Below are 72,089 nucleotides of genomic sequence, written 5' to 3'. Positions count from 1 at the left end.
CGACAACCAATAGACGCCTCCAAGCTCGACAATGAGGAAATGGCGCTCGTCATCAAGAGCTTCCGCCAAATCCTCAAGCAAAGGAGGGGGAAGGATTACAAGTCCCGCTCCAAGAAGGTTTGCTACAAGTGTGGTAAGCCCGGTCATTTTATTGCTAAATGTCCTATATCTAGTGACAGTGACCGAGGCGACGACAAGAAGGGGAGGCGAAAGGAGAAGAAGAGGTACTACAAGAAGAAGGGCGGTGATGCCCATGTTTGTCGGGAGTGGGACTCCGACGAAAGCTCAAGCGACTCCTCCGACGACGAGGACGCCGCCAACATCGCCGTCACCAAGGGACTCCTCTTCCCCAACGTCGGCCACAAGTGCCTCATGGCAAAGGACGGCAAAAAGAAGAAGGTCAAATCCAACTCCTCCACTAAATATGAGTCTTCCAGTGATGATAATGCTAGTGGTGAGGAAGATAATTTGCGTACTCTTTTTGCCAACCTTAACATGGAACAAAAGGAGAAATTAAATGAACTAATAAGTGCCATCCATGAGAAGGATGATCTCTTGGACTCCCAAGAGGATTTCCTAATCAAGGAAAATAAAAAACATGTTAAGGTTAAAAATGCTTACGCTCTACAAGTTGAAAAATGTGAAAAATTGTCTAGTGAGCTAAGCACTTGCCGTGAGATGATTGACAACCTTAGAAATGAAAATGCTAGTTTAAATGCTAAGGTTGATTCTCATGTTTGTAATGTTTCAATTCCCAATCCTAGAGATAATAATGATGATTTGCTTGCTAGCATTGAAGAATTAAACATTTCTCTTACTAGCCTTAGATTAGAGAATGAAAATTTGATTGCTAAGGCTAAAGATTTTGATGTTTGCAAAGTTACAATTGCCGATCTTAGAGATAAGAATGATATACTTCGTGCTAAGATTGTAGAACTTAATTCTTGCAAACCATCTACATCTACCATTGAGCATGTCACTATTTGTACTAGATGTAGAAATGTTGATATTGATGCTATTCATGATCATATGGTTTTAATTAAACAACAAAATGATCATATAGCAAAACTAGATGCTAAAATTGCCGAGCACAACTTAGAAAATGAGAAATTTAAATTTGCTCGTAGCATGCTTTATAATGGGAGACGCCCTGGCATTAAGGATGGCATTGGCTACCTAAGGGGAGACAATGTCAAAATTAGTGCCCCTCCTAAAAGATTGTCAAATTTTGTTAAGGGCAAGGCTCCCATGCCTCAGGATAACGAGGGTTACATTTTATACCCTGCCGGTTATCCCAAGGACAAAATTAGGAAAATTCATTCTAGGAAGTCTCACTCTGGCCCTAATCATGCTTATATGTATAAGGGTGAGACATCTAGTTCTAGGCAACCAACCCATGCTAAGTTGCCTAAGAAGAAAATTCCTAATGCATCAAATGAACATAGCATTTCATTTAAAACTTTTGATGCATCCTATGTTTTGACTAACAAATCCGGCAAGGTCGTTGCCAAGTTTGTTGGGGGCAAACACAAGGGGTCAAAGACTTGTGTTTGGGTACCCAAAGTTCTTGTTTCTAATGCCAAAGGACCCAAAACGGTTTGGGTACCTAAAGTCAAGAACTAAATTTGTTTTGTAGGTTTATGCATCCGGGGGCTCAAGTTGGATACTCGATAGCGGGTGCACAAACCACATGACAGGGGAGAAGAAGATGTTCTCCTCATATGAGAAAAACCAAGATCCCCAAAGAGCGATCACATTCGGGGATGGAAATCAAGGTTTGGTCAAAGGATTGGGTAAAATTGCTATATCACCTGACCATACCATTTCCAATGTTTTTCTTGTAGATTCTTTAGATTACAACTTGCTTTCTGTATCTCAATTATGTCAAATGGGCTACAACTGTCTATTCACTGATATAGGTGTCACTGTCTTTAGAAGAAGTGATGATTCAATAGCATTTAAGGGAATGTTAGAGGGTCAGCTATACTTGGTAGATTTTGATAGAGCTGAACTCGACACTTGCTTAATTGCTAAGACTAACATGGGCTGGCTCTGGCATCGACGACTAGCACATGTTGGGATGAAGAATCTTCACAAGCTTCTAAAGGGAGAACACATTTTAGGATTAACAAATGTTCATTTTGAGAAAGACAGGGTTTGTAGCGCATGCCAGGCGGGAAAGCAAGTTGGAACCCAACATCCACACAAGAACATCATGACGACCGACAGGCCACTTGAGCTACTCCACATGGATCTATTCGGCCCGATTGCTTACATAAGCATCGGCGGGAGTAAGTATTGTCTTGTTATTGTGGATGATTATTCTCGCTTCACTTGGGTGTTCTTTTTACAGGAAAAATCTCAAACCCAAGAGACCTTAAAGGGATTCTTGAGACGAGCTCAAAATGAGTTCGGCTTAAGGATCAAGAAAATAAGAAGCGACAACGGGACGGAGTTCAAGAACTCTCAAATCGAAGGTTTTCTTGAGGAAGAGGGCATCAAGCATGAGTTCTCTTCTCCCTACACACCTCAACAAAATGGTGTAGTGGAGAGGAAGAATCGAACTCTATTGGACATGGCAAGAACCATGCTTGATGAATACAAGACTTCGGATCGGTTTTGGGCCGAGGCGGTCAACACCGCTTGCTACGCCATCAACCGGTTATATCTACACCGAATCCTCAAGAAGACATCATACGAACTCCTAACCGGTAAAAAGCCCAACATTTCATATTTTAGAGTCTTTGGTAGCAAATGGTTTATACTTGTTAAAAGAGGTAGAAAATCTAAATTTGCTCCTAAGACTGTAGAAGGCTTTTTACTTGGTTACGACTCAAACACAAGGGCATATAGGGTCTTTAACAAGTCCACTGGACTAGTTGAAGTCTCATGTGACGTTGTGTTTGATGAGACTAATGGCTCTCAAATAGAGCAAGTTGATCTTGATGAGATAGGTGAAGAAGAGGCTCCATGCATCGCGCTAAGGAACATGTCCATTGGGGATGTGTGTCCTAAGGAATCCGAAGAGCCTCCAATTGCACAAGATCAACCATCCTCCTCCATGCAAGCATCTCCACCGACTCAAAATGAGGATGAAGCTCAAGCTGATGAAGGAAAAGATCAAGACAATGAGCCACCTCAAGATGATGGCATTGATCAAGGGAGAGATGCAAATGAGGAAGACAAGGTGGATGAGGAACAAAGGCCGCCACACCCAAGAGTCCACCAAGCAATCCAACGAGATCACCCCGTCGACACCATCCTCGGCGACATTCATAAGGGGGTAACTACAAGATCTCGGGTTGCACATTTTTGTGAACATTACTCGTTTGTTTCCTCTATTGAGCCACACAGGATAGAGGAAGCACTCCAAGATTCGGATTGGGTGGTGGCAATGCAAGAGGAGCTCAACAACTTCACTAGAAATGAGGTATGGCATTTAGTTCCACGTCCTAATCAAAATGTTGTAGGAACCAAATGGGTCTTCCGCAACAAGCAAGACGAGCATGGTGTGGTGACAAGGAACAAAGCTCGACTTGTGGCCAAGGGATACTCCCAAGTCGAAGGTTTAGATTTCGGTGAAACCTATGCACCCGTAGCTAGGCTTGAGTCAATTCGCATATTATTAGCCTATGCTACTTACCATGGCTTTAAGCTTTATCAAATGGACGTGAAAAGTGCCTTCCTCAATGGACCAATCAAGGAAGAGGTCTATGTTGAGCAACCTCCCGGCTTTGAAGACAGTAAGTATCCTAATCATGTCTATAAGCTCTCTAAGGCGCTTTATGGGCTCAAGCAAGCCCCAAGAGCATGGTATGAATGCCTTAGAGATTTTCTTATTGCAAATGGATTCAAAGTTGGTAAAGCCGATCCTACACTCTTTACTAAAACTCTTGAAAATGACTTGTTTGTATGCCAAATTTATGTTGATGATATTATATTTGGGTCTACTAACGAGTCTACATGTGAAGAGTTTAGTAGGATCATGACACAGAAGTTTGAGATGTCTATGATGGGGGAGTTGAAGTATTTTCTAGGATTCCAAGTGAAGCAACTCCAAGAAGGCACCTTCATCAGCCAAACAAAGTACACTCAAGACATTCTAACCAAGTTTGGGATGAAGGATGCCAAACCCATCAAGACACCCATGGGAACTAATGGGCATCTCGACCTCGACACGGGAGGTAAGTCCGTAGATCAAAAGGTATACCGGTCGATGATAGGTTCTTTACTCTATTTATGTGCATCTCGACCGGATATTATGCTTTCCGTATGCATGTGTGCAAGATTCCAAGCCGACCCTAAGAAAGCTCACCTTACGGCCGTAAAACGAATCTTGAGATATTTGGCTTATACTCCTAAGTTTGGGCTTTGGTATCCTAAGGGATCCACATTTGATTTAATTGGTTATTCCGATGCCGATTGGGCGGGGTGCAAAATCAATAGAAAGAGCACATCGGGGACTTGCCAGTTCTTGGGAAGATCCTTGGTGTCTTGGGCCTCAAAGAAGCAAAATTCGGTCGCTCTTTCCACCGCCGAAGCCGAGTATATTGCCGCAGGCCATTGTTGCGCGCAATTGCTTTGGATGAGGCAAACCCTGCGGGACTACGGATACAAATTGACCAAAGTCCCCTTGCTATGTGATAATGAGAGTGCAATCAAAATGGCCGACAATCCCGTCGAGCATAGCCGCACTAAGCACATAGCCATTCGGTATCATTTTCTTAGGGATCACCAACAAAAAGGAGATATCGAAATTTCATACATTAACACTAAAGATCAATTAGCTGATATCTTTACCAAGCCGCTTGATGAACAATCTTTTAACAAACTTAGGCATGAGCTAAATATTCTTGAATCTAGAAACTTCTTTTGCTAGATTGCACACATAGCTCATTTATATACCTTTGATCATATCTCTTTCATATGCTATGACTAATGTGTTTTCAAGTCTATTTCAAACCAAGTCATAGGTGTATTGAAAGGAAATTGGAGTCTTCAGCAAAGACAAAAAGGCTTCCACTCCGTAACTCATCCATCGCCGTCGCTCCAAGCTACTCTCCGTTCTAGGGGGAGAAAACATGAGCACCAAGCAAAGGGACTTCGTCTTTGGTATAATCTTAACTCATTTATTTATGACCAAAGGGGAAGATAGCACTTTGAGGGCTCTAATGATTCCGTTTTTGGCGATTCATGCCAAAGGGGGAGAAAGTAAGAGCCCAAAGCAAAAGGACCGCACCACCACCACCAATTTCAAAAACTTAAGTGTTGAATATTTTCAATTGGTATCCTATTATGTTAAAAAGGGGGAGAAAGTAGTATTTCAAAATGATATATCAAAACCCTCTTGAACACTAAGAGGAGGATCTCATTTAGGGGGAGAAAATTTCAAATCTTGAAAATGCTTTGCAAAACTCTTATTCATTTACCTTTGACTATTTGCAAAAGAACTTTGAAAATGATTTACAAAAGAGTTTGCAAAAACAAAACATGTGGTGCAAACGTGGTCCAAAATGTTATATAAGAAAGAAACAATCCATGCATATCTTGTAAATATTCATATTGGCTCAAATTCTAAGCAACCTTTACACTTACATTATGCAAACTAGTTCAATTATGCACTTCCATATTTGCTTTGGTTTGTGTTGGCATCAATCACCCAAAAGGGGGAGATTGAAAGGGAATTAGGCTTACACCTAGTCCCTAATTAATTTTGGTGGTTGAATTGCCCAACACAAACAATTGGACTAACTAGTTTGCCCAAGTGCATAGATTATACAGGTGTAAAAGGTTCACACTCAGCCAATAAAAAGACCAAGTTTTGGATTCAACAAAGGAGCAAAGTGGCAACCGAAGGCTCTCTGGTCTGGGAGCACCGGACTGTACGGTGTACACCGGACAGTGTCCGGTGCACCACCGGACAGTGTCCGGTGCACCAGAGGACTCCAGCTCAAACTCGCCACCTTCGGGAATTTTCAGAGGCACTCGCGCTATAATTCACCGGACTGTCCGGTGTACACCGGACAGTGTCCGGTGCGCCAAGGGAGGTCAGCCTCAGGAACTCGCCAGCTTCGGGAAAAGCCAACGTCTCGTCCACTATAATTCACCGGACTGTCCGGTGTGCACCGGACTGTCCGGTGCGACTCCAGAGCAACGGCTATCTTCGCGCCAACGGCTCTCTGCCGCGCATTTAATGCGGGCTCTGCGTGCGCAGATGGCAGGCACGCCCATACTGGCACACCGGACAGCAAACAGTACCTGTCCGGTGTGCACCGGACACCCAGGTGGGCCCACAAGTCAGAAGCTCCAACGGTCAGAATCCAACGGCAGTGATGACGTGGCAGGGGGCACCGGACTGTCCGGTGCGCCATCGAGCAGACAGCCTCCCAACGGCCACTTTTGGTGGTTGGGGCTATAAATACCCCAACCACCCCACCATTCATGGCATCCAAGTTTTCCACTTCCCAACTACTACAAGAGCTCTAGCATTCAATTCTAGACACACCAAAGAGATCAAATCCTCTCCAAATTCCACACAACACAATAGTGACTAGAGAGAGTGATTTGCTTGTGTTCTTTCGAGCTCTTGCGCTTGGATTGCTTTCTTCGTTCTTGATTCTTTCATAGCGATCAAACTCACTTGTAATTGAGACAAGAGACACCAAACTTGTGGTGGTCCTTGTGGGAACTTTGTGTTCCAAGTGATTGAGAAGAGAAAGCTCACTCGGTCTGTGGGATCGTTTGAGAGAGGGAAGGGTTGAAAGAGACCCGGCCTTTGTGGCCTCCTCAACGGGGAGTAGGTTTGCAAGAACCGAACCTCGGTAAAACAAATTTCCGTGTCTCACTTGCTTATTCGCTTGGGATTTGTTTTGCGCCCTCTCTCGCGGACTCGTTTCTTTATTACTAACGCTAACACGGCTTGTAGTTGTGTTTATATTTGTAAATTTCAGTTTCGCCCTATTCACCCCCCCTCTAGGCGACTTTCAGTAGGGACTAAAGCCGAGGATCTACAACGACCTCAATAAGTTCGGCAAGCGGTGGATAAAAGATCTACCCTCGGTGGTTTGGAGTCTGAGGACGACGCCGAGCCGGGCCACGGGTTTCTCGCCGTTCTTTCTAGTCTATGGGGCCGAGGCCATCCTACCCATGGACTTAGAATACGGTTCCCCGAGGACAAAGGCTTACAATGACCAAAGCAACCAGACCAACCGAGAAGATTCGTTGGACCAGCTGGAAGAGGCTCGGGACGTGGCCTTACTACACTCGGCGCGATATCAGCAGTCTCTGCGACGCTACCACGCCCGAAGGGTTCGGCCCCGAGGCTTCCAAGTGGGAGACTTGGTACTTCGGCTGCGACAAGATGCCCGAGGGCGCCACAAGCTTACTCCTCCCTGGGAAGGGCCCTTCATCATCGCCGAGATTTTGAAGCCCGGGACATACAAGCTGGCCAACGATCAAGGCGAGGTCTACAGCAACGCTTGGAACATCCAATAGCTACGTCGCTTTTACCCTTAAAATGTTTCAGGTCGTTTATGTACCTCGCTTTCTATACATACATAAATAAAGTCTAACCATCAAGGAAGGATCAGCCTTGCCTCGGCAAAGCCCGACCTCCCTCGAGGCTAGAAGGGGGGAACCCCCTCTGCATCAAAATTTTCCTCGGAAAAGTCTATTGCCATAACGTCTTTCGCGCTTTTCGACTGCGTCGATAACAGAATCTTAAAGACGAGCGAGAGAGACATTGAACGGCAAGGCCGACCAAGCCGAGGGACTCATACGCCTCCGGGATACGGATACCTCACTCATCACCTTCCGCGAAAAGTAACTCACGCTCGGATAAGCGATTCTGCTACCGAACAGGTCCTAATGCTCGAAAACTTTTCTGCCAGAACGACTTTCGTGTCGTTTCGACTGCGTCGATAACAGAATACTAAAAACGACGAGGGACCACATAAGCGGCAAGGCTGACCGAGCCGAGGGACTCCTACGCCTCCGGGATACGGATACCTCACTCATCACCTTCCGCGAAAAGTGACTCACGCTCGGACAAGGGATTCTGCTACCGAACAAGTCTTAACGCTTGAAACAAGAGGAAACGAAAGACAGCTTTATAATCCGACGTTAAAATGTTTAGGCCTCAGCGGCCGCAAAAAACATACGCATACTTCAAGCAAACTGTTCTTGCAGGCTCAGACATCGGCAGGGGGAGGAGCGGCACTCTCGGCGTCGTTTCCACCCTCGGCAGAGTTCGGCACGGCCTCAGACGGCGACACGGGCGGAAGGATCTCCACCTCAAAGGAGGAAGCCAGCACCGCACTCGGGCCCTCGACAGCCGCGTCAAGCCTCTGGACCTCGGCTAAGGTAGCCTCCTCATCGTCGGGTAGGCAGTACCCCTCGCTAACCCGCTCCAGATCCACGTCGTAGTGGGAAGCGAGCACGGCGAAGGCCCGCCTAACACCGTGGTGCAGCGCCCCGTGGAGTCTGTCGCGCACATGGCCGCCCAAGGCCCGTAGATGACTCTGGGGGGAGCTACCCGAGGGGACGCCGTCGAGGCCGAAGGCCTGGCAGAGAGCCGAGATGGCCTCGGACATGGCCACACGATCGTCCTCCTTCTGCTCAGCCACCTCGGGAAGCGCCTTGCAGTTCTTGACGGCTTCGTTAAGAGTCGTCTCGAACCCTGCAGACAGCAGGACAACTTTCTTCAGACGAAAGGTGAAGAATGGAGACAAAAACAAAGTCACAGAGCGGGCAAAACATACCCTCGGCTCGGGCACGCTGCTGTGAGGCCATGGCTCGGGCAGACCGGGCAGACCCGACGACAACAGCCAGGCCCTCCGCAAGGGTCCCGGCCCGAGCAGTCGCCTCGGGTCTAGAAAGGGGGAAGCCCCCTCTGCGTCAAACTTTCCTCGGAAAAGTTTTCCGCCAAAACGACTTTCGTGCTTTTTGACTATATCGGTAACAGAATCCCAAAAACGACGAGAGAACACGTAAGCGGGAAGGCCGACCGAGGCAAGGGACTCCTACGCCTCCGGGATACAGATACCTCACTCATCACCTTCCGCGAAAAGTGACTCACGCTCGGACAAGGGATTCTGCTACCGAACAAGTCCTAATGCTCGAAACAAGAGGAAAGAAGCACGACTTTATACCCAAATGTTTAGGCCTCAGCGGCCACAAAGAACAAACACACGTACTTGGGGTAACAATGGTACCTAGACTGAGACGTCGGCAGTGCCCTCGGCGGTTGTCCCGACCTACGGCAGATGTCTTAGTACTTAAAGCTATTACATCTCGCCCTCAAGAGGGTACCATTACAAACGAGACTTCGTGTCCATTCCCGCAGGAATGAACAACCTCCACACCAGAAGGCCTGCAGGATAACCAACTCCAGGTGGCTTGCCGATGACCACTGCACCAGCAGCACGACAACGACCTCCGTCTCGGGCGGCAAGACAGCAGCAACGATGGCCTCAGGGCAAACACTACTGCTGAAAGGCCCTCGTTCGCATCCCCTCATGGGGGACGAGAACCAGCCATTAAAGCCAAAGAGCCGGAGGCCCCGAGCGCAGGTGGCAGTGATGGTCTCGTCGGCGGAGGCAACCGTTGCGGTGGGAAGCCTCACCAGCGGCGACCACCACTTCAGCACCAGCGACAGCAGCCACCTGCGCACGGCATGACCATCGCCCAGATGGAGGACAGACAGCTGCACCCTGGCCAGGCAGCAGCAGTTCGCCTTCCTCCGCATGGCTGGAGGATGCTTCCTCCGCAGAGCTGGAGGATGCCCTTCTCCCCCGAATGCTAGAGGAAGAAGCGGGTCGCCGGCCCACATGGAGGCAGGCCCCAACTCGGAGCGCCCTCCTCCCCAGCCCAGATGATGAACATCCTTGAAGCTGAGGGCGGGGCAGAGGCCGCAGCCCGGCTTGCTTCTCCCCACCACAAGGCTGGTGATCATCCCTACGGATGACCATTGGTGAGGGACTACAGCCGGGCTGCATGATGAAAATCCTTGAAGCCGAGCGGTGACTGAAGAGCGCCAACCCCCACGGGGTCGTGCTCCTCAAACAGCAGCAAAAAGAAGGCAACACAGGTGCACCCCATCTGGGGGCTCGGAAGGTGGAAGGGCACGATGAATGCGAGAAGTGTGAAGGCATGGCTACTGCCCGGGGATCGACCCCTTTTTAAAAGGCAGATCTCCTCACTCGCACCCCCAAGCGTCACGGGCAAAGTCTCCACCAACGCGCTCTAGGGTTCTCACCCTCTGACGCGAGGGCTGGGTCCCACACGTCATGCGAGCTAACCCGAAACGGAAGAAGCCAAATCGCCGCACACGAAGCCTGTAACCGCCCCGCGGTTATAAGCATTCCCCCATCCTTGCCGAAATCAGCGGTCGAAAGGGCAGACCGCCACGCAGGAAGCATGCAACCACACCACGGTTGTGCGCCCTTTCGGCTTCGTCGCATCCAGTAGTCCAGCATGGGGGCCCAGGCCCACATGTCATGTAACCGGCGCAACGGTTACTACATGCAAGGAAACCACACCGCCACTCGCGCCAATGCCGCGTCTTCTCGACTGCAGAACCAGTGCCACGACTCGAGGCAGCCCACGTGACCCAACAGTGCCAATTGAGTGCAACGATCACGGGTCAGTCAGCCGCGGGGATAGGCATGACGGTTGATATGACCAGAGGTGGGCTGGCAGTAATTGCAGCAACAGATGGGCGGAAGCAGCGGTCCAATCACCTACAGGCTCACACCCTCTCCTGAAACGGCAGGGGAGCCCTCTCCCACGGAGTAAAGACGACATGTCTGTGTTCCGCCCCTCGAACGGCTCGCGCACGCGCAACAGACGCCCCGCGAATCGCCCGTCCCGTCGCGTTAACTCCTTGGCAGGGCAAGCGACACCTCCGGCAGGAGAAGCGGGCGCCGTTTCGCCTCCGTCATGATGACCGCATCAAAAAAGGTGCGCCACCTTATTTAAATTCATGTCCTTTTTCTTTCCCTCTCTCTCTCTTGCCACAGGGACCGGGAAAGGGGGTATTTCGAAAAAGGATCCTTCCTAGCGAAGGAAACGGGCCCCGAGCCCTCCTACTGATCAGGGGTTCGAAGGTTGCGCCCTCCAGGGTTCGGCAACCGCCCCAGAGCACTCGGGCTCCGAGCCCATTACTGATCAGGGGTTCGAAGGCTGGCCCCTCGAAAGGGTTCGACAGCCGCCCCAGAACACGCAGAGTCAGGGATGACCCTGGGTACGTCTGTTACATGGTCGAGGCTTGGGCTACGCTCCCGAGGTACCCTAGGACATTTCCGAGACCAGCAAGAACGATTTGTAACGGAATCCCACCGAAGGGAGGCATCGAGCCCTTGGACCCTATCGAATGGGTCCGGGTCCGGCAAAACACCTGCAGGTACTTTTGGAGTGCGCCTCTAGGCCACTAGCCGACCCTTATCGAACGGGGCTCGGGCGTCCACTCGGATCACCCGCTAGCAACTCACTGGAGACACCATGTTCGGTGCCCTCCGAGGGTAACATGGCGCTTTCCCCCCTTCCTCCTTGCGGGAAGGCGACGAAGGGGCGTACAATAAAAGTCGAGACAGTCCTTGATCGTCCTCTCGCTCCGTGCAGAGGCTCGGGGGCTGCTCTTGCACTAGGCTATGGCCGAACCGTTGACCACGTCAACAAACCAGCGTGAAAACTCGGAGCCTGACCGTGCACCCGGGCTACAGCCAGGCCGCATGAGGGAACAACAAGGCCGACTGAGGCATCGTGAAAAAGAATTAAGACCTCAGAGGAGTCAAACCACTCCTCCGAGGCCTCGGGGGCTACACCCGGCGGGTGCGCTCGCGCGCACCCACCGGAACAAAACATGACCGAGAAGGCTGGTCCCCTCGCAAAAATCCGGCAGAACCTCCAAGCGAGTGCATGCACTCCCTTCGAGGCTCGGGGGCTACTGTCGGGTACCATAATTAGGGGTACCCCCAATGATCCTTAATCCGGCTGGAAAACATCTTTAGAACAAACCATACACATCTGATAAGGCGTGGTTCAAGTCAAGGCCTCGTCTACCAAGGGACGCAACCTCATCCGAGCCCAGCCTCGGCCTCGGGCGGGAACAGTAGTCCCGGGCGGATTCACGCCTCGCCCGAGGGCCTCCTCAGGCAGTGAGCGCACCCTTGGCTCGCCTGAAGCCCAGCTTGGGCAGACTTTGTCGTGCAGCGACCTCGGCTGGATCGCCCTACCAACCGATCGTATCGCATGCACATTTAATGCGGGGATCTTCTGACACCTTATCCTGACACGCGTGCCCTAGTCGGCAAGGTTGAAGTGACCGCAGTCACTTCGCCCCTTTACTGACCGATCTGACAGGAAAACAGCACTGTTCGCCCCGCTCCGGCTACTATGCCAACCACCAGGGTAGAACTGAGTCACGATCTCCCACAAGTTTGGCCTCGGGCGCAACAGGGAGCTTCGCCTCGCCCGACCTTAGGCCTCAGCCTCGGCCTCGGCCTCGGGAGAAGGTCTCCGCCTCGCCCGACCCCAGGCCTCGGCCTCAGGAGAAGTCTTCGCCTCGCCCGACCTCAGCCTCGGACCGACTACGCTACAGGGGATACATCATTACCCTACTCCTAGCTAGCTGCCTCAGGCTATGAAGGAACAAGACCGGTGTCCCATCTAAGGTTACTCCGGTAACAGGTAATGATGGTTCCCCGGGTGCGCCCATGACGTCGGATTGCTCTCAATCTCCTACGGAAGCAAGACAACGTCAGCAGGATCCATGTCGCACCGACAGCTGTGCTTCTACAGGGCTCAAGGCACTTCTCCGACGGCCACGATAGCTCGTGTACAGGGCTCAAGGCGCTTCTCCGCCAGCCACGTTAGCACATAGCTACACCCCATTGTACAGCTGGGCATCTCCTTGTGTCTATAAAAGGGGATGTCCAGGGCCTTCCTAAGGCAGGTTGACGAGGGACGACGGGGGGTTGACGTTCACGTTAACACACGTCTAGGCGGGGCAGACGAGACAGACAGAGACGGACACACGCAGGGACTCTCTCCCTCTCTCTCGCTCTCGCCCTCGCTCCCTCGCGACGCTTGTAGCACCCCGGTACGAGATAACATAAGCCTCATTTCCCTCTTGTGTTCCATCTTGCATCAACCCATCTGGGCAGGGACACGCAGCAACAAATTTACTGGTCGGTTGACGATTCTCGCGGGTCTGAAACGCCGACACTAAGTGTATGCATGTGCGCTAGATATCAATCCGACCCCAAGTAATGTCACCTTGTGGCCGTTAAGCGGATTCTTAGATATTTAGTTTCTACGCCTTGCTTCGGGATCTGGTATCCAAAGGGGTCTACCTTTGACTTGATTGGATATTCAGACTCCGATTATGCTAGATGCAAGGTTGATAGGAAGAGTACATCAGGGACGTGCCAATTCCTAGGAAGGTCCCTGGTGTCTTGGAGTTCAAAGAAACAAACATCCATTGCCCTATCCACCGCTGAGGTCGAGTATGTTGTCGTGGGACAATGTTGCATGCAACTACTTTGGATGAGGCAAACCCTCCGGGACTTTGGCTATAATCTAAGCAAAGTCCCACTCCTATGTGACAATGAGAGTGCAATCCGCATGGCGGATAATCCTGTTGAACACAGCCGCACTAAGCACATAGACATCCGACATCACTTTCTAAGGGACCACCAGCAAAAGGGAGATATCAAAGTGTACCATGTTAGCACTGAGAACCTGCTAGCCGATATCTTTACCAAGTCGTTAGATGAGAAAACCTTTTGCAGGTTGCGTAGTGAGCTAAATGTCTTAGATTCGTGTAACTTGGATTGATCTATAGCATACATGTGTTCTATGCCTTTGATCATGTTACTTTATGCATTTATGAGATTTGTTGCTTATTTATGGTGCTCAAGTTGTGCAAGGGATCCCCAGACCTCACAAGTCCATGTGTGAATGATGCGCATATTTAGGGAGAGATGTGCTACAACTTGACCCTTTGAGAGTAATCTGTCTGTTTGAGTATACTTGATGTAGTCTCAAAGGTGCATTGAAAGGGAAAGGTGAACTTGGACGATGCAAAGACTTCCACTACACTCTAGTCTTAGTGTACTCACTTCCAAGTTCATACTTACACTCTATTTGCCTTTTTTGCTCTTAATTGACATTTTTGGTAAGGCAATGGGGTTAAAAGGCCAAAAATGATCCCGTTTTGGTGCTCAATGCCAAAGGGGAGAAATTAAGGCCAAAGCAACCGGATCAGCCAACCACTTGAGAATTTTGAAAAGAGTAGAGTTAGAATTTGATTTTTGTCAAAATACTCTAATTGCAAAATTTGGTCTCTTATGGGGGAGAATTTTTTTATTATGGGAAAAAGGGGGAGTTTTTGGCACTTGATCAATTTTACTCTTGGAATAACTCTTTATGTGCCCAAACAAGTGTGTTTGACTTAGAGATAGGAAAATGAATTTGATTTGCAAAAACAAACCAAGTGGTGGCAAAGAGCGATCCAAATATGCCAAATTATAGTCAAAAAACAATTCGGTCTTCAATTGCATTGATGTTGCACTTCTTTTGGTTGCTTTTGGTTGTGTTGGCATAAATCACCAAAAAGGGGGAGATTGAAAGGGAAATGTGCCCTTGGGCAATTTCTATAATGTTTTGGTGATTAAGTGCCCAACACATTTAAGTAAGTTCTAATGTGCCAAGTAAAGTGAGAAGTGCAAATCAAAGAGAAAGGTACGTTTCTAGACTTAATACATTGTTTTGAGTACTAATGTGTTTTGTCTAAGTGCTAGAAACAGTGAGAAAAGAATTGGAAAAAGAGTTGGCTATATGCAACAAACTCTAGCTCGGCTTGGCACACCGGACTGTCCAGTGGTGCACCGGACAGTGACCGGTGCACCGGGCTGGTCCGCGTGAAAAGGCCGCTCTCGGGACTTGACGGCGACATATGGCTATAATTCACCAGACCATCCGGTGATGCATCCTCAGCGAACTCGTCGCCCTCGGGAAAAGCAAAGGGGCGACATGGCTATAATTCACCGGACTGTCAGGTGAGCCAACGGTCGCCAGCGCAACGGTCGGTTGGGCACATCGGACTATCCGGTGTGCACCGGACAGTGTCCGGTGCGCCAACCGATCCCAAGGACCAACGGTCGGTTGCGCCAGAAAAGGAAGGAGATCGCGCACCGGACAGCTACAGTGACTGTCCGGTGGTGCACCGGACTGTCCGGTGCACCACCCGACAAAAGGCAAGTTTGGCCTCCAACGACTCCTAGCTGCCTTGGGGCTATAAAAGGGGCCCCTAGGCACATGGAGGAGTCACCCAAGCATTCTCTGAGTATTCTAAAGCATCCAGACTCTGCTCCCACGCATTTGATTCTTTGTGTTAGCAATTTGAGCTCCATTTGAGTTGCGAACTCCGTGTGTTGTTCTTTGAGCTCAGGTTGTGACTTGTGTGCGTGGTTGTGCTGTGGAAATGAGTCTTGAGTGTGTTGCTCTCCCTTCCCTTACTTCTGTGCTTCTTTTGTGATCATCATTGTAAGGGCGAGAGGCTCCAAGTTGTGGAGATTCCTCGCAAACGGGAGAAAAACTAAGAAAGAAAGCCGTGGTATTCAAGTTGATCATTGGATCGCTTGAAAGGGGTTGAGTGCAACCCTCGTCCATTGGGACGCCACAACGTGGAAGTAGGCAAGTGTTACTTGGCCGAACCACGAGATAAAAATCACGTGTCTCGTGTGCTGCTTATTGTGATTGCTTTGTTTGCACGAGAACATTTCTTAGCCACTTGACTACACTAACACCTTGATAATCAAGTGTGTGGCTATTTAGTGTTTGATTTTTACAGGATCACCTATTCACTCCCCCTCTAGGTGCTCTCACTTAGCATGTAACATCGCATTCTCATTTCTAAGATTGGAAATAGAATCATTGCAAACATTTAATTCTTTAGCCTTAGAAATTAATTTATCATTCTCAATCTTAAGGCTAGAGAGAGATTCATTCAACTTGTCAATCTTAGCAATCAAGCTAGCATTATCATTTTTAAGTTTGACAAGAGAATCATCACAAACATTTAATTTCTCAACCTTAGCAATTAATTTTGCATTCTCATTTCTAAGGTTGGAGATAGTGTCATGGCATATGCTAAGCTCACTAGTTAATTTTTCACATTTTTCTACTTCCTGAGCATAAGCATTTTTAACCTTAACATGCTTCTTGTTTTCCTTAATAAGGAAGTCCTCTTGGCTATCCAAGAGTTCATCCTTCTCATGAATAGCACCTATCAATTCATTTATTTTTTCTTTTTGTTGCATGTTTAGGTTGGCAAAAAGAGCAAGCAAACTATCTTCATCATCACTAGAGTTATCCTCATCACTAGATGTCGCATATTTAGTGGAGGCTCTAGATTTTACCTTCTTTTTGCTGTCCTTTGCCATGAGGCACTTGTGGCCGACGTTGGGGAAGAGGAGACCCTTGTTGACGGCGATGTTTGCGGTGTCCTCGTCGGAGGAGTCAGTGGAGCTCTCACCGGAGTCCCACTCCCGACATACATGGGCATCGCCGCCCTTCTTCTTGTAGTATCTCTTCTTTTCTCTTCTCTTTCCCTTCTTGTCGTCGCCCCTGTCACTATCACTAGATAATGGACATTTAGCAATAAAATGACCGGGCTTACCACACTTCTAGCAAACTTTCTTGGAGCGGGGCTTGTAATCCTTCCCCCTCCTTTGCTTGAGGATTTGGCAAAAGCTTTTGATGATTAGCGCCATCTCCTCGTTGTCGAGCTTGGAGGCGTCGATGGGAAGCCTACTTGACGTAGACTCTTCTTTCTTTTCCTCCGTCGCTTTGAATGCGATAGGTTGCACCTCGGGTGTGGAGGTGGCACCTCGCTCGATGATTTTTTTGGAGCCTTTCATCATCAATTCAAAGCTCACAAACTTTCCTATAACTTCCTCGAGAGACATTAGCTTGTATCTAGGATCACCACGAATTAATTAAACTTGAGTAGGGTTAAGAAAAACGAGTGATCTTAGAATAACCTTGACCGTTTCATTGTCATCCCATTTTGTGCTCCCGAGGTTGCGCACTTGGTTCACCAAAGTCTTGAGCCGGTTGTACATGGCTTGTGGCTCCTCTCCTTGGTTGAGCATGAATCGACCAAGCTCCCCCTCGATTGTCTCCCGCTTGGTGATCTTGGTCACCTCATCTCCTTCGTGCGCGGTCTTTAGCATGTCCCAAATCTCTTTGGCACTTTTCAACCCTTGCACTTTATTATACTCCTCTCGACTTAGAGAGGCGAGGAGTATAGTAGTGGCTTGGGAGTCAAAGTGCCGGATTTGGGCAACTTCGTCTGCATCATAATCTTCATCCCCTACGGATGGTATTGCGCTCCAAACTCAACAATATCCCATATGCTTGCGTGGAGTGAGGTTAGGTGATGCCTCATCATATCACTCCACATGCTATAATATTCACCATCAAAAACTAGTGGTTTTCCTAATGGGATGGAAAGTAAAGGAGTATGTTTAGAAATGCGAGGGTAGCGTAGGGGGTCTTACTAAACTTCTTGCGCTCATGGCGCTTAGAAGTGACGGACGGCGTGTCGGAGCCAGAGGTGGATGGCGACGAAGAGTCGATCTCGTAGTAGACCACTTTCTTCATCTTCTTTTTCTTCTTGCTGCTCCGATGTGACTTGTTGTGTGAAGGGGTTCCCTTCACCTTGTTAGCGGACTCCCCCGATGGAGCTTTCCCATGGCTTGTGGCGGGCTTCTCGCCGATCACCATATCCTTCTTGGCGTGATCTCCCGACATCACTTCGAGCGGTTAGGCTCTAATGAAGTACCAGGCTCTGATACCAATTGAAAGTCGCCTAGAGGGGGGTGAATAGGCAAATCTGAAATTTATAAACTTTAAGCACAATCTACAGGTCGGGTTAGCGTTAGAAATAAAGTCGAGTCCAAAAGAGAGGGCGAAAATGAATCAACCAAAGAAATTGAGCGGATGACACGGTGATTTGTTTTACCGAGGTTCGGTTCTTGCAAACCTACTCCCCTTTGAGGTGGTCACAAAGACTGGGTCTCTTTCAACCCTTTCCCTCTCTCAAACGGTCACTTAGACCGAGTGAGCTTTTCTCCTCAATCAATTGGGTCACTTAGACCCCACAAGGACCACCACAACTTGGTGTCTCTTGCTTGATTACAAGTTGTTTGAGAACAAGAATGAAGGAAGAAGAAAAGCGATCCAAGAACAAGAGCTCAAAGAACACGAGCAAAAACTCTCTCTCTAGTCACTATTTGATTGGAGTGGAAATGGGACTTGGAGAGGCTTTGATTCTATTGGACTTGTGTCTTGTATTGATTGAACTAGCTCTTGTATTGAATGTGAAGTCTGAAAACTTGGATGCCTTGAAGTGTGGTGGTTGGGGGGTATTTATAGCCCCAACCACCAAAATGGTCGTTGGGGAGGATGTCTGTCGATGGGCGCACCGGACAGTCCGGTGCGCCACCGGACACTGTCCGGTGCGCCAGCCACGTCACCTGACCGTTAGGGTTCGACCGTTGGAGCTCTGATAGGTGGGACCACCGGACAGTCCGGTGGTGCACCGGACAGTCACTGTTCACTGTCCGGTGCGCCTTCTAGCGCCTGCTCTGACTCTGCGCGCACTGTTCGTGCACTGTAGCGCTTTTACAGGTTTCCGTTGGAGTCGACCTTGCGCTGTAGCCGTTGCTCCGCTGGCACACCGGGCAGTCCGGTGGCCCACCGGACAGTCTGGTGAATTATAGCGGAGTGGCATTTCCAAAAACCCGAAGGTGGCGAGTTCATGTTGATTCACCCTGGTGCACCAGACACTATCCGGTGGCACACCAGACAGTCCGGTGCGCCAGACCAGGGCAGCCTTCGGTTAGTTTTGCTCCTTTCTTTTTGAACCCTATCTTGGACTTTTTATTGGTTTGTGTTGAACCTTTGGCACCTGTAGAACTTATAATCTAGAGCAAACTAGTTAGTCCAATTGTTTGTGTTGGGCAATTCAACCAAGAAAATCATTTGGGAAAAGGTTTAACCCTATTTCCCTTCCAGAATAGCTTAAGTTTATGTTTTTTATATGCTCTTATGGCCATCATTCCATAAGACCATTGCACTCAAACAAAAATCCAACTCAACCATAGCAACCAACACCATCACATGGTTGTTATTATTATAAAGATAACTTAAGAAGAGTATTCATCGTCTGACGCAAAGACTATCATTTTACAACATAACTTAAATTTTTTAGAGCAGCCTGGTGATGGATCCGGGTTCCCCATAGCGAATCCTCTTGCGGGGAGGGGACAACGCCATGGCGGGGACCTGGGCTTCAGGCGGATCCCGTCTTGAAGTAGGGCTTCCAGGGCTGCAATCCTGGCATGGGCATCCTCCAGCTCCAAGTGCACCCTAGAGAGATCTAGGGTGGCACTGTCCAGGTCGGTGTTAAGATCGGCCACTACACCAGCTAGGGTGTGGAGGTGATCCTCACTAGCTCCACCTAGAACGATGCTGGTCTGGCTTCCTCCACTCAGACGCAGAGGAAGATGTCTGAACCTCGTGTCATGCAGCAGCTACTGGTAGGTGTGCCTGAGAGACCACAGAGTCCGTCTGGTAGCATCACTGACCGAAGCAACATAGGTGGATAACGGTGTCAGGGACTCATGAGCTGATAGTCCTGAACCCCCTAACCCCTGCATCCATCACCCTGACATGGATGCGAGTGATGTAGTAGCAAGCCCGGGGAGGCTCGCACACTTGCCTTGTCTTGTACAAGGGTCAGACGTAGGTTTCCAACGCGTGCAGCACGTCTTGCAGCAGGTTGGGGAAGTGCCATGTCTCGAACATTGATGTGTAATGTTCGGGGACAGGCCCAAACCCCATTAAGTAGTCCTGCTGGGCATCGTTGGCCTCCTTGTTGATGTTTTCCTCGTTATCCTCCTCGCCGTCGTCATCTTCATCATCATCCCCAGAGCCGTCTGGGTCGTCGCCTTTGGGTGTAGGAGCTTGAACAGCTGGTGCAGGCGGTGCCGAGGTTGATGACCTAGCTGCGAAGGCCAGTGACTCTGCCAACGGGGTGGGCGTCGGCAGAAGTTCCTCCGAGCTGTCCTCCAGGATGACTCCATGCTCCACTGGAATGCGAGGGAGATCCACTGGAACTTCCTCAACTACCACTGGGTAGACAGGAATTTGCCATGTCGGAGGGGCGTAGTTGGTGTTAACTCGGGTGATTTGGAGAGTATGAACCATCTACAAGAGAAAGTGTCAACTTAGTTGAATTTTAAAGAGGTAAGGCCATTAAAATAATTTTATAAGAATGAAATTAGCAAGTTTTGAACAAACTAGGCTTTCCATATCTAACTAATCTACTGACCTAGGGTCAGCATAGCTTCGATACCACTTCTGTCACACCCGGTTTTTGGGGCAAAACCGAATGCATAGCATATATGGGCCAGGATCCATTTTCCACACATATGTTGACATCACAAGTGTAATATATCAAAAGACAATGCAATAAAGGCGTAAAGAGAGTAGAGTAACTTTATTACATCATCTGAATCATTGTATCTTAACAAGTATCATAATCAAAGTACGATGAAAATAACATGGGTAATCTTCCACAGGAACATGACCGACACATCGTTAGACTCAGTATTCATCGAAATCTCCATCAAGGTCTTCTTCATCACCCTCTGATCAAAATATTAGCAAGGCTGAGCTCACTTATGGTCGGGGCTCAGTAAGTGGGGGAAAATTAATGCAAGTTTAACAAGGTGAGGCTAAGGTTGAGCAGTAAGCATTTTAGTTGGTCAATATTTTATTAACAACACCTGTCTTACTAATACGTGTGTATCCCAAGTATCCCATTTAAGGAAAGGTATAAGAGTATATCAAAAACACTTAAGTGAAATCACTTAAGCAAACCATTAACAGATCATTAGATCTCGATTTATTGTCCATCTTTAAGTTCAATTATCATGTGAGGGTCCAGGTTGCTCTTAACCGTGAGCACGGCTGACATACCGATTTTACACTCTGTAGAGGTGGTACAACTTTACCCACAAGCCATGTATCCCATCTAGACTGGGTTGATCAGACTCGTAAACACTGCCGAGGTGAATGGCTAGGGATCCATTATGAGGCTTTCACAAAATATGCTTAATACAAAGCAACCCGCTAAGGTTTCCAAGTCGGTGTGGAGGCCCTCTAGGCGAGGTACCTTAGCCAAGAATACGTCCCCATGTTAACGTGAGCTGCCACCACTGATGCTCCCCCTCTTGCTCATATTTGAGGTAAGGTTGCTAGGTACTAAGCATATAAAGCTAATTACCAAAGCCAGAGCCATGATAGCACTCGTGGTTGCACTGTTATCCTGGGCGGTCACTCCATGTTCCAATTAGTATGAAATAATCTTGTTTAACCATCGTGTTAACACCATAATGCCAATTTCATTTCTGGAACATTATTATCAAATAATGAGTGACATCAAAATTATCAAGTTGAGCGGTAGCACAAATTTGCAAAACATAGTATTTTTCCAGGGTAATCAAGGAATACAGTTGGTAAATCTAGGAAATCCTTAATTAGGCAAATCCCTTCAAATTATGCAATATATCCAAAAAGTAAACATTATTATATGCATTAATTGGGTACAAATAGAATATACAGAGGGAGAATCCACTTGCCTTGCTCAAACGTGTCCTGTGGGTCGTCCTCGAACGTGTTAGGCTCGTCTAACTCACAGTCCACTTCTAGCATCGATTTGTGTATCACACATACAAAAAAATACGTACGCCAAATAAATAAACATACACCAGTATAGGGGTAATCATTCACCATTACATTCTCATTCATACATCACACTTATCACACTCATAAATACGTCTTAAAGCGTAAATACTTATTAATTCATTATGACTATTACCGCGAGTCATTATTGATGAAATTAGGGATGTTCCTAAAACATCCGAATTGTATCATAAATATAATATTTTAGCATAGATATACATAGAATTTAAAGCTATTTTTTGGCAATGTTATTAAGAATATTATGAAGTATTTAAATAAATTTTTATATAATTTTTTATGTATATTATTTTCTCCCTACAACAAAAAAGGTGAAAAAACATCTGAATCCGTATTCGAATAGACATCCGAATTTTATATCAATTATTTAAAAATATATAGAATGAATTTAATGTTTATTTTTTGTGAAGATTAATAGCCTCAATGCTAAAAACAAGAATATAAATTTACATAGCAAATTCTATATGTTATTTGTTCATAATCGAAGAAAGAAGACCAAAAATTTGACATCCGAATAAATATCCGGATCCATCCCTAGATGAAATTATGAGTAGGTGGCTATAATAATAGTTTTATATAGTATTAATATGCATTAGCATTCTTTATGAAAATAAAGGCTAATTATTTTCTTTATTACTAATAATAGACTAATAGATTTTATTTCCTTTTATTTCTAAACAGAACTTATGCGTATAGCTAAAATGGTTTATTCAAGATTCTTCTAACATTAATATTCTAAGAATCAATATAAGTCACTAATCTTTACTACTTCTTATGATGTTAGTGTAGGCGTCCACAGGCTAGGTTGGTGCATGGTTCTGTCGTGCCAGCTCCTCCGCGATTCGCGTCTCTGCCGCCATCCTCGCCGTCGCCCCGCTCTCCATCGAAGGAAGGGCGCCATTCCAGCCACCATTCTCGCCCTCGTTCGCTCTCCGGCATCCTCACCCCCACCCACCCCCGCCATCCTTGCCCTCCTACGTGTGTGTCCTCGGCGCCCCTTTCCCTGCCAACATCGTCTCGCAAGGGCCCGTCGCCTCGCAAGGGCACCCCTTCCCCTGCTCCCGTCGTCTCCGCGCCATCCTTGGATCTAGGGTTTGCGGCGCCATCCTTGGATCCGGGGTCCGCGCAAGGGCCCGTCGTCTCCGCGCCATCCTTGGATCCGGGGTCGCAAGACGGAGGCTATTCCGGAGGCGTCTCGCATGTGCTCCGCACGGGCCTCCTCGTCGTCGGCGCTGCGCTCCTCCTCATCGTCGTGGCCATCACCTTCTTCGTGGCCCGCGACATTAGGAAACGGCGCTTCGTCGCGGCGCGGGGCGACTGGAAGATGACGCCTTTCGTCGTGGATCTTGGTTTCGGGGAGGAGTCCATACTCCAGGGCCTGACGGAGGCCAACATCGTCGGCCGCGGCGGGTCCGGCCGCGTGTACCGCGTCACCTTCACCAACCGGCTCAACGGGGCCGCAGGCGCGGTGGCCGTGAAGCAGATACGAACCGCCGGGAAACTGGACGGGAAGCTGGAGCGCGAGTTCGAGTCGGAGGCCGGCATCCTCAGCAACGTCTGGCACATTAACATCGTCAGGCTGCTGTGCTGCCTCTCCAACACCGAGGCCAAGCTCCTCGTGTACGACTACATGGACAACGGGAGCCTGGACAAGTGGCTCCACGGCGACGCTCTCGCCGCCGGCGGGCACCCAATAGTGGCTAGGGCGCGGTCCGCACGCCGCGCGCCGCTGGATTGGCCGACCAGGCTCAAGGTGGTCGTCGACGCCGCACAGGGGCTGTGTTACATGCACCACATATGCGTGCCACCCATCGTTCACCGCGACGTCAAGACGAGCAACATCCTGCTGGACTCGGTGTTCCGGGCCAAGGTCGCCGACTTCGGTCTTGCCAGGATGCTGGCGCAGGCCGGGGCGCCATAGACCATGTCCGCCGTGGCCAGCTCGTTCGGCTACATGGCTCCCGTTGATTTCATCTTCGCTCACTTTCTTTCTATTCAATTTTGGCCCCTGTAGATTGCAAGAACGGGACTGCTAAGCAAGCTAAGATTTCATTTTTTCTGGATCAATCTCAAATTAGGATTTCTTGGTGAGCGGAGGGTCGGCCCGGACCGGATTGGGCTCCAGGGCGCGATCTTTGAGCGCAGATTTGGTGCTCGCGATCTGCCTTGGATTTGATTTAAGGTGAGCTCTCTTTACTTATTTTGGCATCTTGCTTGGCTGGCTCGGATTTGTGTTATCGGTCGACCTATCGCGGAGCTAAGAGAGAGATTTGGTTCTTTCTTCACAGATTTGGGGAGATCGGTCGTGTTCGCCCTGCGAGATCCTATTATTTTCATTCAGTGACTGAACCTGCCGAGATTGAAGCAAGGAGGGACAGAGCAAAAAACTCTCTTGAGAACTGGGCATCCAATCAGAAAGTAAGTTATAGATAGATACCTTAGTTTGATGTACATAGGTTTTTGTTAAAATATATTTGACTCAAACACAAACCAGGATTGCCAGTGGTGCCTCGAGCATCACTTCACAGTTAGAAATATTCTTTTACTATGATTTTAATTCGATGTGAAAACTCTATAGTTTGTGTTTGAGTCTGAACAAACTGCAGGTGATTGCCGAGCATCTGTCTTTATCAAAAATTAAGGAAGTGATTCATATATTGATACACGCTTCGCACTGACCAAATTTCTTTAAAAATAAATATTTCACTTTCATGAGTCCTCCTGATGTTCCTGAAGTGCAGATATCTCAAGATCTTGCTGTGAACATTGCACTAGCATTGTGCTAGCATCAACAAGGCACTTGCATGTTAAAGAAATTTGGTCAGTGCGAACACGACACTGACGCTTGTGATTTGCTTGTTAGGATCAAGAATCCTTTGCAAAAGCCTCCGAACCGGCGGTGGTGGCAGAAGCCGGTCTCGGGCCACGATGGTGTCGAGCGCTGGCGGCGCGTCGTCGTCGCTGGTGAAGAACGAGCCCTACATGCGTGCTGTCAAGATCTACCTCAAGAGCCTAGACATCCAAATGGAGAAACAGCTAGCCAAGACATGGAGAAGCACAACAGATCGTATAACCAGGGACCGAGGGAGGACTGGGAGATCGACCTCGCCAAGCTTCTATCAACCAAAAGAAAATCATGCTCCTCAACAGATAGCAGAACATCCTATTTGAAATGAGTTTGTGAATAAGTGGTAAGGGGTACCACTTTTAGTTTCTTTTCTTATTTGTCGTCATCTAAATTGACCATGGTAGATACAACATCGCTTCGCAGGCGCACGACGATTGCGGGCGATTCATATCGCGGGTGGTTCCAGACGTGGGCACCGGGCGTGAGATTTTTAATGCCTACTGCTCGCTCCACATGATCATTTATCACTGGCTCCAGCATGTCATGCTGCTCATGCTGCTGCAAGGTAGGATTGTGCTCTGAACCTGTATTGATTTCACCTTTTGATGATTGTAGTTGTCCAACCCTGACTCAAGATCATTCGTCCTCTTCCTGTTTGATGGAATGCGTAACCCACACCTTTTTTATACATAAAACTGATCATGTAGGGTGGCAAATAAGAAGCTTGTCCACGTGTTCATAGGTGAAGGACAGATTAATCTAAATGGAGCTCGATGGGTGCAGGTAGTACCAATTGCACATATGGTGTCTCAAGAAGTTCACTAAGGATTATGGTATGGCCTTTTTCTTCCTGGCAAAAGCATGTCAACTTTGTCGATTCCCTCATTTTGTTATCGATTGATTTGGAAATTATGCTGGTGATGAAGGGATTGTCTATGTTTGGAAAGAATGATTCCGGAACAAAATACCATTATAATGAAATAATTAGTTATTTAGACCTATTTATACCTGGTAAACTTATGGGCTTCTTTACAACAAAAAAAGGTTCTTATGTTACAGTAGACACTAGCACATACAACAGACTTCTTCTGATGCTCCAAAGTTGATGAAAGGAACATGGGGCAATAGCATAAAATGACTTGCATAACCTTGGTTACCAAAATAAGCTGAATAACTATGAGCACTCCCATCTGTTTCGAAAGAATTGAGAGCCACCTTCATCCATACATGGATTACCTATTTCTCCATGTCAGTTTGCAAATAATTCCATTAAGGAGTGCCAGGGTTGCCGCTTTGTTGAAGCTCAAGTGTAAGCAGAGGTATGTGAAGTGGCTACAGAGCCACAGCTAGAGCTAACCCATATGCTGGTCACTGTTCCTTTTTTCTATACATGTTCACTGATCATGAGATGTAACACGATTGTCCTTGTGCAGACGAAGCGTCGTGTGAAAAACTGAGATGGATAGGGAGTGGCCTCTCATGTGTGTGCATCAAGAGAAAAGGCACATATGAAAGAATATGCAAGAACTTCAGACCCGTACAGGTAACAGAATAACAGTTAATTATTAGAATTATTATGCAAGAGTTTCTATGGTGGAAGGTGACCATTCAAAAGGACTTAAATTATAAGGGCTTTTCCTTTAAGTTATTATTAGTTCATTACAATCAAATGCATATTTGGTGGTCCTATGTGATTTCAACAATATTAGTTTGGATGGAGCAGGAACAAGCATTGCTGCATTGGAAACAATCTGGAATGCATTGGGCTTTAACGTGTCTGGGCGTAAGTGAAAGCTAAATGTATTCATTCAACTTGTAGTAAATTGTCTTGGTCATCTTATCACTGCAGCTGAGCTGTTCAGTGCGCTTAGAGGTCGTCTTTACGACAGCAACAAAAATTTAGTAATGGCAACATTGTCCACCATTGGTGGTCTTGCATCTGCTATGGGACCTTCTGTTGAAAAGTCAAGCAAGGTTTGGAACTCACTCGCATGCTATCTATTTTTCTGCATGCTTATTTTTGGTCACTACAATAACTAACAACTGTTTGTTTGTCATGAAGGGTATTTTGGCAGATGTGCTGAAGTGTCTTGGTGACAATAAGAAGCACATGCGAGAATGCACATTGACTGCTCTAGATTCGTTGGTTGCTGCAGCCCAACTTGAAAAGATGGTTCCATATATTATAATGTCTTTGGGTGATCAGAAAACAGTTTAGAAGGGCGAAAAGATCTCTTTGATTGGTTGTCTAAGCATGTTTCAAAAATGGGTGATTCATCTGAGGCTTTGCCATTGTTGAAGCCATCTGCATCTTCTTTGATGGTATTAGTCTGAACTGAACTGATTTTATTGTTGTTTGTTTGATTTATATAAATGTTGTTCAATGGAGAGAATGTAATGGTTATACCCTTTTTTTGAAAAGGATAAATCTTCTGAAGTCCGCAAAGCTGCTGAATCCTTTATGAATGAAATTCTCAGGATCTGTGGCCAAGAAATGGTATGTTTCATCCACCTATTGCTTTCATTCATCTTTCCATTTAATGTTGCAGCATTCTCCCGACAATTGAATTTATTGTTTGGCGTAGGTGGGACGGAACTTGAAAGAGTTGCCATCACCTACTTTGGCCATTGTATCAGAAAGGCTAAAACTGTCTACTGTACATGAAGGTGGTGTTGTACATATTTGGGCTGATTGGTTGGCCGGCCGTGCGAAGCCGGGCCGGCACGAGCCTGGCCAGCTGCATACGCAGGATTCAGACATACCGGCGAATGCAGAAAAATAGCAGTAAGATGAATTATTTTGCATCTACTCGTGTAGCTCACGTCTGCCACATACAGGTAACCAAACAGGTGCTTGTATAAAGTCAATGCATACGATAGCTCAGGATCAAATGGTGCAGGTAACCAATCACGTGGATTGTGTATTGTAATGTACTCCATTCCAAATTATATGAAATTTCGGGTTTTCTATTTTTATAGCTTTTGCTATGCATGTTGATATACACGATGTCTAGATACATAGTAAGGGCAATGTATTTAGAAAAGCCAACATTTTATAATTTGGCTTACTATTGTTGCTTCTTCCATCAGGATTTTCTGAATCTGTTAAGGTGGTGTCAACAAGCATGAGTTTGCCATCAAAAGCAGGTTTAAAGAACAATAAACATGGTCCTAACGATCGTGGTTCTAATGTGGGCAAACCTGTGTCCCAAGTATAAAAATGGCAAGACCAATTTCCAATATATTTATTTGCACAAATGCACATCCAACACATCCTTTTTATTGTTGTTTGTTTGATTTATATAAATGTTGTTCAATGGAGAGAATGTAATGGTTATACCCTTTTTTTGAAAAGGATAAATCTTCTGAAGTCCGCAAAGCTGCTGAATCCTTTATGAATGAAATTCTCAGGATCTGTGGCCAAGAAATGGTATGTTTCATCCACCTATTGCTTTCATTCATCTTTCCATTTAATGTTGCAGCATTCTCCCGACAATTGAATTTATTGTTTGGCGTAGGTGGGACGGAACTTGAAAGAGTTGCCATCACCTACTTTGGCCATTGTATCAGAAAGGCTAAAACTGTCTACTGTACATGAAGGTGGTGTTGTACATATTTGGGCTGATTGGTTGGCCGGCCGTGCGAAGCCGGGCCGGCACGAGCCTGGCCAGCTGCATACGCAGGATTCAGACATACCGGCGAATGCAGAAAAATAGCAGTAAGATGAATTATTTTGCATCTACTCGTGTAGCTCACGTCTGCCACATACAGGTAACCAAACAGGTGCTTGTATAAAGTCAATGCATACGATAGCTCAGGATCAAATGGTGCAGGTAACCAATCACGTGGATTGTGTATTGTAATGTACTCCATTCCAAATTATATGAAATTTCGGGTTTTCTATTTTTATAGCTTTTGCTATGCATGTTGATATACACGATGTCTAGATACATAGTAAGGGCAATGTATTTAGAAAAGCCAACATTTTATAATTTGGCTTACTATTGTTGCTTCTTCCATCAGGATTTTCTGAATCTGTTAAGGTGGTGTCAACAAGCATGAGTTTGCCATCAAAAGCAGGTTTAAAGAACAATAAACATGGTCCTAACGATCGTGGTTCTAATGTGGGCAAACCTGTGTCCCAAGTATAAAAATGGCAAGACCAATTTCCAATATATTTATTTGCACAAATGCACATCCAACACATCCTTCGCAAGTAGCATGTCTGTATGGATCTCCTTTGCTTTCATAATATATTACCGTCTGATTTTAAGTGTAGGATTGCACTATCCCATTTAAATAAGGTTTATTTATGTGATATATAGGAATCGTAACAACGTGCGAACACCTAACAATTATTCATAAAAATCGTATCTCTACTCCTATTAAGTGGCAGAGAGGGCGTGCATAAGGGCGAGGCCACGCCCTAGCCCAGAAGCCCCCTCGACCATCGTCCTCGCCTGTTCGTCCCCCTAGAAACCTCGATGTCGCCCCTCGTGCGAACTTCGCGTCGACAGTTTCGCCCGTTCGGCTCGCTCGCCGTTTGGTTTCGTTCCCCAATTCTTCTTGCACGCATCTGATTGCGACCCTCGCCTCCCACACAACTGAAACTGCCCTCCCCCTCCCCCGCACTGCCTCGAGGACGTCATCGTCGACGATGTGGCGGGAGCAGGCTAGGCCTGCTCCACAGGCTCCTCTCGGTGTGCGACGGTGTCTGATCCACCTCGTCGGTCCTTGGTGCCGCCACCTCCTCTGAGGACAACTCTTAAGGGTTGTGAGCCTGTGATAGCCTACTCTGGTGGCACGACCTCGCGTGCTGCCACGCCGGCAACGTCTCCATCGTCGTCGCCTAGGCCAACCTGATGCTCGAGGACCTTTCTTATAACGGTATAATACACATTTGTTTATAAGATATTGTGATATTATATATTCCTGTTGCATCGCACGGGCATTCACCTAGTTAGACTTTTAATAACATAACCATGGTTATTATGACAAAAACAAGTGTTTACTAATCTTAAGAATTTAAGTGCTATAATCATGAACATATTTATTTTGGCTAGTAAAAATCTATTTTCATTACGACTAGTGGTATTCTTTTAGTTTTCTCCTTTCTTTTTAAAAGAAAGTACCATTAAAATATTTGGAGATAAATCATCTATTAACCTATAATATTTATATTGCCATGAATTCTATACCATTTACTAATTCCATGTTAATTAAAGCTTCTATTATCTATTAAAATAAACTTATGATTATAACCTTCCAAATAATTTCCAAAATTCATTGTGAACAAAATTAACTATAAAATTACATATCTAGTGTTTTTATCACCAACATGTGTCTACCAATTTTTGTCATACTTCTCTCTAATCCAACATTCTAAAAGTCATCGTAAACAAATAACATGACTAATAACGATGCACTAACTTATCGCATATATCTACCAAAAATCCATAGTGTACATACGCATGAATTCCGAATCACAACATTCTCATATTACAACACAATAATTATAAAATTCATAAATTGAATCAAAAAGTGATTTTGAAAACACATAAAAATTATTTTGGGTCGTCTTCAACCTTGAGCTTGCTCGTGTGACGGGGGAGAGTTCGACGGGGTTCGGCCGAGTGGAGAAGAGCAGGGGTTCGGCGTCGGCCGGCTCCGGCGGGGTTGCGTGGTCCATGAAGCTTCGGCGACAGCGTGGGCGAGCTCCGGCGATAGCGTGGGCGAGCAAGGAGAGTAGGGATGGCAACGGGTTTGAAACCCGCGGGTAGATGGTTTTCAAACCCGCCTCCGCGGGTTTAATATTAAACCCGCACCCGTACCCGTTACCCGCGACGGGTACAATATGCTACCCATACCCGCGACCCGCGGGTGCCACAAACCCGCGGGCACATAATTATACACATATATTTATACATATATCATCTATATATACATATATTTATACACACATATAACTATACATATACAAATATGTATATATATAATATACACACATATAAAATTACATATATACAAACATATATATACATACATACACACACACACATATATATATATATATATATATATATATATATATATATATATATATATATATATATATATATATATATATACATTGCGGGTACGCGGGTTTGCGGGCACGGGTATAACATTTTCATACCCGCGAGAAAAAACCCGTCGGGTTGAGAATCAAACCCACACCCGTACCCGCGGGTACAAACTCACACCCAAACCCGCACCCTATAGGGTTTTTACTCGCGGGCACGCGGGTAAAATGTGCCCGTTGCCATCCCTAAAGGAGAGTGAGTGAGAGGGGGCGAGCTCGGGTAGGGAGGAGAGAGAGGAGCTCGACAATATTTATAGAGAGAGGAAGGGGAGAGGAGAGGGCGCCGGGAGAGAGAGAGGCGACCGGTCGGTTCTTCAAGACGCCATTGATGGCGGCTGCATCAATGGGGAGAGAGTGGGGAGGGGAGAAACGGTCGCGTTGAAGCTCCATTACGCCGAGGAGAAGGACGGGCGCGGGGCGGCTCTGCTGGCAACGGGCCGGGGCGCGATGCGTCGGGCGCGGGTGCGGCCGGGGCGTGTCGTGGCGGTGGCTCGGGCGCAGGGCGTCGGGGCGGCTTGGGCGCGGCGCCCTGGCAGCTGCAGCGGCGCGGGGAACGAGAGGGTGTGGGAGGGCGCAGTGTTGGGCCCCTAGTGGGCCGTTAGGGTTAGGTTAAGGTTTTTTCTTTTCTAATTTCAAAATATATTTTTAAATAACCCTAAAATTCATAATAATTATACCAAAATTATTTATAAATAAAATATTTATTTTTGGACTAATAATTATTATATTATTTATTTAGATTTTCATTTAAGAAGAAATGCTATTAAATATCCAAAATCAATCATAAGCAATCAAAAATTATTCCAAATGCAAATAAATAACAAACACTTGAATGAAAAATTTATTGCCATAATTACCATTAATAACTAAATGCATTATTTTTAGTTGATGGTTTTATAGTGTTACAAATCCACAATAATGTTTCCGTCTTGCATTGCTCTCAAGCATCTCAAAAAGGACAACATTCCACAATGACGCGTGAGCAAGAAGAGTAGCTAGCTAAATGAGCGTCAGTTTGGATAGAAAGATAAGTTGACCAGTTGGTGACTTGGTGAGTGGAAGTTGATACTTCATGGCATGTATCAAGATGTCCTCCATCAAGTTGAACTGTTGAAGTCATCTTATTATTGATCTCTGTCTTTGAATTTCTCATCCATTGGCGAAATGCAAGTGAGGATTTGGTCCATCAGATGTAAAGATCTGCATTAGAGCATCTCCAACCACGTGACCTATAAAAATGTTCTATACTTTTAAAATAAGTATGTTTTATAGAATTTAGATCACCAACAAAACATCCCGCTCCAACAGTAAAACCTCAAATCTAGATTATACGGCAACACACTACGGTGTAGTTTATTTGAGGCGCTTGAGAGGACATTCTATAATTTTTGACCAAATTTTATGAAATGAGCCACTGTTGGAGTGATTTTCCAGCATACAACCCTATATTTCAATTTAAGACACTAATTTAAGGCATTATTGGAGGTGCTTTTACTAATCTACAATCCACGAGTGGATAATCAGATACACGATCGTTGTGAATCATCTAGACCCCTTAGTGGTGTTTTGGTAATTAATGACAACTACTTGTGGACTAATAGTTCTTGGAGAAATAAGAATGCAGGATTGGACCACAGGAAATAGAAAATCATGGTGACTTATATCCGTTGGTTGTGGATCAAGTGAAAGGCAAAAGTATAACACATGTTTTGTTTTTGCCGGTCATCAGGAGTTTAGAGAAGTAATTGACCAGATTAGTAGGCTAGATAGCCGTACTATTAAGAGGGGTCAATGAACTTGATCGGTGTAAAACTTAGTGCCTTATAGAGTATAACATGGTGCATTTGCATGAGGACTAACAACACTTTGATTTTCAAAAGTCAAAGTCTTTTGTTAATGCGGAAACTAGAATTACTTAACTCTAGGGTCGGCGGACCGTCTGGGCCAGGAGGCCGAACCGTCAGCGACTGTGCCAAAAGTGTCTGCTGGCGCACCTGTCTCTATGTTCCTGCGCGAACCGTCCGACCAAGGTCGATGGACCGTCCGCATGAGCCAAAATGAGTTTGGGCAGGGACGATGTGTTTTGAGTCATTGTACTACAGACTGTCCAGGTTTTTACCTGAACCGTATGTGGTCCTTCGGTGAACCGTCCGACCATGGTTGGCGGACAGTCCGCCCGTGTTGTTCAAATTGGTTAGTGCTCTGCATTTCATATTGATAGGTCCCAGATTGGCCAGGCTTGACTTTTTCTGACAGCGCTGACACGTTTCAAACGATCATTATAGTCGTTACTAGTACGACGGATCATTCGGCCATGGGGCACGGACTATTCGCGTGTGCGCAGAACATGTGCTAGTTGCACATAACAACTAGATTTGTGTTAGGGCTATAAATATAAGTGGAGCTCGTGTGTGAGGGTTCTCTTGGCTATTCCTAGCACAAATTGAGCTCATTTGTGATCCTCTAACTCATACTCTCACACTCGTTGCTTGAGATTGCATTCTAGTGAGTGTTTGAGAGCTTCTAGTGCATTTGCATCCATTGTGATATTTTGAGGCACTAGGTGGTACACTGGGCAAGCGTCATCGACTTGTTACTCTTGGAGGTTGTCGCCTCCAAGATGGCTCGGGTGTTGTCTCTGTCGAGCTCTCCGTGAAGATTGTGGAGGATCCACGGTGTTGATTGTGAGGGGTTCGCACCCACCTTGCCAGAGCGGCAAAGACGACACTAGTGGAGTTGAGGTATCGAGTGAGTTCTTGTCCATTTGGCTCAAAGATCAAGTCATGTCTTGATAGATGAGCAAGGGAGAGCTTGAATTCCACCTCAACGTGGATTAGGGGTGATCAGCAAATCACCGATACCACGAGATAAATTTCGGTGTCATTCTCTCACTCTTTACTCATTACTTGCAAGTAGTTAGTAATTTGTGTATTGTCTATCATTTGTAGTATTGACATAAATTGTTCATCATATTTTGTTAGCCTATCAAAGCTAGGAAATTTATATCTCTTGCCGTTTTGATTAAATTTCTCTATTGTCTTTGTTTTTAGCTAAACCATCTATTCACCCCACCTCTAGCCGGTGTCCTAGATCCTACAGTCGTGGGCTTCACAAACATTCGAAGAACTATATTGACCGACAATCTAGTCCTTGGAATTAGTGCTGGGAATTGGACCGGTCTGGGCCGGCCCAAGCCCATCATGTTTTGTGCCAAACGGGTTCGGGTCAGGAAAGCCCAGAAAACTTTTTGATTGTACTGTGCCAACTCGAAGTGTAAAAACAGTGGCGTGGCCTGACCCTAAACCACGTCGTGCCTTTGTTGGGTCGTGCCGGCCCAAGCCCGACCCATATATTTGTCCACATAAAATAAAAAAATTATTGTTGATAACTATGTTACTACGGATTGCCAGATCCACTCCTTTCCTTCCGTCAGCAGATTAGGCGCAAAGAAGCTGTAGATCTCGTTTCCCTTCCTAGAAGCATCACAGAGGAAACACGCAAGACAGAAGGTATAGGTTTGGACCTGTGACCTCTTTCTATATCTCTTCTGAGGAGGTGTACACGTTCTTTTTATAGACAAGTGAGAACCATAAGGGGTAAATTCGGTATTTGCCCACATAACTCTACTAGGGTTTCTTAACAATCACAACCCCATAAAGTCCATAGCATACTAAATTAAAGATATTAAACAATCTTAGCATTATTCGACCATATAAACTCTAAATATCACGACAATATAAAGTCGGTACCTTACTAAATTAAAGAAATTAAACAACTTGTGCTTTATTGGGCCGTGCCGGTCCAGGCCCAAGCCAAGCCCATCCTTGTGGACTGTGCTAAGGCTCGGCGGACCGGAATTTAAGGCTCAGCCTAGACCTGACTTTGTACATGCTAGATTGACCCATATTATTTCTTGCCGGTCGTACTTTATGCTCATACTTTTGGGTGGTGCTGGCCCAAAAGGCCTGGCACTTATTCCCGGCACTACTTGGGATTAGTGGTTGGTCTCACCGTCAACACCAACAGTCCAACACAATAGAGTACGGTCACCACTCACATGTGTTCCGATTGGGCCACTTTTGCAGCCTGCAAAACCTTCTCAGCGACTCAGCGAGCACGGCACACCGCCCGCCCATCCTGTCGTTGGGCCGCACCGGCCGGTTTCTACAGCGTTGGTGGAGCTCAAGCGCGCTGGCGTCGCACGAAAGTGAAAACGCCCACATGCTGCCAGTGATCCTGGCCAAAGCCGCCTCAGCCAATGGCCTCGCACTATCATCCAAGACGTGGATCACCACCACTAGCAGCGCCATCCGCACCGTCCATATCCATCCAACGGACAGCGTCCCTTCCCCACCGGCGCCTCCCAAAATTTTTGGCATCCCGCGCTTCCACCACCATCCGTGAGTCACGATCAGTACAAATATCCCACCTGGAATGCCCGATCCAGACACGCGAATCCTCCAATCTGCCCTTGCCGCCGCCGCCGACGGATCCAGGTCTGTAGACTGCTCACTCCTCTACGCTCCGCTCCGAATGGCCCGCACGAAGCAGACGGCGCGCAAGTCGACCGGCGGCAAGGCGCCGCGGAAGCAGCTGGCCACCAAGGCGGCGCGCAAGTCGGCCCCGGCCACGGGCGGCGTGAAGAAGCCGCACCGCTTCCGCCCCGGCACCGTCGCGCTCCGCGAGATCCGCAAGTACCAGAAGAGCACTGAGCTGCTCATCCGCAAGCTCCCCTTCCAGCGCCTGGTCCGCGAGATCGCGCAGGACTTCAAGACGGACCTGCGGTTCCAGTCGTCGGCGGTGGCGGCGCTGCAGGAGGCCGCGGAGGCGTACCTGGTGGGGCTCTTCGAGGACACCAACCTCTGCGCCATCCACGCCAAGAGGGTCACCATCATGCCCAAGGACATCCAGCTCGCCCGCCGCATCAGGGGCGAGAGGGCTTGAGCTGTCGCGCTGCTGTTCGTCGTTGTAATATTTGAAGATGGCGGGTTCGTTTCATGTCGTGCTTATCGTGGATGTGTTGCCCTCACTGAATGGAATGCGACTGCCCTTGTCCGAAATTAATGAATGCCCTTGTTCCTTCAAAGATTTTGGTGACTTGTTTAATGGGCACAGTGTAGTCGGAGGTCGCAGGCATACCATTATGTGACTTGTTTACATGGTTCAATGGCGTGTTGATTGCTTGCAATGGTCTCAGGCATACCATTATGTGAATGCTGAAGATGAAATCTGTGTGCACTATTGATTAATCTGTGTGTTACTTCTACAAAAGCTAGCGTATTGAACTGCAGTTCTGGGTATTTTTTTGCTCCAGTTAGAACAAAAAACGTATACACCTGTGGGCATTTAAAATTAAAGATGTTCTACTAATCAAGGTGCCAACAGTGGATAGCACAATTCAGCGCACTTTAGCTCTTCTGGTAATAGAATATGTGCCATTTTTACATCTAAGTCATTTTTTCTCTACCCCTCTCTCCACTTCATTCTACAAATAGCGCACGGCACCAAGGCCACCAGTCTCAGGATCAGGTAATTCCAGATGAGGCAAACAATTGCAAGGTATGGAAAAAATCCAGCTACTGTTGAATGAAGTGGAGAGAGGGGCAAGAGGATAAAAAGAAGCAAGAGAAGTGTGAAAATATTGGAAAACAATTGCATGAGTAGAATATACAAACAATTGTTTAGCGAACTAACCTATGATCATTCATTTTTATCGTCATTTCAACTAGGTTGCAGGAGTACCTTTGGAACAAGCATAAGACGTAACAAAGATAACTTCGAAGGTTGAGCGCTTTGAAGATAAAATACCTGTGGCTCGTCAACTCGCTTGTCTCGTGGCTCGACTCAGGCTTATCTCGTTTTAATTTTATCACGAACTGAGCTAGCATCTTAGCTCGATTTGTTAACGAGCTAGCTCGTTAGCTTGAACAAGCTAGCATTTATCAGCAAAACAAAACATCCACTTGTGTTAGATGAGTGATGAACTATGTTGATCTGGCGTTGAATTGATGTGGCATGTAAAATTGTGAGTATTATTACTCTTTTGTAGTGTTAAATTAGTGTAGAATTAACTAGCAATTGATTATATTGTTGTATATGTATATGCACAGCTCATTACTTTAACGAGCCAGCTTGAGCTCGATCAAGCCAAGCCAAACTGGCTTGATTACCCTAGCTTCGAAGGTTGTGAGAGTACATGAATTGCCAAAAAATCTCTTATGCATGGAAACCATTCACCTATTTATATGGGCAAGACATTGTACATCTTCGCATAAAATTACATCAATGCCGCGATTCCAATCTAGACTTATGAAAACTATAAATGATGTTTCTGTCTTTTCTTCGACGAAACGTGTTGTGTACGTCTCTCCTGGATCCCTTCGTTTTCCTATACTTGATTGAGGCTCATATAGAGATGACAATGGATAAATACCCACTAGGTATTACTATTCCATAACCATATCTACGATAAAAAATAACCCCATTGGGTCACCCATATTCACTAGTGGGTATAGATTTACCACCATACTTATACCCGTGTGGGTATGGGTCACCCGTCGGATCACCCGTACTACAAAAATTAAACATATATCAAAATAATACATTATACAAATATCAAGTATATCCATCTAAATACCATTACAAAATTCTATCATCATTCGATTATCCATTCAACATCATCATATATAATTGGATAAAGTAGCGGTACTAGGATAATACCACATGACACATTACATGTTCACCAAATAGTTGTGAAGCCTTTCATAGCATTATGGCTCAAAAGGTTGTTAAATAGTCAAAAGAAGATTGACGACTGAAGCCCAAATTCATGTTTTTAGCCAAGTTTATACTTGGTATTTTATACGAGTTAACGAGTATGGGTGAGGGTGGAATGTTCTAATACACGTTTACCCATTGAGTGAATGTTTTTGGCCAATAAAAGACCAATGGTAGAATATTTAGTCCATATACATACCCTAATGGAGTAAATACCTATTGGGTATTGGGTTGCGGGTACCCATTGCCATCTATAGGCCAGTTTGAAGCTCCATCCAAATGTTTCCTTTGAGAGTGAGTTTCGTCAATGTGTTAATTCCGTACTTCATCTGTGATCACGAAGCTATCCTTTCTCTCTTGGCAAGCCGAAGTACACAACCACAATAAACTTAGATTGTCTTTGGTAGAGTGTGTAAAATAGGGATGTGAAACTGTAGACGATACTGTTTGACATTGTTTGTATAGAGAAATTTAAAATATGAGATAAGATAGGGAATTTACTGGAGATAGCTTAAAATGATAGAACTTGTTATATTTAAGAACATTCCATAGTCTTCTTCCCAATAGCTAGCTATCATGTTTTCTGGATCGAACTAAAATTACCAGAAGCCTGTTGAAATACACGTTATGACTATGAATTATAGATTTGGAATGAATTACTGCTCGTGTATTTTCCTCATTCAACAATCTGATCCTATTTGGATCTTTGAATTGAATTCTATTCTAATAATCATAATTTAGATATAGACTAATTAAGCCAATATGGTTATGTAATATGTTTTTATCAGTTGTGAGATATTTATGTGTTATATTTTCATTATAGAGGACCGAATAGAAAAACATGTTATAAATTGTATAGTACAAAAATATCGTGGTAATACATAAAATCAATTTCCATTCCTTGTCTTATAAACTTAAGATAGATTTATATCAGAACTTTGGAAAATTATGAAATGACAAACCTTAAGTCAAAATAGTCTACTCTATTAAATAGGTTCTAATTACTCCAAAATCACGCCCCTAAAGTGGAACATTCAGCAATTTTCGAAAGACACATGATTTAAATGTTAAATTCAGTGAAACATGTGAATTGAGTCAAAAACTCCAAATTATGAATTCGACCTTATCTTCATTTGGCTCAATACGTACCCCTTCGGCCCTCTTGCACTTCTCCTCCCCACCCAACGAGGCGGAGCTCCTTTTACCTCCACAGCGTCGGCTGTGCGCCTGTACTTCACACCGACGTCACCCTCTCCTCCAGAACTCATCACCGGAGCCACCCTCACCTCGTCACGCCCTCCTCCGCTAAGTGCAGCAAGTGTTGATCAGGTGCATGAAACCCTGTTTCTATTTGATGTATTCGACATAATCTGTCCTTGGTATAAGCATTAATTTGCCCTGATTTGTTCCGTTATGTGATTGGCTCGATTAGTCCAGTTAGCACACTCTCCTTCAAATCTAGAGTCACTTCTTCAAAGTGGGTGGGAGGGAGATGGTGCTGAGGCGGGCGGCAACCGAATGTCCTAAGAAGGTTGTGGGGCTGAAGGATTTGGTGAACCTGCCGACCCAGCTGTGAGAGTTCACCGGAGGCCGGTCCAAAATGTCACATATCTCCTTCCTCCGTGTCTGCTCGTACATCAAGGACAACAAACTTCAGGTACTACTTCCCATATATGCATATGGGAAGACATGGCCCTTTTTGTTTCTTTTCAAAGAAACATGTAATTAGTCGCAATATGGCTGGTGCTCCGTGCAGTGGGGGACCTAGGATTTTTCCATAGAGTATGCTATACCAAAATTTTCATGTCATACATCAAATTAATTTAGCAATTCAGTATAACCCATTTACTGATTTGGTAAAGTACCATAAAAATTGTCCCACAATTTGGTCTACAAATATAAGTGCACAAGAAGTATTAAATTACTATACAAATAGTCATACTAATAGACTAATAGTATGGAATAGAATCTTAAAGAACAAATAGGATTATATCACTACTTTTTAGGTCCATGCTTTCTATTAGTTATGGAAGTCTTGATTGTCATCTTCATGACTTCATCTACTAAATCCAAAATCTCTCTCAATGCACGCGACAAGGAAATCATCCAAAAGATTATCACCCATCTTGTTCCTTGGCTTGTTTTTGACTAAATTCCTTGTAGAATATGCCCTCTCAACACTTGTCGATGCCACCGATAAAAGCAATATCAATTTAAGAGACCAAATCATAAACTTTGTGTCTATTTGTGTCAACTAGCTTATTTGGGAGGTCAACAAGGGTTTTGAGGCCATTGAATCTTTCATCTTGTCTTGTGACATCAATATAGTTATCAAGTTGGATTTCAAGCTTGAGTAAATCGGAACCAAATATATATCCTTAGGGTAGAACTCAGCAAGTCTGCATACCTTCTGTGCACGAAAAGAAGCAAATGAGTCGGAGGGATTGAGGACCGTCATACAAGAAAGTAACTTCATATTAATCTCATCAAATTGATTATCAAGCTCTTGAATAATTTTATCAATAACCCAAATATATACAACTCTTCGGAAGTAGATTATTGATACAAGATTGTGTCAATAGTTACGAGAATGGGAACTTTATTTTGACACGAAGGCTGAAACCTATTTTCATTTTAGCACTGAATATTTTGTTTTTCTTTTCAGTTTTTGCATTCTTTATTAGGACCTGCTATCTGTCGGCTGCCACTTCCAGCTATTTTTGTGAAAGCTAAAAACAATGTTTTGTTATAGAAATAAAAAATTGCACTATGTGGCTTCATCATAATTTTCTCTAGAGATGGTAATAAGTATCCTGATTTGCAGGACCCAACGAATAATAACATTCTGAAGTGTGATGAGAAGCTGAAGACCATATTATTGGGCAGGTCCAAAGCGACACCGTCTGAACTCCCAATGATTGTTAAGCTCCATTTCCCAAAATTGCCAAAGTAGCGAAAACATAGTATTGTATATTGAAGTTCTATGGGAACATGATAGGATAGACAATAAAACCATATATGTATTGTTTTGCTGAAATTTCCATTTACTACCTGTATGTACTGGAGCGATGTATACATCGAGCTTATCGATTAGATTGCTTGTCATTTTGATAACATGTTTGATTTATCAGTAACTTTGCTCATGTTTAACTAAAGAGACAAGATGCTCAGGATAAAATATCTTTTGTTGGGAATTAGTACATTTGACTTGCTTCAATGGCGCACCTGATTTTAGGATGATAGAGTGCTAGTCATATGTATGGGTCGCCCTAGGCTCACTTGACCTCCGTGATTTGGGTTTGTTGGCAGTGGTTGTCTTTGTTGTGTCGATGGCTCACTTTTAATAATGGCAGGTACATTGCTTGGCGGTTGCCGATTGTTTTCCCCCTTTGGTGCCAGCTTCCCAGCAAAACTTCAACCTTTGGATCTCATTCTTCACGTAGAAATCGGCATCTGCCCCACAATATTTTTTTCCGTTATCTTGCGAAATTCTATGGTTGTGGTCATGTGTTTGCAGGTGAACCTCAAGGAATGTTCATTGCTACTAGAATTACAAATCCATTTGAGATATTTGGTGTTTTAGGTTTCAGCTAGATGGACCTTTGTCAGTAGTTCTACAGGGGTTTTCATTATGCTTGCAACCGAAGATGTCCATTAGTGTCTGTGGTTAGGCTGTGTCTCACCTGGTTTTGGAAGGCAAACCGAATGCGAACCATGTACATGCCAGGATCAGAATCTCACGTACACAACGATTACATAATTAGACATCATCACACATTCTTCAAAATAAATAGCGGAAATAATACTTTATTACATCAAGATGTCCAAGACATCCACAAAGTCATTAACATAACATCGTCATTAACGTGATCAAAGTGCGGAATACGAAACATAGTAGATAAGGCCTTCATAGGCAGCTGACTAGGGGTTTGCCACTAACATAACTAGAACTCATCGTAGTCCTGGAACTCCTCAAAGTTCTCCATGTTGCCTGCATCTCCTCTTGAGCACTGAATGCAGTGGGGATAACCTAGGGTGGGGGTGGTTTTTAAAGCAAGGGTGAGTACACATCAACGTACTCAGCAAATGTCCTGTCTGGCTAAAGTGGACTTGTCGTATGTGGAGTTAAGGTTAAGCAATTGCTTTTAGTTGGTCAAGTATTTATTACTAATAGTAGAGCCAAATTTTAGTAATAAACCCAGTTATGACCCAAATGTACTCCCTCCAAGAGAAAATACCAGAGATCATAATTATAACCATCATGATTAACCATCATCATAAAAGTATCCAAAGTTCTAATCAAAGAGGATCCCAAGGCTGCTCTTAACCGTGAGCACGACTGATATACCAGTTTCTGGCACTCTGCAGAGGTTGCACACTTTACCCACGAGTCATGATTCTCTTTCTGCCCGGAGAGCTCTACTCCCCATTGACCACTACCTAGGTGGCCTGGCAGGGTATCACTACATAACCTTTACAAAGACTCCCCTGGTGCATAACTGCTCGTTAGGTTTTGCTAGTCGTATAAACACAGTACACCTCCCTAAGGTGGGCGACTAACAAAACCAAATCGAATGAATCTCGACATCGACCCTTAGCAGAGCGAGCACTATGCCCCGACCCCCATTGACGGCCCTCTGGCAAAGTCAACTACATCCCTAGGTTCATCTAATTATTCAGCTAAGGGCGTCCCATTCCACCCTCATGGTTGCACGGTTATCCCGGGTGGTCACTCAACTAACAGGTCCTTACGGAGAGGTACTCAGGAAACAGCCTGAGTCTCCTAAAGTATCACAAGATCATCGTCGGGATAACATCATCGTATCATAAATATTCACATCATGTTCGTTGATTAAGTTAAAGCAATAACATAAAGCTAACCATAGTAACCCAAAAAGGTAACAAGGATAAAGTAAATACAAACTAGTCACTCCTTAGGTTTCAATAATGTAATGCAGAACAGTGAATTATAAAGTAAGTAGGACATAATAGGTCAGAGGACACTTTCCTTCACCAGGTTGCTGCAGGAAAGTCTTCGGCAACACACTCAAGAACCACGGGCTGCTCGTCGTCTAAATAAAGCGATCATGCATTCAATACATTTGGATAAAGACAAATGAACAACACACCAATCATGTACAAACAAGTGAACACATCTCAAAAGAACAACATAAACTTAAGAGGTACTTTAGGTTATAGGGTGAACTAACACATTTAGAAGTTTGTTATTCTCTAAGTGTTGTCTATCTCCATGATTACATAATTTAATCCCACTTATTTTAATGAGACACAAAAGTTATACCAGGGACAAATCCATACATTACATATTATTAGTCTCACAAGGTTAAACATCTAATTTCCATTATGGTTTCCTTTTTATTTATCTTATTAAGTAAATAAACTATTACATAAACTAACCTATAGTCTAGGCATAAAATTAGAATGTGCAGACAGTGAATGATCATAATTTATTTGGATATAGAATAATCCTATGAACATTTTGCAATTTGAATCACTCAATTTGGAGTTTATATGCAAAAGATATGAAATAAACAAGTTTTGAAGTTTAAAATACAAAATTAGGTCCAATTATGTGATTAAACAAAAGTTCAGGGTTCAATCTATCAGATTACAGGGGCTTGCGCGCGAAAACCAGGGACAACATGTTCTATTATCCGATAACTGGGGGTTCTTTTTACAAAACGGCAAACCAAAGGGGTGTCAGGCCTTCCCAACCATCAGATCTCAGATAGATGGCCAGGATTAGAACTAGCAGGGTGGGCGCGCGGGTGCACAGGCACGGATGCCTGTCATGCGGGGCCCACGGGCCAGCGACTCGGGCCGGCGAACGACTGGGTGCTAGGGCTTTAGCGCCTGACGGGCGGGGTCACGGCAAGGCCAGGCCCGCTGGTCAGCAGCACAGGGCAAGCATGGGCGCGACTGTGAGGGCGCACTCGCGGGCGGGGCTTACCAGGCGGCGACTTAGAGCGGAGGGGGAGGGGTTTGGCGCTGTGCTGACGCATGGGACCCAGTGTCCACCTGTCAGCAGCCACGCGAGGGGAAAGAAGAGGGGGGGGGGAGAATGAGGCTAACGAGCGGGTCCTCCTTGTTAGGGCTCCCGTCCTCCTTGGCCGCACGCTCGGCGCTAGTGCCATGGCCGGAGCCAGCGACTCCACACGGGCGAAGAAGGCGCGAGGCAGTTGCGGTTGGCCGGGGGGTCTCGGTACGACGACATGGTGCCGGTGCCGGTGCCGGTGATCACCGACGGCTAATTGATAGAACAGAGAAAACATGGGAGAGAGAAGGAGAAGTCCGACGGGGAAATTCACCCCGGGTGAGGCGAAATCGACGACAAAGCTTTGCCTGGCGGTGGTGGAGCACGACCAGGGACGGCGGGCGAGCTCTGCTGGGGGCGGATTCGGGCGCAGGAGGCATGGCGATGGGAAGCTCTAGCGAGCTTGAAGAACGGATGCGCGCATCTCAAGTGAGTGCGCAAGGGCAAAGTGAATGTGGGAGGGGGGAAGTGGGTGCGTGCAGGGACTTGAGAAGGGGGTCGAGACGACGATTTTGCGCTGGGAGGTGACGTGGGCGCGACGGTCTCGGTGGGCGTGCGCGCAGTCCGCGCAGGCGAACAGTTGAAGGAGGGGAGAGAGACTGGCAAGCAGGGCCCGCGGAACAGCGACATAGGCGCACGAGCGCGCAACGGGCCAGGGCGCCGATGAGGCGGCCCCACTGGCCAGAGAGGGAGAGGGCGAGCGAGTAAGCGGGGCGCGGCCCGATAGGTGGGGCCCGCTTGTCAGCGGACACAGGTGCGCGCGCGGGCTGCTTGGTGGATTGAGTGGGCCGAAAGGCCGAGGAGGGAGGGTGGCTGGGCTTCTTTTCCCTTTTCTTTTATTCTGAATTTCCCAATTCCTTTTTGAGAGCACCTAGAGGGGGGGGGGGGGGTGAATAGGTGATCCTGTAAACTTAAATCTTAACACCACAAACTTGATTAGGAGTTAGAACAATGAGATCAAGTGATTAGAGAGAAGAGCTCTTGTGAAGCACAATAGACACAGTAAGAACAAGCACAAGAGACACGAGGATTTATCCCGTGGTTCGGCCAAGTACAAAACTTGCCTACTCCACGTTGTGGCGTTCCAACGGACGAGAGTTGCACTCAACTCCTCTCAAGTGATCCAATGATCAACTTGAATACCACTGTGTTCTTCTTTACTTTACTCTTTCCCGTTTGCGAGGAATCTCCACAACTTGGAGTCTCTCGCCCTTACAATAAGAATCAAAATGAAGCACTAGAGTAAGGGAGGGAAGTAACACACTCAAATTCACAACAAATACGGACACACAAGGCCAAGACTTGAGCTCAAAAGAATATCACGAGGTTCTCACTAGAACGGAGCTCAAATCACTAAGAATGTCGAACAAGTGCGCAAGAATGGAGTGTGAATGATCAACAATGCTCAAAGGATGCTTGGTATTCTCCTCCATGCGCCTAGGGGTCCCTTTTATAACCCCAAGGCAGCTAGGAGCCGTTGAGAGCATTCCAGGAAGGCAATTCTTGCCTTCTGTCGACTGGCGCACCATCGGACACTGTCCGGTGCGGATTTCTTTCCTGTTTTGGCGCAGCCGACCGTTGGCGATTTGGAGCCGTTGGCGCACCGGACACTGTCCGGTGCCCCCTTCAGACCGTTGGGCCGGCCACGCGTCACGCGTGGATTGCGTGGTCGACCGTTGGCTCACCGGACAGTCCGGTGTACCACCGGACAGTCCGGTGATTTATAGCCGTACGCCGCCGCCGAAACCCGAGAGCAGCTAGTTCGCCAGAGCCAGCCTGGCGCACCGGACACTGTCCGGTGCACCCAGACTGAACTGTCTTTGGCTGAACAAAGCCATCTCTTTTCCAAATTGATTTCTCCTGTTTTCAGTACTTAGACACAATACATTAGTCCTTAAAACAAAGTACTAAGTCTTAGAAACATACCTTTATGTTGATTTTCACTTTGTCTATCATTTGGCATAGATTAACACATGACCACTTGTGTTGGCACTCAATCACCAAAATACTTAGAAATGGCCCAAGGGCACATTTCCCTTTCAATCTCCCCCTTTTTAGTGATTTATGCCAACACAACAAAAGCAATACAAAGATGTGCAACATCAATGCAAATAAGAACACAGATTTGTTTTGAATCAAATTTGGCATATTTGGATCATTCTTTGCCACCACTTGGTTTTGTTTTTGCAAATCAACCTCAATTTCCTATCTCTAAGTTAAACACACTTGTTGAGACATAAAGAGAGTTGTTCCAAGAGAAATTGATCAAAGATTTCAAAGACTCCCTCTTTTTCCCATAATCAACCATTCTCCCCACAAGAGGCCAACTTTTGACAAGAGAGACAATAAGAGAGTTTTGTCACACAAAAAGCTCTATTCTACTATTTTCAAAATTCTCAAGTGGTAGCGGATCCATTTATTGATTTGGCCTTAATTTCTCCCCCTTTGGCATCAAGCACCAAAACTAGATCATTTTTGGCCCTGGAACCCCATTGCCTCACCAAAATCTTCAATTAAGAGTAAAAAGGCAATAAGAGCATGGAGATGAACTTGGAATAAGTTACCCTCTCATCGGAGTGCAGTGGAAGTCTTGCATGGTCCAAGTCCACCTTTTCCCTTTCAAACCTCCTTTGAGACTAACTTAAGAAAACTCAAGCACATGGTTAGTCTCAAAGGGTCAAGTTGTAGCACATCTCCCCCTAAATATGTGCATCACTCACACATGGACTTTTGAGGTCCAGGGAGTGTTTGTACAACTTGAACACCATAAATAAACAACAATATGCATAAAAGAACATGATCAAAGACATAAAACACATGTATGCTATAAATCAATCCAAGTTCCGTGAATCTAAGACATTTAGCTCACTACGCAGCCTGCAAAAGGTCTTCTCATCTAGAGGCTTGGTAAAGATATCGGCTAGCTGGTTCTCGGTGCTAACATAAAACACTTCGATATCTCCCTTTTGCTGGTGATCTCTCAAAAAGTGATGCCGGATGTCTATGTGCTTTGTGCGGCTGTGTTCAACAGGATTATCCGCCATGCGGATAGCACTCTCATTATCACATAGGAGTGGGACTTTGCTCAGATTGTAGCCAAAGTCCCTGAGGGTTTGCCTCATCCAAAGTAGTTGCGCGCAACACTGTCCTGCGACAACATACTCGGCCTCAACGGTGGATAGGGCAACAGAAGTTTGTTTCTTAGAACTCTACGACACCAGGGACCTTCCTAAGAATTGGCACGTCCCCGATGTACTCTTCCTATCGACCTTACATCCAGCATAGTCGGAGTCTGAATATCCAATCAAGTCAAAGGTAAACCCCTTTGGATACCAGATCCCGAAGCAAGGCGTAGCGACTAAATATCTCAGAATTCGCTTAACGGCCACTAAGTGGCACTCTCTTGGATCGGATTGAAATCTAGCACACATGCATACGCTTAGCATTATATCCGGTCTACTAGCACATAAATAAAGTAAAGACCCTATCATAGACCGATATGCTTTTTGATCAACGGACTTACCTCCTTTGTTGAGGTCAACATGTCCGTCGGTTCCCATTGGAGTCTTTGCGGGCTTGGCGTCCTTCATCCCAAACCGCTTTAGCAAGTCTTGCGTGTACTTCGTTTGGGAGATGAAGGTGCCGTCCTTGAGTTGCTTCACTTGGAACCCGAGGAAGTAGTTCAACTCGCCCACCATCGACATCTCAAATTTTTGAGTCATCACCCTGCTAAACTCTTCACAAGACTTTTGGTTAGTAGAGCCAAATATTATGTCATCGACATAAATTTGGCACACGAATAAGTCACCGTCACAAGTCTTAGTGAATAAAGTTGGATCGGCTTTCCCAACCTTGAAAGAATTAGCAATTAGAAAGTCTCTAAGGCATTCATACCATGCTCTTGGGGCTTGCTTAAGTCCATAGAGCGCCTTAGAGAGCTTACACACGTGGTCGGGGTACCGTTCATCCTCAAAGCCAGGGGGTTGCTCTACGTACACCTCCTCCTTGATTGGCCCATTGAGGAAAGCGCTCTTCACGTCCATTTGGAACAACCTGAAAGAATGGTGAGCGGCATAGGCTAACAATATGCGAATTGACTCTAGCCTAGCCACAGGAGCAAAAGTCTCCTCAAAGTCCAAACCTGCGACTTGGGCATAACCTTTTGCCACAAGTCTAGCCTTGTTCCTTGTCACCACTCCGTGCTCATCCTGTTTGTTGCGGAACACCCACTTGGTTCCCACAACGTTTTGCTTGGGACGTGGCACCAGTGTCCAAACTTCATTTCTCTTGAAATTGTTGAGCTCCTCTTGCATGGCCAACACCCAGTCCGCATCTAGCAAGGCCTCTTCTACCCTGAAAGGCTCAATAGAGGAAACAAAAGAGTAATGCTCACAAAAATTAACTAGTCTAGAGCGAGTAGTTACTCCCTTGCTAATATCACCCAATATCTGATCAACAGGATGATTCCTTTGAATCGTCGCTCGAACTTGAGTCGTAGGGTCTTGAGGTGCTTCTTCCTCCATAGCATGATCATCTTGTGCTCCCCCTTGATCACACGCCTCTTCTTGATGAACCTGTTCATCGTCTTGAGTTGGGGGTTGCACCATTGTTGAGGAAGAAGGTTGATCTTGCTCTTGGTGTTCCTGTGGTCGCACATCTCCAATCGCCATGGTGCGAATTGCGGCCGTTGGAACGTCTTCTTCATCTACATCATCAAGATCAACAATTTGCTCTCTTGGAGAGCCATTAGTCTCATCAAATACAACATCGCTAGAGACTTCAACCAAACCCGATGATTTGTTGAAGACCCTATACGCCTTTGTATTTGAGTCATAACCTAACAAAAACCCTTCTATAGCTTTGGGAGCAAATTTAGAATTCCTACCTTTCTTTACTAGAATGTAGCATTTACTCCCAAATACACGAAAGTATGAAACATTGGGTTTGTTACCGGTTAGAAGCTCATACGAAGTCTTCTTGAGGAGGCGATGAAGGTAGACCCGGTTTATGGCGTGGCAAGCCGTGTTCACGGCTTCCGACCAAAATCGCTCGGGGGTCTTGAACTCTCCAAGCATCATCCTCGCCATGTCAATGAGAGTCCTGTTCTTCCTCTCTACTACACCATTTTGCTGTGGTGTATAAGGAGCGGAGAACTCGTGCTTGATTCCTTCCTCCTCAAGATACTCCTCCACTTGAAGGTTCTTGAACTCGGACCCGTTGTCGCTCCTTATCTTCTTCACTTTGAGCTCAAACTCATTTTGAGCTCTCCTTAGGAAGCGCTTGAGGGTCCCTTGGGTTTCAGATTTATCCTGCAAAAAGAATACCCAAGTGAAGCGGGAAAAATCATCAACAATTACTAAACCATACTTACTTCCCCCGATGCTAAGGTAGGCGACGGGTCCGAAGAGGTCCATATGTAGCAGCTCCAGGGGTCTTGATGTGGTCATCACGTTCTTGCTGTGATGAGCATTTCCCACTTGTTTACCTGCTTGACAAGCTGCACAAGGTCTATCTTTTTCGAAATTCACATTTGTTAGACCTAACACATGTTCACCCTTTAGAAGTTTGTGAAGGTTCTTCATCTCCACATGTGCTAAACGGCGATGCCACAGCCAGCCCATGCTAGTCTTAGCAATTAAGCATGCATCTAGACCGGCCTCCTCTTTTGCAAAATCAACTAAATAAAGTTTGCCGTCTAGTACACCCTTAAAAGCTAGTGAACCATCACTTCTTCTAAAGACCGACACATCTACATTTGTGAATAAGCAATTATATCCCATATTACAAAGTTGACTAACAGACAACAAGTTATATCCGAGCGATTCTACTAAAAACACATTAGAAATGGAATGCTCGGATGAAATTGCTATTTTTCCTAGTCCTTTAACCTTGCCTTGGTTCCCATCACCGAATATGATTGAATCTTGGGAATCTTTGTTCTTGACGTAGGCGGTGAACATCTTCTTCTCCCCCGTCATGTGGTTTGTGCATCCGCTGTCGATAATCCAGCTTGATCCCCCGGATGCATAAACCTGCAAGGCAAATTAGACTTGGGTCTTAGGTACCCAACTCTTGTTGGGTCCTACAAGGTTAGTAACAATAGCCTTAGGGACCCAAATGCAAGTTTTATCTCCCTTGCATTTTGCCCCTAATTTTCTAGCAACCACTTTCTTGTCCTTTCTACAAATAGCAAAGGAAGCATTCCAAGCATGATATATTGTAGAAGGTTCATTACTTGTTTTCCTAGGTACATGATGAATGACATTTTTTCTAGCCAAACTTCTATCATGCATAATAGAGGAACTTGAAGCAATCATGGCATGTGAAACAACATCATTGTAACTTCTATCATAATGAACATTCCTAGAATATCTCCTATCATGGTATATGAAAGCATGGTTCTTTTGAGCACTATTAGCCATAGGGCCTTCCCTTTCTCCTTGGCGGAGATGGGACCCTTATGACTTGTTAAGTTCTTGGCTTCCCTCTTGAAGCCAAGCCCATCCTTAATTGAGGGGTGTCTACCAATCGTGTAGGCATCCCTTGCAAATTTTAATTTATCAAATTCATTTTTGCTAGTCTTAAGTTGAGCATTAAGACTAGCCACTTCATTATTTAGTTTAGAAATGCAAACTAGGTGTTCACTACAAGCATCAATATTAAAATCTTTGCACCTATTGCAAATCATAACATGTTCTACACAAGAGGTTGATTTACTAGCTATTTCTAACTTAGCATTCAAGTCATCATTGATACTCTTTAAGCTAGAAATAGATTCATGGCATGTAGACAATTCACATGAAAGCATTTCATTTCTTTTAACTTCTAAAGCAAGAGAATTTTGTGCACTTACAAATTTATCATGTTCTTCATACAAAAGATCCTCTTGCTTTTCTAATAACCTATTCTTATCATTCAAGGCATCAATCAACTCATTGATCTTAGTTCTATCTAAGCCCTTGAACAAACTAGCGTAGTCTATTTCATCATCGCTAGATTCATCATCACTAGAAGCATAAGTAGACTTTCGAGTGTTTACCTTCTTCTCCTTTGCCATGAGGCAGGTGTGATGCTCGTTGGGGAAGAGGGACGATTTGTTGAAGGCCGAGGCGGCGAGTCCTTCATTGTCGGAGTCGGACGACGAACAATCCGAGTCCCACTCTTTGCCAAGGTGTGCCTCGCCCTTAGCCTTCTTGTAAGCCTTCTTCTTTTCCCTCTTCTTCTCTTGTTCCTGATCACTGTCATTATTGGGACAATTAGCGATAAAATGACCAATCTTACCACACTTGAAGCAGGAGCGCTTTCCCTTCGTCTTGCTTTTGTTGGGATGCTCCTTGTGACCTTTGAGCGCCGTCTTGAAGCGCTTGATGATGAGGGCCATTTCATCCTCATTTAGCCCAGCCGCCTCAATTTGTGCCACGTTGCTAGGTAGCGCCTCCCTGCTACTTGTTGCCTTGAGAGCAATGGCTTGAGGCTCATGGATTGGGCCATTTAACGCATCATCAACGTATCTTGCCTCCTTGATCATCATTCGCCCGCTTACGAACTTTCCAAGTATCTCCTCGGGCGTCATCTTGGTGTACCTAGGATTCTCACGGATAGAGTTAACAAGATGAGGATCAAGGACGGTGAAGGACCTTAGCATAAGACGGACGACGTCGTGGTCCGTCCATCGCGTGCTTCCATAGCTTCTTATTTTGTTGACGAGGGTCTTGAGCCTGTTGTACGTTTGGATTGGCTCCTCTCCCCTGATCATCGCGAACCTTCCTAGTTCGCCTTCCACCAACTCCATCTTGGTGAGCATGGTGACGTCGTTCCCTTCATGTGAGATCTTGAGAGTGTCCCAAATCTGCTTGGCATTATCCAAGCCACTCACTTTATGATATTTATCCCTGCACAATGAGGCTAACAACACAGTAGTAGCTTGTGCATTTTTATGAATTTGTTCATTAATAAACAAGGGACTATCCGTGCTATCAAATTGCATTCCATTTTCTACTATCTCCCATATACTTGGATGGAGGGAGAACAAGTGGCTACGCATTTTGTGACTCCAAAATCCATAGTCCTCTCCATCAAAGCGAGGAGGTTTACCAAGGGGAATGGAAAGCAAATGAGCATTTGAACTTTGCGGAATACGAGAATAATCAAAAGAAAAGTTTGAATTGATCGTTTTCTTTTCTCGTAGTCGTCGTCGTCCTTTTGGGAAGAGGAAGATTCGTCGTTGTCGTAGTAGACTATCTTCTTGATGCGCCTCTTCTTCTTCCTGTCTTTCTTCTTGTGACTCGAGCCCGAGTCAGTGGGCTTGTCATCTTTTGGCTCATTGAAGAAAGACTCCTCCTTATCATTGACCACCATTCCCTTGCCCTTAGGATCCATCTCTTCGGGCGATTATTCCCTTACGTGAAGAGAACGGCTCTGATACCAATTGAGAGCACATAGAGGGGGGGGGGGTGAATAGTGATCCTGTAAACTTAAATCTTAACACCACAAACTTGATTAGGAGTTAGAACAATGAGATCAAGTGATTAGAGAGAAGAGCTCTTGTGAAGCACAATAGACACAGTAAGAACAAGCACAAGAGACACGAGGATTTATCCCGTGGTTCGGCCAAGTACACAACTTGCCTACTCCACGTTGTGGCGTCCCAACGGACGAGAGTTGCACTCAACTCCTCTCAAGTGATCCAATGATCAACTTGAATACCACTGTGTTCTTCTTTACTTTACTCTTTCCCGTTTGCGAGGAATCTCCACAACTTGGAGTATCTCGCCCTTACAATAAGAATCAAAATGAAGCACTAGAGTAAGGGAGGGAAGTAACACACTCAAATTCACAGCAAATACGCACACACAAGGCCAAGACTTGAGCTCAAAAGAATATCACGAGGTTCTCACTAGAACGGAGCTCAAATCACTAAGAATGTCGAACAAGTGCGCAAGAATGGAGTGTGAATGATCAACAATGCTCAAAGGATGCTTGGTATTCTCCTCCATGCGCCTAGGGGTCCCTTTTATAACCCCAAGGCAGCTAGGAGCTGTTGAGAGCATTCCAGGAAGGCAATTCTTGCCTTCTATCGACTGGCGCACCGGACAGTCCGGTGCACCACCGGACACTGTCCGGTGCAGATTTCTTTCCTGTTTTGGCGCAGTCGACCGTTGGCGATTTGGAGCCGTTGGCGCACCGGATAGTTCGGTGCACACCGGACAGTCCGGTGCCCCCTTCAGACCGTTGGGCCGGCCACGCGTCACGCGCGGATTGCGCGGCCGACCGTTGGCTCACCAGACAGTTCAGTGTACCACCGGACAGTCCGGTGATTTATAGCCGTACGCCGCCGACGAAACCCGAGAGCAGCCAGTTCGCCAGAGCCAGCCTGGCGCACCGGACACTGTCCGGTGCACCACCGGACAGTCCGGTGCTCCCAGACTGAACTGTCTTTGGCTGAACAAAGCCATCTCTTTTCCAAATTGATTTCTCCTATTTCCAGTACTTAGACACAATACATTAGTCCTTAAAACAAAGTACTAAGTCTTAGAAACATACCTTTATGTTGTTTTTCACTTTGTCCATCATTTGGCATAGATTAACACATGACCACTTGTGTTGGCACTCAATCACCAAAATACTTAGAAATGACCCAAGGGCACATTTCCCTTTCACTTTTCATTTTGTTTTTCTGATTCAAATTCAAACAAACCACAAATATAAATCAAATAATTCAAACTTGTGCATCAAATTAAAGAATAATTTAGGCTCAGCATGATGCAACAAATCATGACTCACATAGTTTTGGCAAAATAAATAATTAATCCCTCACCTAATTAACTTAACTCTAATTAAAAAGAGAGAGAGAGAGAGATTAGAGAGAGACGAAGGGTAACACCTGAATTTGATAGGCATTTAGAGAAGAAATTTTATACCCCAAATTAGGGTGTTACAGGTTGACACTTTTGAAGTTTGAATACAACTTCGTTCGGAGGAGTTCCCAAGAGTATATCTAGATTGGTCGGAGGTTTGCATACCAAATCTGTGGTGTATACCTACTACATTCTAGGGTACATGTCAGTGCGCTTTTACGGGTGACTATCATGGCTTCACGGGGCGAGACCACCTCGAGCGGACCCGAAGGTTGCATTGATTTGTGCCTCCTGCTATGTCTCTGTCTTCAAATGGATACCTCTTTTGGACGCCAACCTTTAGGCATCTTCACCTTCGATGACCTATCCACCCCATAAACAATACCTCCTCCGTTCTTTTTTATTTATCACCGGCTGGTTCAAAAATAAATTAACGAGTGACAAATATTCGAGAACAAAGATAATATATTACTGTATTATCCGTTGAGGAGACTCAGCAAAAGAATCGCTTTTGCGCACCAATTTTAGCCTCCAACACATACGTAATCATTAGCCATTCGAATATTATGGAACCATTTCAATGTCTCATGTTTGCCTTCACAAGCAGCATAGACGGTGGCCAGAAGCCAGCTCTAACCATTGTTAAAAAATGTGGATTATATTCCAGTTACATGGCCTAATTGTTTTTGGAAACAAGTTCTCCCTGAAATAGAGTTGAGGAATTATTAAACCCATACATGATGGCAAGTGGTTCATCTCTTATAATCACAAAGGGGAAATTAAAATATTTCGTTGGTCAAATTTTACCGGAATTTAGAGTAGTCGGTAGAAGTTAGTCGAATAAAACATCCTGCGTCTAGAGTGGCTATGGGCCCGATCCCTGATTCCCCGCTCGGAATTTTTCCAATAAAGGATGTGGATGAGAAAGTTTCTCCCCCACTAGGGGATGTAAATGAGAAAAAAATCTTTCCGACGAGTAAATGAGGACGAGATGGTAAGCATTCTCCATCACTGTTTCCCACAGGGACTGTTAAACTTACACGTGATGATGTCTTCGTGTAATATTTAATGATAAAAATAAATAACTACTTTGTCAAGAGATAACTTGTTGTACAAATTTGTTCATTTTAATGTACACATAATAATTTCTTACATCTGATAATGTGTAGAAGTGAAAATGTTTTGCATAATAAAAAAGGAAGACGTCCTAATTATAATTGAAGAGAGGATGTGGATCTCCGTTTATCCTCGTGGGGAACGAGGACAGGGAAGAAATCTCCCACAATTATTTATGGGGATCCTCGTAGATTTTTTTTGTTGTGGGGACATGATGGAGAGCTAATCCACGACGGAGAATTCCCTGTTGCCATCCATACCTGCGCCAGCCTCCATGAGCGACCCATCCTACCCACGCCCTGCCTGTCCAACTCTTATTGGTCGCCCTGCCCACGCCGCCCTGCTTGATGTAGTTTAAATTTGGTTCAAGCAAACTAATTTTACTCAATTAACCTCTTGCTTGATAAATTCTAGCAAAGTCTACTCAGACTAATGAAATGTAGAGCTTTTTTTAATTTGGCCAATTCTAACTAATTTTTGATATTTGTCCTCCTACTTATGTATTCTAGCAAAACTTACTCAAACTAGAAAAGTATATTATACTACATCTAAAATTTACCTATTCAAACTAATTTTGCTCATTTAACCTTATTTGTATATTACACACATAGGTTGCTGGCACAAGGGCCTCAGATTTACCGTACTCTATCTGCACAGATACCAACATGTGAAGAGAAGTGTGTTTAGTGATTGTCATATTCAAAAGTTTTTAATCTTTCTATATGGACACATAATTGTTGCTAATAGTATATTTTGGTCTATGTAGTTGGGCTTGGGATACTGGAAGCCTGAAACTGTATATGTAAATGCAATTTTCGGTAACCCTTCTCAAGGCACCAGCCAGAATTCCAATAATCTGAGCGATGGCTATTGAACATTCTATTTCATGTAATACATATGACTAGTAATATTGACATTTATGTGTGATAATTTATCTGAGATGTGTGAATAGTAAGAAATTTAAACTATGGATATTTGTGGTTGTTTATGTCGACATTGTATAAGTTAATTATGAATAAAATGGTATTTGAATCATTTTATGTGCTGCGAATGAATGATTTTTACGTGATTTTATATAAGAAAATAAATATAAACTATCTATCTTCGGTTGTTGAAACCATTAATTTCTGTCGGCTAAATAGGCGTCCAACGAAAGATAACTTCTGTTGGTTAGATTGTTGCCCGACAGAAGTTAGATATTTTTCATCCACTTCTGCCTAGCCGACATAAGTTAGCGTGGATAGAGGTAATTTCTGTTTGTTGTTGTAGCCAATGAAAATTAGATAACTTCGGCTGGTCGACGAAAGTTAATAATTGTCAACGTCTAACGGGGGCGTTGTCCGAACCAACATAATTTAGCCCAAACGACAACAAATAGCTAATTTCTGTTAATAAACTCTAATTTCCATCAATCTCTAACTGACAAAATATATATATATAACTGTTGTGGTTATTGACTTGTCCAAACTCAGAAACTATAATATGATTAAACGGTCATATAGAATGAACAATACATTTCCTCAGTGACGATAGAAGTTCATTCCAGCAGTCCTAGCTTGATGTTGCATACTGAATAATTAAGGGCTAACTAACGTTGATTGGAGCACGCTTCTGTCAACTACTTGAAAGGACGCCTTTGCAGTTGGTCACCATCTGTGTGATTCTGTCCGGGCTGCTAGCAACACACTAGAAAATGAGTTCTGTCGCTAGTTCGCCAGAGATTATGCGTGCGATTCTCTACGGCGCCTTCATAATTTTCAGTTGTCCGACCCGGCTCTGCTAGCAACGCACTGGAAAATGACCTTTTTTAATTAACTAGAAAACGAGTTTTGTAGCCTTTTCGAACGTCAACCACATTCCGTTGGCTGACAGTACAAGAGGGGAAAGAAACACCTGATAGTTATTTTCATTCATTAAGCTATCTCTAGCAACTTACCCATCCTTATAATTATATTCAAACTCCACTCTATAAACAGTACAGTTTACAGTGTAAAACTATACAAAACAATGTTTTAGATAACCGTATATGTGAACTGTTGGACACGATTTTAACAGCATGGACACAACCTCACAAGAGGACAGACATCATTGATCATAAAAGTCTGACTTCACCCTTCAGTCATCATCCTCGTACTCCCAAAGTACATTAATTTCTATACTTATCCAAAGTCAACACTACCAGAGAATGGCGCTGGCGTCCATCAACATTTGTTTTAGTTATTTTAAAACCGATATTGATATAAGCATCAGAACTGATTTTAAATATCGAGTCCATGCAGAAGATATCTCTACTACTTATTAAGGCTATAATAGTAGTCGGCCATTCCGCGTTCTGCCATTCCCTGTTCTGCCTTTCCGATTCCTTCCTCCCCGCGCACCGTGTTCTGCCTTTCCGATTCTCTTCTCCCCGCGCACAGTCCATTCTCATGTTCTGTCACCATTATATATCTATCATTCTCATTCCCACTCCCCGCAAAGCTCATTCCCATTCCCATTCCCCCTACAGCCGACGCCTAGCTAAAATTAAAAAAAATACATATGGCCCCAAGGGGATTCGAACCCACAAGCTCTCAAGCAAATGTTAGTAGTAGCTACCACTACACCTCATATGTGTTTATATCTTCATCTATAACAGAAAACACATGTACTATATCTGTCCCCAAGCCCACCTGCTACCCTTGCACAATGCGTAGTAGTAGATAAGTAGTATTTAAAGAAGAACCTTGCATGCAATTTCTTTTGTTTGAATAATGGTTTCAACTTAAATTCCTTTTTTGCATGCGTGACATTTATTCTTCGTAATATTTTTTCCATGGATCTGACTTGTGAGTCATTTTTATAAACCAACGCCAAACATGAATTCATGTTTCTTACTTGAAAACCCCGAACAAACACCATTAGCAGGAGTTACTCACGTTGGGGTCGCTCATCGACGACAAGAAGAAACTTGGCGACTGTCAGTTCGACCTCTAGAAACAGACCTACGTGGCCGCATGTGCCGCTATGTACGACAAGATTCGGCGCAGCCACCGCTTGGACGCGGTGCAGAGCGGCTGCTCCACGTTGTCCATCGTCAAGCAGGGGGACCTCATGGTCGTCGCCAACGTCGGCGACTCTCGGGTTGTTCTGGGCACCGCATTTGACGATGACGCCATCATATCGTCCAGCTCCTCGTCCATCTAAAGCCCAACCTGCCACGTAAGTCACTACTGACTGGCCATGAATTCTTGTGCGCTGAGACGATGGTCGTTGCTGACGCTGAATGAGTGTCCTCGAACACGATGTATGTAGAGGAGTAGCGCATCCGGTGGTGCAACGGCCAGGGGTACTACCTTGCTGATGAGCCCGGGGTGCACGCGTTCGACGACTACTATATCGAGGACTGTGACGTCATCTTGGCGCCAGAGGTGACGCAGAGGAGGACCGATAACAATGACCAGTTCGTCATCTTCGCCACCGTTGGGGTAGCTTTTGTGCCGGCTTGCCTTTAATTCTCTTTGCAAACACACACTTGCCTTTTTGTTTAAGAAAAAGCGTATGGTGGTACGTGTCTGATGACTAACGATGTACGAGGGAATTTCTTCCGGTATGTGTGGAACGTGCTCTCCAATGATGAGACCATGCAAATCATGATATATATCGAAGTTTGCATGATACTGATTGTTGCAATATAGTGGTGAAACAGATAGATTATAAATAACAAAATTTATGTATGACCAGAATCACAAATTGATTATGAAACATTTTCTCATAACGGTATAACACACATTTTATATATAAGTTATCGTAGTATACTGGTGTCGGGTACCATAATTAGGGGTACCCCCAATGCTCCTAAACGCGGCTGAAAAACATCTTCAGAACAAACCATAAATAGCTGATAAAGCGCGGTTCAAGTCAGGGACTCGTCTACCAAGGGATGCAACCTCATCCGAGCCCAGCCTCGTCCCGACCGGATTCCCGCCTCGCCCGAGGGCCTCCTCAGTCGGCAGACACACCCCTGTCTCACCCGAGGCTAAGCTCGGGCGAACTTTGTCGTGCAGCGACCTCGGCCGGAATGCCCTACCAACCGACCATATCGCATGCGCATTTAATGCGGGGATCGCCTGACACCTTATCCTGACACGCGCGCCTCAGTCGGCAAGGTCGAAGTGACCGCAATCACTTTGCCCCTTTACTGATCGTTATGACAAGGAAACAACACTGTTCGCCCCGCTCCGGCTACTGTGCCAACCACCCGGGCAAGACTAACAATAGTAAGTCACAACCACTCTCGAGTTCAGCCTCGGGCACGACAGGGAGCTCCGCCTCGCCCGACCCCAGGCCTTGGCATCAGCCCTGGCCTCGGGGAAGGTCTCCGCCTCGCCCGACCCCAGGCCTCGGGCTCGAGGAAAGGTCCCCGTCTCGCCCGACCTCGGGCCTCAGCCTCAGCCTCGGCCTCGGGAGGAGTCACATCCTCGCCCGACCTCAACCTCGGCCTCAGGAGAAGACTCCGCCTCGCCCGACCTTGGCCTCGGACCGACTACGCTACAGGAGAGGCATCATTATCCTACCGCTAGCTAGCCACCCTTTGCTACAAAGGAATAAGACCGGAGTCACATCAAACTACTCTGATAGCAGGTAATGATGGTTCCCCGCGTGCCACCATGACGTCGATGGCTCTCAGCTCCTTACGGAAGCAAGGAAACGTCAGCAGGGTCCATGCCACACCGCCAGCTGTGCTTCCACAGGGCTCAAGGCACTTCTCCGACGGCCACGTTAGCACATGTACAGGGCTCAAGGCACTTGTCCGCCAGCCACGTTAGCACATAGCTACACCCCCATTGTACAGCTGGGCCATATCCTTGTATCTATAAAAGGGGATGTCCAGGGCCTTCCTAAGGCACGTTCACACAGAGGGACGCATACGCAGGAACGCAAGGACAGGGCAAGCGAAGAGAGGCAGGTGGGGTAGGAGAGACGCAGTGAAGGCTAAGGGCCTGTTTGTTTACCCCCAGATTATATAATCTAGATTAAATAATCCTAAGAGGCAAACAAACAGTCCAGCTTATTTGCTCAGATTATATAATCTAACCCCTTGGATTATGATAATCCATAAGCAAGTGAGGAGGTGCTTATTTCAGATTATTTTTTTCCCACTTCCCCACTACCCTTTCAAGTTTCCTAGAAATTACCCACCATTGCCATTATAATCCACCGAATCGTTTTTGCGCCTAGTACTAGTTAATTTGGGGATGAAGAAGGTGACATGAATGCCTTCCGTGATAATATTGCTAATGCAATATTTGCCAATGTCAATTGAATTATTTTTTATATATATATGAGTTTCAACCTAGTACAAATATAGAGGGCATTCTTGTCTTCCTCATACAAAAAAATCCTATTAACAACTCAAATAATCTGGGTAAACAAACATGACTACTCAGATTATATAATCCAGATTATATAATCCAGATTATATAATCCTCCAAAAATAATCCAGATTATATAATCCATGGGGGTAAACAAACAGGCCCTAACTCAGACGCCTCACCTCAGGGCTAGACTCCCTCTCTCTCCCACTCTCGCTCTCGCCCTCGCTCTCTCGCGACGCTTGTAACCCCTACTACGAGCACCCTGGTGCAAGATAATATAAGCCTCATCCCCTCTCTTGTGTTCCATCTTGCATCAACCCATCTGGGCAGGGGCACGCAACAATAAATTCACTGGTCGGTTGACGGTCCTCGTGGGTCCGAAACGCCGACAGTTGGCGCGCCAGGTAGGGGCTTACTGCGTGTTAACGAATACTTTTCCGTTGGGTTCCAGATGGGTAGCCTTCAGCAGCCTCTTCAGCCGGGGACGGTGCTCCGCTTTGGGAGCCTCAAGTTCATGTCCCACGACGGCAGCTACGACATGGTACTCCTCCCCTCGCAGCACGACAACAACGACGGTCGTCGGCTCGCCCGGCGGCGGCGTACTCGACGACGACTTCCCCCCGTGGCAGAAGAGGAACACCCGGGTTTGCCCCGCCACCCTCCTCGCTGGAGGAGGAGGAGACGGGGCAACCATGGCTAGGCAGGAGGCGGCACCTCGTCGACTGTCGGACCAGAGCGAGTCGACGACGCCGGCACCCCAACGGGGGACATGTCGGGTGTTGTCCTCGCACCCGAGACAACGACGGACGTCGCTTCCCCGCTACGTGCCAACCCCAAGCGGACTGATGACGCCAGCACCCTTGCAAAGGACTTGCTGGGTGTTAGCCTCGTACCTAAGATAACGGTGCATTCCGTCCCTGACGCGACTTCACCACCGTCCATCGACCAAGAGGGTACCATATGTGGTCAACTTGGGACCGACTCACGGCCGTCTCAACCTACGGACCCACGGGTTCCGAGGAAGAGGACGACTCCGACTTCGATTGGGATTTCTCCGGGCTCCGTGATCCCAGTGCCATACGAGACTTCATGTCCGCATGTGACTACTGCCTCTCCGGCTGCTCTGACGATGACCACAGCCTCGACCACGAGGGTTATGGCCCAAGTCGCGAGTGTTTCCACATCGATCAGGGGGATCATGGCGAAGACAACCACCTCGGCATGCCGGAAGATGACAACGCCCCTGTGCCTACGTCTCGCGTTGACATCCCGCAGGAGCTAGCTGTGGTCCCAGTCCCTGCGGGGGGTCAGGACACACAGCTCGAGCAATTCCGCAAGATGCAGGCCAAGCTCAACGAATAAGCAGGGCGGCTTGTGCAGCTCCGACAAGATATCGAGCAGGAGTGGGCAGGCCGAGCACTCGCCGGAGGAGCATGTCATTGGGCCCAGGACGTCCAACGCCGTATCGTTGATGATGTCAGGGCGGGGCTGCCCCCGGCCTTCAGCGGGGTCAGCCAGAATCTAGCTGCCGCGGCGATGCTACTTCGAACGATGCCGGAGCCATCCACCACCGAGGGGCGGCGTATCCAGGGCAAACTCAAGGATCTCCTGGAAGATGCCACAGTCCGACGAGCCGAGAGCTCTGCCTCCCGCAGGCGAGGGTGCCCCTCGGAGCATCACGCAACGGCCTCTCGACGCATACGGGAGGCCTCGGTCCGCACCGAGCGCCCACGGGACAGGACGCCTGCAGCCTTGGACCGCCTCGGCAGCGAGCAGCACCGCCGCGACCGTCGTGCCCGCCTCGAGGAAAGGGTGCGCCGAGGCTACCACCCCAGGCGCGGAGGACGCTATGACAGTGAGAAGGATCGGAGCCCCTCGCCCGAGCCACCAGGTCCGCGAGTCTTCGGCTGGGCCATATTACGGGCGTCGTTCCTGGCCCGGTTCCGAGCCCCGACTACCATCACCAAGTACTCAGGAGAGACAAGGCCGGAGTTGTGGCTTGCGGATTACCGGCTGGCATGCCAGCTGGGAGGGACGGACGACGACAACCTCATCATCCGCAACCTCCCCCTTTCCTCTCCGACGCTGCCCGGGCATGGCTGGAGCATCTTCCTCCTGCGCAGATCTCCGACTGGGACGACCTGGTCAAGGCTTTCGCTGGAAACTTCCAAGGTACGTACGTGCGCCCTGGGAACTCATGGGACCTCCGAAGCTGCCGCCAGCAGCCAGGGGAATCCCTGCGAGAGTACATTCGGCGGTTTTCCAAGCAGCGTACCGAGTTACCCAACATCACCGACTCGGACGTCATCGGGGCATTCCTCGCCGGCACTACGTGCCGGGACCTGGTGAGCAAACTGGGGCGCAAGGTTCCCACCAAGGCGAGCGAATTGATGGACATCGCCACCAAGTTCGCCTCTGGTCAGGAGGCGGTCGAAGCCATCTTTCGGAAGGACAAGCAGCCTCAGGGAAGACAGAAGGAAGACGCCCCCGAGGCGTCCGTCCAGCGTGGCCCGAAAAAGAAGGCCAAGAAGAAGGCGGAAGCAAAGCGCGACGCCATTGACGCGGATCTCGTTGCTGCTGCCGAGCACAGGAATCCTCGGAAGCCTCCTGGAGGAGTCAACACGTTTGACAAGATGCTCAAGGAGTCATGCCCCTATCATAGGGGTCCCGTCAAGCACACCCTTGAGGAGTGCGACATGCTCCGACGTTACTTCATCAAGGCTGGACCCTCGGCAGAAGGTGGCAAGGACCAAGGCAACAACAAGAAGGGGGGGCGACAAGGAAGAGGAGTTCCCGAAGGTCCACGACTGCTTCATGAGCTACGGTGGGCAAGTGGCGAACGCCTCGGCTCGACAACGCAAGCAGGAGCGTCGGGAGGTCTGCTCGGTGAAGGTAGCGGCGCCGGTCTACCTAGACTGGTCCGATAAGCCCATCACCTTCGACCAAGGCGACCACCTCGACTGCGTACTGAGCCCAGGAAGGTACCCGCTCGTCGTCGACCCCGTCATTGGCAACGCGAGGCTCACCAAGGTCCTCATGGACGGAGGCAGCAGCCTCAACATCATCTACGCCGAGACCCTAGGGCTCTTGGGGATAGATCTGTCCATGATCCGGGCCGGTGCAGCACCCTTTCATGGGATCGTCCCCGGTAAGCGCATCCTGTCCCTTGGGCAACTTGATTTGCCCGTCTGCTTCGGAACTCCCTCCAACTTCCGAAAGGAAACCCTCACGTTCGAGGTGGTCGGGTTCCGATGGACCTATCACGCGGTGTTGGGAAGACCGTGCTAGGCCAAGTTCATGATCGTCCCCAACTACACGTACCTCAAGCTCAAGATGCCGGGCCCCAAGGGAATCATCACCGTCGGGTCCACGTGCCGCCACGCTTACGAATGCGACGTGGAAAGCATGGAGTACGCTGAGGCCCTCGCCGAGTCCGAGGCCCTCATCGCTGACCTGGATTGCCTCTCCAAAGAGGCGCCCGATGCGAAGCGCCACGCCGGCAACTTCGAACCAGCCGAGGCGGTTAAATCCGTCTCTCTCGACCCCAGCAACGACGCCGGCAAGAAAGTCAGGGTTGGCTCCGAGCTCGACCCCAAATAGGAAGCAGTGCTCGTCGACTTTCTCCGCGCAAACGCCGAAATTTTTGCGTGGAGTCCCTCGGACATGCCAGGCATACCGAGGGATGTTGCCGAGCACTCGCTGGACATCCGAGCCGATGCCCGACCTGTGAAGCAGCAGCTGCGCCGTTTTGATGAAGAAAAGCACAGAGCCATAGGCGAGGAGGTCCACAAGCTGATGGCTGCAGGGTTCATGAAAGAGGTATTCCATCCAGAATGGATAGCTAACCCTGTGCTTGTAAAGAAAAAAGGTGGGAAATGGAGGATGTGCATAGACTACACTAGTTTAAACAAAGCATTCCAAAGGTTCCCTACCCTCTGCCTCGCATCGATCAAATTGTGGACTCCACTGCTGGGTGCGAAACCCTATCATTCCTCGATGCCTATTCAGGCTATCACCAAATCAAGATGAAAGAGTTCGACCAGCTCGCGACTTCTTTTATCACGCCTTTTGGCATGTATTGTTATACTACTATGCCATTTGGCTTGAGGAATGCAGGTGCAACCTACCAAAGGTGCATGAACCACGTGTTCGGAGAGCACATCGGCAGAATGGTCGAGGCTTACGTCGATGACATCGTCGTCAAAACAAGGAAAGCCTCCGACCTCCTCTCCGACCTCGAAGTGACTTTCAGGTGCCTGCGTGCAAAGGGCGTGAAACTCAATCTCGAGAAGTGTGTCTTCGGAGTACCCCGAGGCATGCTCCTAGGGTTCATCGTCTCCGAGCGAGGCATCAAGGCCAACCCCGAGAAAATCGCAGCCATCACCAACATGGGACCCATCAAAGATTTAAAAGGAGTACAAAGGGTCATGGGCTGCCTTGCGGCTCTGAGCCGCTTCATCTCGCGCCTCGGCGAGAAAGGATTGCCCTTGTACCGCCTCTTAAGGAAGGCCGAGCGCTTCACTTGGACCCCCGAGGCCGAGGAAGCCCTCGGAAACTTAAAGGCACTCCTTACTAATGCGCCCATCTTGGTGCCCCCCGCTGCGAGAGAAGCCCTCTTGATTTACGTAGCCGCAACCACTCAGATGGTCAGTGCCGCGATCGTAGTCAAGAGACAAGAAGAAGGGCATGCACTGCTCATCCAGAGGCCAGTCTACTTCATCAGCGAGGTGCTATTCGAGACCAAGATCCGCTACCCACAAATCCAGAAGCTACTGTACGTAGTAATTCTGACACGACGAAAATTGCGACACTACTTCGAGTCTCATCCGGTGACTGTGGTGTCATCCTTCCCTCTGGGAGAGATCATCCAGTGCCGAGAGGCCTCGGGTAGGATAGCAAAATGGGCAGTGGAACTCATGGGCGAAACACTTTCATTCGCCCCTCGGAAGGCCATAAAATCTTAAGTCTTGGCAGACTTCCTGGCTGAATGGGTCGACACCCAATTAATGACAGCTCCAATCCATGCCGAACTTTGGACCATGTACTTCGATGGGTCGCTAATGAAAACAGGAGCATGTGCTGGCTTGCTTTTCATCTCACCCCTCAGAAAACATGTGCGCTACGTGCTGCGCCTCCATTTTCCAGCATCAAACAACGTGGCCGAGTACGAGGCTTTGGTTAATGGGTGGCACATCGCCGTCGAGCTAGGGGTTTGGCGCCTCGACGCTCGGGGCGACTCGCAGCTTGTCATTGACCAAGTCATGAAGAACTCCCACTACCGCGAACGAAAAATGGAGGCCTATTGCGACGAAGTTCGGTGCTTGGAAGACAAGTTCCACGGGCTGGAACTCAACCACGTTGCTCGACGGTACAATGAGACCGCGGATGAGCTGGCGAAAATAGCCTCGGGGCGAACGACGGTTCCCCCGAACGTCTTCTCCAAGGACATATATCAACCATCCGTGAAACTCAACGACGCGCCCGAACCCGAGGAGGCCTCGGCCCAACCCGAGGCACCCTCGGCCGCCGAGGGTGAGGCCTTGCGCGTCGAGGGAGAGCGGAATGGGGTTGCGCCAAACCAAGACTGGCAGACCCCATACCTGGAATATCTCCTCCGAGGAGAGCTGCCCCTCGATAGGGCCGAAGCTCGGCGATTGGCTCGGCGCGCCAAGTCGTTCGTTCTACTGGGTGGTGAAAAAGAGTTGTACCACCGCAACCCCTCAGGCATTCTCCAACGATGCATATCCATCGCCCAAGGACAAGAGCTGTTACAAGAAATACACTCGGGGGCTTGCGGTCACCATGTAGCACCTCGGACCCTCGTGGGAAACGCTTTCCGACAAGGTTTCTACTGGCCGACTGCGGTGGCCGACGCCACTAGGATTGTACGCTCCTGCCAAGGGTGTCAATTCTACGCGAGACAGACACACCTGCCCGCTCAGACTCTGCAAACAATACCCATCACTTGGTCGTTTGCCGTGTGGGGTCTGGACCTCGTCGGTCCCTTGCAGAAGGCACCCGGGGGCTTTAAGCACCTGCTGGTCGCCATCGACAAATTCTCCAAGTGGATCGAAGTCCGACCCTTAACCAGCATCGGGTCCGAGCAGGCGGTGGCGTTCTTCACAAATATCATCCATCACTTTGGGGTCCCAAACTCCATCATCACCGACAATGGCACGTAGTTCACTGGGAAGAAGTTCCTGGACTTCTACGAAGACCACCACATCCGTGTGGACTGGGTCGCCGTTGCTCACCCAATGACAAATGGGCAGGTGGAGCGCGCCAACGGTATGATTTTGTAGGGACTGAAACCGAGGATCTACAATGACCTCAACAAGTTTGGCAAGCAGTGGATAAAGGAACTACCCTCGGCGGTTTGGAGTCTGAGGACGACGCCGATCCGGGCCACGGATTTCTCGCCGTTCTTTCTAGTCTATGGGGTTGAGGCCGTCCTACCCACGGACTTAGAATACGGTTCCCCGAGGACAAAGGCTTACGACGACCAAAGCAACCAGACCAGCCGAGAAGATTCGTTGGACCAACTGGAAGAGGCTCGGGACATGGCCTTACTACACTTGGCGCGGTATCAGCAGTCTCTGCGACGCTACCACGCCCGAAGGGTTCGGCCCCAAGGCTTCCAGGTGGGAGACTTGGTACTTCGGCTGCGATAAGACGCCCGAGGGCGCCACAAGCTTACTCCCCCCTGGGAAGGGCCGTTCATCATTGCCAAGATTTTGAAGCCTGGGATATACAAGCTGGCCAACGATCAAGGCGAGGTCTACAACAACGCTTGGAACATCCAACAGCTACGTCGCTTTTACCCTTAAAATGTTTCAAGTCGTTCATGTATCTCGCTTTCTTTACATGCATAAATAAAGTCTAACCATCAAGGAAGGATCAGCCTTGCCTTGGCAAAGCCCGACCCTCCCTCGGGGGCTAGAAGGGGGGAACCCCCTCTGCGTCAAATTTTTCCTCGGGAAAGTCTTTTACCAGAACGATTTTCACGCTTTTTCGACTGCGTCGATAACAGAATCCTAAAGACGAGCGAGAGAGACCTTGAGCGGCAAGGCCGATCGAGCCGAGGGATTCCTACGCCTCCGGGATACGGATACCTCACTCATCACCTTCCGCGAAAAGTAACTCACGCTCGGATGAGCGATTCTGCTACCGAACAAGTCCTAACGCTCGAAAACTCTTCTACTAAAACGACTTTCGTGCTTTTTGACTATATCGATAACGGAATCCTAAAAACGACGAGAGAACACGTAAGCGGCAAGGCCGACCGAGCCGAGGGACTCCTACGCCTCCGGGATACGGATACCTCACTCATCACCTTCCGCGAAAAGTGACTCACGCTCGGACAAGGGATTCTGCTACCGAACAAGTCTTAACGCTCGAAACGAGAGGAAAGAAAACACAGCTTTATAATCCGACATTAAAATGTTTAGGCCTCAGCGGCCGCAAAACACATACGCATACTTAAAGCAAACTGTTCCTGTAGGCTCAGACAGTGGCAGGGGGAGGAGCGGCACCCTCGGCGTCATTTCCACCCTCGGCAGAACCTGACCCGGCCTCAGACGGCGACACGGGCGGAAGGATCTCCACCTCAAAGGAGGAAGCCAGCGCCGCACTCGGGCCCTCGATAGCCGCGTCAAGCCTCTGGACCTCGGCTAAGGCAGCCTCCTCTTCATCGGGTAAGCAGTACCCCTCGCTGACCCGCTCCAGATCCACGTCGTAGTGGGAAGCGAGCACGTCGAAGGCCCGCCTAACGCCATGATGCAGCGCCCCGCGGAGTTTGCTGCACACATGGCCACCTAAGGCCCACAGATGACTCTGGGGGGAGCTACCCGAGGGGACGCCGTCGAGGCCGAAGGCCTGGCAGAAAGCCGAGATGGCCTCGGACATGGCCACATGGTCGGCCTCCTTCTGCTCAGCCGCCTCGGCAAGCGCCTTGCAGTTCTTGACGGACTCGTTAAGAGCCGTCTTGAACTCTGCAGTCAGTCGAACAAAATTCTTCAGACGCAAGAAGAAGAATGGAGACAAAAACAAAGTCACAGAGCAGGTGAAAGGGAATTAGGCTTACACCTAGTTCCTAGATAATTTTGGTGGTTGAATTGCCCAACACAAATCTTTGGACTAACTAGTTTGCCTAAGTGTATAGATTATGCAGGTGTAAAAGGTTCACACTCAGCCAATAAAAAGACCAAGTGTTGGATTCAACAAAAGAGAAATGAGGCAACCGAGGGCACCTCTGTCTGGAGGCACCGGACTGTCCGGTGTGCACCGGACAGTGTCCGGTGCGCCCAGAGGACACCAACTCAAACTTCTCGCCCTCGGGAATTCTCGGAAGCCGGCGCGCTATAATTCACCGGACTGTCCGGTGTGCACCGGACATGTCCGGTGCTCCTAGGAAGCGCGGTCTCCGGAACTCGCCAGCCTCGGGTTCGCGCGGCAGCCGCTCCGCTAAAATTCACCGGACTGTCCGGTGTGCACCGGACTGTCCGGTGTGCCAGCGGAGCAACGGCTCCCTGCGGCGCCAACGGCTCCCTGCGCTGCATTTAATGCGCGCGCAGCGCGCGCAGACGTCAGGCACGCCCATACCGGTGCACCGGACATCAAACAGTACATGTCCGGTGTGCACCGGACACCCAGGCGGGCCCACAAGTCAGAAGCTTCAACGGTCGAATCCAACGGCAGTGATGACATGGCAGGGGGCACCGGACTGTCCGGTGTGCACCGGACTGTCCGGTGCGCCATCGAACAGACAGGATTCCCAACGGCCACATTTGGTGGTTGGGGCTATAAATACCCCAACCACCCCACCATTCATTGCATTCAAGTTTTCCACTTCTCATCTACTACAAGAGCTCTAGCATTCAATACTAGACACACCAAATAGATCAAATCCTCTCCAATTCCCACACAACTCCATAGTGACTAGAGAGAGTGATTTGCTTGTGTTCTTTCGAGCTCTTGCACTTGGATTGCTTTCTTTCTTCTTGAACTCTTTCATTGTGATCAAACATTCACTTGTAATCGAAGCAAGAGGCACCAATTGTGTGGTGGCCCTTGCGGGAACTTTGTGTTCCAAGTGGTTGAGAAAAGAAAGCTCACTCGATCCATGGATCGTTTGAGAGAGGGAAGGGTTGAAAGAGACCCGGCCTTTGTGGCCTCCTCAACGGGGAGTAGGTTTGCAAGAACCGAACCTCGGTAAAACAAATCTCCGTGTCTCACTTGTTCATTTGTTTGGGATTTGTTTTGCACCCTCTCTCGCGGACTCATTTCTTTATTACTAACGCTAACTCCGGCTTGTAGTTGTGTTTATATTTGTAAATTTCAGTTTCGCCCTATTCACCCCCCCTCTAGGCGACTTTCAATTGGTATCAGAGCCCGGTGCTTCATTAGAGCCTAACCGCTCGAAGTGATGTCGGGAGAACACGCCAAGAAGGAGATAGAGACCGGCGAAAAGCCCACTACAAGCCAAGGGAGCACTTCATCGGAAGAGTCCCGCACCAAAAGGAGGGAGAAGAAGAAGAGCTCCTCCAACAAAGGGAAGGAGAAGAAATCTTCTTCTCACCACAAAGAGAAGAAGGAAAAATCTTCTTCCCACAAGCCGCATCGGAAAGGCGACAAGCACAAGAGGATGAGGAAAGTGGTCTACTACGAGACCGACACTTCATCAACATCGACCTCCGACTCCGATGCGCCCTCCGTCACTTCTAAGCGCCAAGAGCGCAAGAAGTATAGTAAGATCCCCCTACGCTACCCTCGCATTTCCAAACATACACCTTTACTTTCCGCCCCATTAGGCAAACCACCAACTTTTGATGGTGAAGATTACGCTAGGTGGAGCGATTTAATGCGATTTCATCTAACCTCGCTCCACAAAAGTATATGGGATGTTGTTGAGTTTGGTGCACAGGTACCGTCGGTAGGGGATGAGAACTATGATGAGGATGAGGTGGCCCAAATCGAGCACTTCAACTCTCAAGCAACAACAATACTCCTCGCCTCTCTAAGTAGAGAGGAGTATAACAAAGTTCAAGGGTTGAAGAGCGCCAAGGAGATTTGGGATGTGCTCAAAACCGCGCACGAGGGAGACGAGCTCACCAAGATCACCAAGAGGGAAACGATTGAGGGGGAGCTCGGTCGGTTCCGGCTTCACAAAGGGGAGGAGCCACAACACATGTACAACCGGCTCAAGACTTTGGTGAACCAAGTGCGCAACCTCGGGAGTAAGAAGTGGGATGACCACGAAGTGGTAAATGTTATTTTAAGATCTCTCATTTTTCTTAATCCCACTCAAGTTCAATTAATTCGTGGTAATCCTAGATATACTAAAATGACCCCCGAGGAAGTTATCGGGCATTTTGTAAGTTTTGAGTGCATGATAGAAGGCTCGAGGAAAATCAACGAGCTTGGCGACCCATCCGAAGCCCAACCCGTTGCATTCAAGGCAACGGAGGAGAAGAAGGAGGAGTCTACACCAAGTCGACAACCAATAGACGCCTCCAAGCTCGACAATGAGGAAATGGCGCTCGTCATCAAGAGCTTCCGCCAAATCCTCAAGCAAAGGAGAGGGAAAGACTACAAGTCCCGCTCCAAGAAAGTGTGCTACAAGTGTGGTAAGCCCGGTCATTTTATTGCTAAATGTCCTATATCAAGCGACAGTGACCGAGGCGACGACAAGAAGGGAAGAAGAAAGGAGAAGAAAAGGTACTACAAGAAGAAGGGCGGCGATGCCCATGTTTGTCGGGAATGGGATTCCGACGAGAGCTCAAGCGACTCCTCCGACGACGAGGACGCCGCCAACATCGCCGTCACCAAGGGACTTCTCTTCCCCAACGTCGGCCACAAGTGTCTCATGGCAAAGGACGGCAAAAAGAAGAAGGTTAAATCCAACTCCTCCACTAAATATGAATCGTCTAGTGATGATAATGCTAGTGATGAGGAGGATAATTTGCGTATTCTCTTTGCCAATCTTAACATGGAGCAAAAAGAAAAACTAAATGAATTGATTAATGCTATTCATGAAAAGGATGACCTTTTGGACTCTCAAGAGGATTGTCTAATTAAAGAAAACAAGAAACATGTTAAGGTTAAAAAGGCTTATGCTCTAGAAGTAGAAAAATGTGAAAAATTGTCTAGTGAGCTAAGCACATACCGTGAGATTATTGACAACCTTAGGAATGAAAATGCTAGTTTAAATGCTAAGGTTAAATCTCATGTTTGTAATGTTTCAATTCCCAATCTTAGAGATGATAATGTTGATTTGCTTGCTAAGATTGATGACTTGAATATATCTCTTGCTAGCCTTAGAGTAGAAAATGAAAAATTGATTACTAAGGCTAAAGAACTAGACGTTTGCAATGTTACAATTTCCGACCTTAGAACTAAAAATGATATGTTGCATGCTAAGGTTGTAGAATTAAAATCTTGCAAACCCTCTACATCTATTGTTGAGCATGTATCTATTTGTACTAGATGTAAAGATATTGATGTTAAAGCTATTCATGATCACATGATCTTAATTAAGCAACAAAATGATCATATAGCTAAACTTGATGCTAAAATTGCCGAGCACAACTTAGAAAATGAGAAATTTAAATTTGCTCGTAGCATGCTTTATAATGGGAGACGCCCGGGCATTAAGGATGGCATTGGCTTCCAAAGGGGAGACAATGTCAAAATTAGTGCCCCTCCTAAGAGATTGTCCAACTTTGTTAAGGGCAAGGCTCCCGTGCCTCAGGATAACGAGGGTTACATTTTATACCCTGCCGGTTATCCCGAGGACAAAATTAGGAAAGTTCATTCTAGGAAGTCTCACTCTGGCCCTAATCATGCTTTTATGTATAAGGGTGAGACATCTAGTTCTAGGCAACCAACCCGTGCCAAGTTGCCTAAGAAGAAGATTCCCAATGCATCAAATGAACATAACATTTCATTTAAGACTTTTGATGCATCATATGTTTTGACTAACAAATCCGGCAAGGTCGTTGCCAAGTTTGTTGGGGGCAAACACAAGGGGTCAAAGACTTGTGTTTGGGTACCCAAAGTTCTTGTTTCTAATGCCAAAGGACCCAAAACAGTTTGGGTACCTAAAGTCAAGAACTAAATTTGTTTTGTA

At 46.9% G+C, this 72,089-nt stretch overlaps 2 protein-coding genes, 1 long non-coding RNA gene and 1 pseudogene across 5 annotated transcripts; all 4 read left to right on the top strand.

Moving 5' to 3' along the window:
• Nucleotides 1–23,455: 23,455 nt before the first annotated feature.
• LOC118476233 (leucine-rich repeat receptor-like kinase protein CLV1a) lies at nt 23,456–23,848 on the top strand (annotated as a pseudogene).
• Nucleotides 23,849–23,953: 105 nt separating this feature from the next.
• On the top strand, nt 23,954–27,181 carry LOC103646473 (uncharacterized). 3 transcript variants are annotated; one of them, XR_004856210.1, is made up of 6 exons: nt 23,954–25,247; nt 25,390–25,515; nt 26,116–26,225; nt 26,406–26,656; nt 26,745–27,004; nt 27,105–27,181. It is a non-coding gene; the product is annotated as an uncharacterized lncRNA (long non-coding RNA). The 3 variants fall into 3 exon arrangements; XR_002267559.2 differs by having other exon boundaries at nt 25,390–26,001; XR_002267560.2 differs by having other exon boundaries at nt 25,106–25,247; nt 25,425–25,515.
• An 8,029-nt stretch (nt 27,182–35,210) lies between these two features.
• Nucleotides 35,211–36,017, top strand: LOC103646471 (histone H3.2). The gene has a single exon (XM_008671203.3). It carries the CDS (start codon nt 35,238–35,240, stop codon nt 35,745–35,747), a length of 510 nt encoding a protein of 169 aa, XP_008669425.1. The 5' UTR covers nt 35,211–35,237; the 3' UTR covers nt 35,748–36,017.
• Nucleotides 36,018–38,811: 2,794 nt separating this feature from the next.
• Nucleotides 38,812–41,150, top strand: LOC100280825 (uncharacterized). Its single transcript, NM_001153745.1, has 4 exons — nt 38,812–38,909; nt 39,013–39,237; nt 40,405–40,500; nt 40,934–41,150. The coding sequence occupies exons 2-4, from the start codon at nt 39,181–39,183 to the stop codon at nt 41,021–41,023; spliced, it is 243 nt and encodes an 80-aa protein (NP_001147217.1). The 5' UTR covers nt 38,812–38,909; nt 39,013–39,180; the 3' UTR covers nt 41,024–41,150.
• Nucleotides 41,151–72,089: the final 30,939 nt, after the last annotated feature.

This window comes from Zea mays, chromosome 2, assembly GCF_902167145.1.
Source record: "Zea mays cultivar B73 chromosome 2, Zm-B73-REFERENCE-NAM-5.0, whole genome shotgun sequence".
In the NCBI taxonomy this organism is placed as follows: Eukaryota; Viridiplantae; Streptophyta; class Magnoliopsida; order Poales; family Poaceae; genus Zea; species Zea mays.
This window is presented reverse-complemented; position numbering and strand designations above follow the sequence as displayed.

Bases quoted from the DNA above. Each gene is read 5' to 3' on its own strand.
- LOC103646471 (XM_008671203.3), top strand. From the start codon at position 35,238: ATGCCCGATCCAGACACGCGAATCCTCCAATCTGCCCTTGCCGCCGCC.
- LOC100280825 (NM_001153745.1), top strand. From the start codon at position 39,181: ATGTCACATATCTCCTTCCTCCGTGTCTGCTCGTACATCAAGGACAAC. The intron at 39,238-40,404 runs GTACTACTTCCC...CCTGATTTGCAG, and splicing joins TCAAGGACAACAAACTTCAG to GACCCAACGAATAATAACAT. The intron at 40,501-40,933 runs GTTAAGCTCCAT...TAATAATGGCAG, and splicing joins CGTCTGAACTCCCAATGATT to GTACATTGCTTGGCGGTTGC.